The sequence below is a fragment of the Mustela lutreola genome, chromosome 8 (assembly GCF_030435805.1).
Source record: "Mustela lutreola isolate mMusLut2 chromosome 8, mMusLut2.pri, whole genome shotgun sequence".
Classification (NCBI taxonomy): domain Eukaryota; kingdom Metazoa; phylum Chordata; class Mammalia; order Carnivora; family Mustelidae; genus Mustela; species Mustela lutreola.
In genome coordinates this window covers 49,170,798-49,242,886 of record NC_081297.1, presented here as the reverse complement: position 1 = coordinate 49,242,886, position 72,089 = coordinate 49,170,798, and the positions used below count along the sequence as shown (strand labels likewise).

Genomic DNA, 72,089 nt, shown 5'->3' with positions numbered 1-72,089 from the left:
AGCCTGGTGCTTTTGGACCTGTGCCCCATTCTCAGAGCCTGAAATGCATGCACAACCCACAGCCTCCCCTGAAAGAGGTGCACGCAAGGCGGGCGCTCTTTGAGCCAGAAAGATCAGGCACTCCCAGCCCGGGCCAGAGGGAAAATCTCAGTGTGCGATGGCTGCTTGGAACCTCTCTGGGAGTCTGGAGCTGCCCAGACAGCCGCCGCTGCCGTGGCTTTGGGTACAAGCAAAAGATCCTGTGTCCCCAGGGACTGCGACTCGGAACCTGCTCTGCCAGCAGCCAAGGGGAACTTATTTGGGCTCTGCAGCCAGACTGAGGCTTCTCTCTGAGAGGTAGGTCAGGGTGCAGTTTGTTTTCCTCTAAAACTACAAAAACCATCAAAAGCGGTCAAGGTGAGAGGAAAAAAAAGTGAACAAACATAAAAACCACCAGAGAACAAAAGCCTGAAAAAAACCAGTTTCCCCAGAGCCCACTCCCTTGAGGTAGGTGGAAGGGCTTAACTCAAACACCATTGACTGAAAACCCACGTGGCAGGCCCCTCCCCCAGAAAACAAACCAAGAAAGAAAAAAAAAAAAGACTACAAGAGAACAACCACCACTACTTCATAGGACAACTTTTATTTTTAACTTGCTCCCACCATTCTGGTTCATTTTTTTAAAAATATAGATAATTTTTTAACCTATTTACCATCACAGTGAGCTGCCCAGTACATCAAATTCCATAATAACCTTCTAACCTGAACTTTTTGATACATACACCTGTGTTTTTCTTTTGCATTTCTATTTTTTGAATTTTTTTTTAAATTTTAGTTTAGTGTAGTTTATTCCTTTTTATTTTTATTTTCTAATATTCATATAGAGTTAAATTTCAAAGTAATCCCCTTTCCCCAATCAATACTACCCCTCTAGGTAAACCAATTTTTAATCCCCCTTTATCTTAGGAAAGTTGAGTCCTTTAACAAAGATATCAAGATACATCCAGGAAGAATCAAAACAACCTTCCTCGCCCACACTGAGAATTTATAACCACTCTCCCATCTTTTTCTTCCACCAGTGTTTCTGTGTTTGTCCTGATAGTATATAAATCTTACACTTGGGGTTCTTTTTGACAAGGTTCTTCCTTTATTTGCATGTTTATATATTTTTTTCTCTTGTCATGTACTTTTATCAGTCTGTTTTTGTTTGTATACTTCATAAATCTTACCTTGGGGCCCATTTGGGCTGAACCTTCTCTTTCATCTTCCCTTTCTTTCCTGTCTCTCTCTCTTTCTCTCTCTTTTTTTCCATTTTTCTTTTCTTTTGTCTCTCGTTTGGGTGGGGAATCCTGATTACTCAGAAGTGTTCCAGGGTGCACCTTGACTGCACCATGGTCAATAAATCCAGCTACATCTGTTCAGTCATCTCTCACCAAAATGACTAGGAGGAGGAATGCCCAAAAGAAGAACGGATGCAGAGGATGGACCTTCTGCAACAGAGCTAATGGCTATCAACATAGACAATATGTCGGAAAGAGAATTCAGGGTAACAATTATCCAGGAAATAGCTAGGTTGGAGAAAGCCATGGGTGGCCAAACAGAATTGATTACGGCCAAGCTGAAAGCGACGAGAGATGATGTTCACAATGTTAGGGCGGAGCTAAGAGCTACCAGGGGTGAGGTTCACAATGCTCTCAATGAGATCCAATCTAATCTAAATTCTCTCAAAGCTAGGGTAACTGAGACAGAAGATAGAATTAGTGATCTGGAGGACAAACAGATAGAGAGAAAGGATCAGGAGAAAGCCTGGAACAAACAGCTTAGAAACCACAAAAACAGAATCAGGGAAATAAATGATGCCATAAAATGTTCCAACGTCAGAATTATTGGAATCCCTGAAGGGGAGGAGAAAGAAAGAGGTCTAGAAGATATACTGGAACAAGTTCTTCATGAAAATTTTCCCAATCTCGCGAATGGAACCAGTGTTCATGTATTAGAGGCCGAACGGTCTCCACCCAAGATTATACATTCCAAAATAAATCAAGGCACCTGATAGTCAAATTGAGGAATCATAATTGTAGGTATGATCTCTTGAAAGCCCTAGGACAAAAAGGCTCCTTACTTACAAAGGAAAGCCCATCAGAATAACATCAGACCTGTCCACAGAGAATTGGCAAGCCAGAAAGGGCTGGCAAGACATATTCAGGGCATTAAATGAGAAGAACATGCAACCAAGAATACTTTATCCAGCAAGACTGACATTCAAAATGGATGGAGAGATAAAGAGTTTCCAAGACCGGCAAGGCTTAAAAGATTATGCAACCACCAAGCCAACACAGCTAGAAATATTAAGAGGGGTTCTATAAAAGAGGAAAAATTCTAAGAATAGCATTGAACAGAAATATAGAGACAATCTACAGAAAGAAAGACTTCAAAGGTAACATGATGTCAATAAAAACGTATCTATCAATAATCACTCTCAATGTGAATGGCTTAAATGCGCCCATAAAATGGCACAGGGTTGCAGATTGGATAAAACGACAGGACCCATCCATATGTTGTCTACAAGAGACCCATTTTGAACCTAAAGATACACCCAGACTGAAAGTGAAGGGATGGAGAAGCATCTTTCATGCCAATGGGCCTCAAAAGAAGGCCGGGGTAGCGATTCTCATATCAGACAAATTAGATTTTAAACTAAAGTCTGTAGTCACAGATACAGAAGGACACTACATCATTCTTAAAGGGACTATCCACCAAGATGATCTAACAATTGTAAATATCTATGCCCCCAATATGGGAGCAACCAATTACATAAGAAAACTGTTAATCAAGATAAAGAGTCATATTGATAGGAATACACTAATAGTAGGAGATCTTAACACGCCTCTCTCAGAAACAGACAGATCATCAAAGCAGAAAATCAATAAAGAAACAAGAGCATTGAATGACACATTGGACCAGATGGACCTCATAGATATATACAGAACATTCCACCCTAAAACAACAGAATACTCATTCTTCTCAAGTGCACATGGAACCTTCTCCAGAATAGACCACATACTGGGTCACAAATCAGGACTCAACCAATACCAAAATACTGAGATTATTCCCTGCACATTCTCAGATCACAATGCTTTGAAACTGGAGCTCAATCACAAGGAAAAGATCAGAAGGAACTCAAACACCTGGAAGCTAAAGACCACCTTGCTTAAGAATGCTTGGATCAATCAGGAGATCAAAGAAGAACTGAAACAATTCATGGAAACCAATGAGAATGAAGACATTTTGGTCCAAAACCTATGGGATACAGCAAAGGCGGACCTAAGGGGGAAATACATAGCCATCCAAGCCTCTCTCAAAAAAACTGAAAAATCCAGAACACAGAAGCTGTCTCTACACCTTAAAGAACTGGATAATCAACAACAAATCAAACCAACTCCACACATAAGAAGGGAAATAATCAAAATTAGAGCTGAGATCAATGAGGTAGAAACCAGAGAAACAGTAGAACGTATCAATGAAACTAGAAGCTGGTTTTTTGAAAGAATCAATAAGATCGATAAACCACTGGCCACACTAATCCAAAAGAAAAGAGAGAAAACCCAAATTCATAAAATTATGAATGAAAAGGGAGAGAACACAACTAACAACAAGGAAGTAGAAACAATCACCAGAAGTTATTATCAACAGTTATATGCCAATAAGCTAAGCAACCTAGATGAAATGGATGCATTTGTGGAAAAGTATAAACTCCCAAAATTGAACCAGGAAGAAATTGACAACTGAATAGAATGATATCTAGTAACAAGATTGAAACAGTGATCAAAAACCTCTCAAAAAACAAGAGCCCAGGACCTGATGGATTCCCTGGGGAATTCTACCAAAGTTTCAAAGAAGAAATAACACCTATTCTCCTGAAGCTGTTTCAAAAAATTGAAGCAGAAGAAAAACTTCCAGACTCTTTCTATGAAGCCAGCATTACCATGATCCCCAAACCAGGCAAAGACCCTACCAAAAAGGAGACCAATATCACCAATATCACTGATGAATATGGATGCTAAGATTCTCAACAAGATCCTAGCAAACAGGATCCAACAGCACATTAAAAAGATTATCCACCATGACCAGATGGGATTCATCCCTGGGCTACAAGGATGGTTCAACATTCGCAAATCAATCAATGTGATAGAACAAACTAATATGAGAAGAGAGAAGAACCACATGGTCCTCTCAATTGATGCAGAAAAAGCATTTGACAAAATCCAGCATTTGTTCCTGATTAAAACGCTTCAAAGTATAGGGATAGAGGGAACATTCCTGAACTTCATAAAATCTATTTATGAAAGACCCACAGCAAATATCATCCTGAATGGGAAAAAACTTGCAGCCTTCCCATTGAGATCAGGAACATGACAAGGATGTCCACTCTCACCACTCTTGTTCAACATAGTATTAGAAGTCCTAGCAACAGCAATCAGACAACAAAGAGAAAAAAAGGGTATCCAAATTGGCAATGAAGAAGTCAAATGCTCTCTATTCACAGATGACATGATTCTTTATATGTAAAACCCAAAAGACTCCACCCCAAACTACTAGAACTCATACAGCAATTCAGCAACGTGGCAGGATACAAAGTCAATGTACAGAAATCAGTGGCTTTCTTATACACTAATAATGAAAATACAGAAAGGGAAATTAAAGAATTGATTCCATTTACTATAGCCCCAAGAACCATAAGATACCTGGGAATAAACCTAACCAAAGAGGTAAAGGATCTATATTCGAGGAACTACAGAACACTCATGAAGGAAATTGAAGAAGACACAAAAAGATGGAAGACCATTCCATGCTCTTGGATCAGAAGGATAAACATTGTTAAAATGTCTATACTGCCTAGAGCAATCTACACTTTTAATGCCATTCCAATCAAAATTCCACCAGTATTCTTCAAGGAGCTGGAGCAAATAATCCTAAAATTTGTATGGAATCAGAAGAGACCCCGAGTCGCTAAGGAAATGTTGAAAAACAAAAATAAAACTGGGGGCATCACACTACCTGATTTCAAGCTTCACTACAAAGCTGTGATCACCAAGACAGCATGGTACTGGCATAAAAACAGACACATAGACCAGTGGAACAGAGTAGAGAGCCCAGATATGGACCCTCAGCTCTATGGGTCAATAATCTTTGACAAAACAGAAAAAAATATCCAGTGGAAAAAGACAGTCTCTTCAATAAATGGTGCTGGGAAAACTGGGCAGCTATATGTAGAAGAATGAAACTCGACCATTCTCTTACTCCGTACACAAAGATAAACTCCAAAGATCTCAACGTGAGACAGGAATCCATCAGAATCCTAGAGGAGAACATAGGCAGTAATCTCTTTGATATCAGCCACAGCAACTTTTTTCAAGATATGTCTCCAAAGGCAAAGGAAACAAAAGCAAAGATGAACTTTTGTGACTTCATCAAAATCAAAAGCTTCTGCACAGCAAAGGAAACAGTCAAGAAAACAAAGAGGCAACCCACGGAATGGGAGAAGATATTTGCAAATGACACTACAGACAAAAGATTGATATCCAGGATCTATAAAAAACTTCTCAAACTCAACACACACAAAACAGATAATCATATCAAAAAATGGGCAGAAGACATGAACAGACATTTCCCCAATAAAGACATACAAATGGCTATCAGACACATGAAAAAATGTTCATCATCACTAGCCATCAGGGAGATTCAAATCAAAACCACATTGAGATATCACCTTACACCAGTTAGAAAGGCCAAAATTAGCAAGACAGGAAACAACGTGTGTTGGAGAAGATGTGGAGAAAGGGGAACTCTCTTCCACTGTTGTTGGGAATGCAAGTTGGTGCAGCCACTTTGGAGAACAGTGTGGAGATTCCTCAAGAAATTAGAAATAGAACTTCCCTATGACCCTGCCATTGCACTACTGGGTATTTACCCCAAATATACAGATGTAGTGAAAAGAAGGGCCATCTATACCCCAATGTTTATAGCAGCAATGGCCACAGTCACCAAACTGTGGAAAGAACCAAGATGCCCTTCAAGGGACAAATGGATAAGCAAGATGTGGTCCATATACACTATAGAGTATTATGCCTCCATCAGAAAGGATGAATACCCAACTTTTGTAGCAACATGGACGGGACTGGAAGAGATTATGCTGAGCAAAATAATTCAAGCAGTAGGAGTCAATTATCAAATGGTTTCACTTATTTGTGGAGCATTACAAATAACATGGAGCACAAGGGAAGATGGAGAGGAGAAGGGAGTTGAGGGAATTTGGAAGGGGAGGTGAACCATGAGAGACTATGGACTCTGAAAAACAATCTGAGGGGTTTGAAGTGGTGGGGGTGTGGGGTGGGAGGTTGGGGTACCAGGTGGTGGGTATTAGAGAGGGCATGGATTGCATGGAGCACTGGCTGTGGTGCAAAAATAATGAATACTGTTATGCTGCAAATAAATAAAAAATTTAAAAAGTCTGAGAATCACGTTTTATTATTTTTTAAAAGATTTTATTTATTTATTTGACAGAGAAATCACAAGTAGGCAGAGAAGCAGGCAAAGAGAGAGGAGGAAGCAGGCTCCCTGCTGAGCAGAGAGCCCAATGCGGGGCTGGATCCCAGGACCCTGGGATCATGACCTGAACTGAAGGCAGAGGCTTTATTTAACCCACTGAGCCACCCAGGCACCCTTGAGAATCATGTTTTAAAGGAGCTTTCTTGAATTTAAACTTAAGGACCCCTGTTGGAATCTTACCTTAAAGATCAAAGAAAAATCGTCTTGTGGTCATGACAAGGAGAGGGGAAAAGTAACCATTTTGCAATATGCACAGAACTCTCTATTGTCATTAAGAAAGCCTGCACTTTGAGGAGAACTATTTTAACTCAAGCCTAATCTACTAGAATTTTATTAAAGACCAAGTGGGTGGGGTGCCTGGGTGGCTCAGTGGGTTAAGCGTCTGCATTCGGCTCAGGTCATGATCTTAGGGTCCTGGGATCAAGCCCTGCATGGGACTCTCTGGTCAGCGGAGAGCCTGCTTTCCCCCCACAGCCTGCTGCCCTGCCTGCTTGTGATCTCTGTCTCTGTGTCAAATTAAAAAAAAAAAAGAAAAGAAAGAAAGAAAGAAAAAAAAAAGACCAAGTGGACTAAGTCAAAAGAAATATTCAACTCTAGCTCCCTCTGTCTTCGATGCTGGGAAAGGGAAATACCAACTCAAGCTCACTAAAACACTAAGACCTAGTCATAAGACTGTAGAATGCTCCCCTTCTCCCCACACCTCACCAGCACATCAATAGGGCTCCTGTAGAATAATTGGGGATTACTGCTGAAATAATTACAACCCTCAGAAGCCCAGATGGCAAAAACAGTTAAGAGTCCAACTCTCAGTTTCAGCTCAGGTCATGATCTCAGGGTCATGAGATGGAGCCCCACATCAGGCTACATGCTCAGTGCAGAGTCTTCTTAAGACTCTTCCTTTCCCATTGCCCCTCCCTACCACTATTTCACTAGAAACAAAGAAATATATCTTTAAAAAAAACCTGCAAGTCTCACACCCTAGGTTAGAAGTTTCTAAGAAAATCCAAAGGCAACAGGGAAGACAATGATAAGGACACTAGGGGAAATCTTAGCCTCTAACACTACAGCAAACACGACATAACACCTAGCCAGATAAATTTAAAGCTTCACTGTAAAGGTCTATGTACTTCAGTTCCTTTTATGCAACACATCTTATCGAGCTTTCAACAACAACAAAAATTACAAGTCAATTTAAAAATCAAAAAGTCTGAGAGACAAAGACAGTTCTCAAGCCAGAGTCAGCTATGGCAGAAATTTCAGAATCATTAGACTGAGAATTAAAATAACTAGGAAAAAGATGCAAAGGCTGTAATGAAAAAGTGGACAACATCAAGAATGGATGTGTAATATAAGACAAAAAAAATAATGTAAGACACAAGATGGAAATTCTAAGAAAAACTCAGAAGGGACTGTTAGAAATCAAAAACACTGTAACAGAAATGAAAAAACCCTTTGGCGGGTTCATCAGTACCAGATATGGCCAAGGAAATAATCATTGAGCTTGAAAATATGTCGGTAAGAACTTCCGACGGTAAGAACTGAAAAAAAGAAAAACATGAAACAAAAATTTTAAAATATCTATAGTTCATGTTCATGGATAGGTAAACTCAATATTGTTAAGATATTGATTCTTCAAAAATTGATCTATAAATTCAATGCAGTCCCAAATATCATCCCAGCAAGTAACTTTGTGAATATTAACTAACTGATTCTACAGTGTATATGAAAAACCAAAAGCTCCAGAATGGTCAGCACATAGTGAAGAAGAACAAAGTCAGAAATGTGCAACCTACCAAGACTGTGTTAAGAAGAAATAGACAATTTGAAAGACCGATAACAAAGATTGACTCAGTAATCAAAAACCTCCCAATAACAACAAAGGCCAAGGACAAAAAGCAAAAATTCCACAGGTGAATTTGACCACATATTTAAAGAATTAATACAACTATGTCATAAACTATTCAAGCTTCCAAATTCATTTTATAAGGCCAGCATCACCCTAATACAGACAAAGACACTATAACAAAAAAAGACCACAGGGCAATATTTATAATGAACATATGTAAAAGCTCTCAACAAAATGCTAGCAAACAAATTCAACAGCACACTGAAAGGATCATGACCTTGTAGAATTTATCCATAGGATGCAAAGTTGTTTCAATATATGCAGATCAGTCAATGTGTTACACCAAATAACAGAATAAAGGATAAATATCACACAATCATCCTCCCAGATGCCAAAAAGGCTTTTGACAAAATTTAACACCCTTTTGTGATAAAAACTCCCAGCAAATTGATACAAAAAGTACTTACCTAAAACAATAAAGGCCATATAGAAAAAACCTATATCTAACATCATAGTCAATGGTGAAAAGCTAAAAGCTATTGAGATCTGGAGTAAAACAAGGATAACCATTCTCACCACTTCAACACACAAAAATCAGTAGTTTTTTATTCACTGACAATGAGCTGTCTGAAAAGAAATTTAAAAATCCAATTTACATTAACATCAAAAAGAACAAAATGCTTAGGAATAAACTTAACAAAGTTGGTGAAAGACATGTACACCCAGAACCATAAAACTTGGATGAAAACAATTTAAACAGGTACAAATAGACTGCGGCTCACATCTCTTGGAGCTGTGGGTCCTGGCTGGACAGGTCTCCTCACTGGTTGGAATGTGTATAATTTGATCTGCGTCAGTCATTCGTGATGGGCTGCCACTTTCTGCAGGAGTACAGAAAACATTTTAAAACACTTTCAAAGAAACTTGCTCAGCTTCCTAATGGATGTACCCTGAAAACTGGACATTATAATATTCATTTTATTAGCTCCCTGGGAATGAGTTACATGATGTTGTGCCCTGAAAATTACCCAAATGCTCTGGTCTTCTCTTTCCTGGATGAGCTTCAGAAGGAGTTCACTACTACTTATAACATGATGAAGACAAACCCTGCTGTCAGACCATACTGTTTCATTGAGCTTGATAACTTCATTCAGAGGACCAAGCAGCAATATAATCATCCTGGTTCTCTTTCAACAGAGATAAATCTATCAGACATGCAGATGGAAATCAAGCTGAGGCCCCCTTATCAAATTCTGTGTGTGAACTGGCGTTGGCCCATGGAGTCACATCTGCATTTTCTTTTGACTCTAAAGGTGCTGGTAAGGTTTCTTCTGCTCACCTGTGACTGGAACCAGTGGCTCTGTCAGAGACTGTGGCATTTATCCTCAGTCTTATATGCAGCTCTGAATTTAATTTGAGGTTTTCATGCCATAGAAAAGTCTTTTGCGGAGTGATGGTGAAGATTTTAATTACATCATTGCATTTTTTTCCTTGGAGCAGCAGCCTGTCTTTCCCAGTGTTATTTACTTGCCTATTACCCTGGCTGGCCGAATGTCAAATCTTTTTTGACTTTTGGTTTAATCTGTCTGTGCAACATGTATCTCTATGAATTGCTCAATCTGTGGCAGCTTTTCTTTCATGTGACTGTGGGAGCGTTTGTTCCACACTGCAGATCTGACTAAGGCAAGCCCAGAACAAGGCTCCTAATTACGATGTCTGACTCCATCCTTCAGACACACTGCCCTGGCATCCGGGGAAAAAAGAGGGAGCATATCCTAACTGCCACTGTGATGAAGAAACCGCTCTCCATAATCGAGAAGCTCTGCTTTCTTTCTCTCCAATTATCCTTTTAATTTTAAATCAGCATGTCATGCCTGGGAGTGTGCAGTTCCTGCTAGGCAAGCTCCTCACATTAGTCTTGAAAGTTTACCTATCCATGAACATAAACTATAGATATTTTAAAATTTTTGTTTCATGTTTTTCTATTTTTCAGTTTGGAAAGTATTCAGAGGAGGAGGAGAAGTCTCGCTCCTGGGCCATGACCATGGAAGAACAATCAGAAGCCATTTGGAGACTTGGACAGAGTCCTTCTGAAGAGTTCAATCAAAAAACGTGTGTGGTACATGCTCTGAGGACCAAGTGGGGACTCTATAGCCTGGATTCGACTTTGTGAGGCATAAGTATAGCCCAGACAAAAAGATGTCATGGAGTTTATGTTTAAAATAACTTGCTAAATATCAGATTACTTGCACTCTTATAGTATCATGAGTTTATGAAGTCCAGGATGGTGTAGAATTGGTTCTTTTTTCCTGTTATATCTTTGCTCGAATCTTAACTCTGGAAATCACTTGATCTAGGAGAAGGCTTTTTTGAGCTTATCTCTAGAACATTACAAGTATTGAGAACAAAGTAATGTGTTTCCTTTCTAGACCATGTTTGTAATTTCTTTTGAAACGCTTTTTAAAAAAGATTTTATTTCTTTTATTTGACAGAAATCACAAGTAAGCAGAGAGGCAGGTAGAGAGAGAGAGAGGAGGAAGCTGGTTCCCCGAGGAGCAGAGAGACCAATGCAGGGCTCGATCCTAGGACCCTGAGATCATGACCTGAGCTTAAGGCAGAGGCTTTAACCCACTGAGCCTCCCAGGCACCCCTCAAAATCACTTTTTAGACATGTGATTTGTTAGATTATAGCCATTGTTCCCCAGACTTCAATCACTTGAGTATTAAATATACTATTATTTCTTGGTATTTACCTTTTAAAATTTAAAGTAGTTTAAAAACAAACTAAGCTCTACTCCAAGAAGAAAACCAGCATCAATTTACCATGAGTAACTACAAAATGAAACAAAAAATGTTATTAAATTCTAACTAGATACTAATGCCCCCTGAGGCTCTGAACCCAAGAAGCCTGCTCTTTGTTGCAGTGAGAGAGATCTTAGCCAACAACAAAATGAGGCTCTCTCTGTGGAATTATCAGAAGGAAAAAATTGTAAAGGGAATGACATTTTCCCTGTGACTCTGTATTATTTATTTCTGTGTTGTATGCCACCCAAAGTCCCCTTGTGGGCCACCAGTGGTGTTAGTCCTGCCCTATGGAAACACTGACCTATACTAAGAGAACCAGGAGGTAAATTCTCCTGGCAGCTCATTCTACACTGGCTTTGAGGAGTTCAGCACTTAGTATCTTAGAGAAATTGTTTGCTTTTTGATAACATTATAAGGTTGTTCAAGCAGTTATGAATTAACAATATAGGAAGAACAGTGTGATACCACTAGCAAAGTCTGCAACTCTCCTGGTTTGAAAGTTACCTTCATTAATGATTCTCTTTTGTGTTTATTTTTTTTTATTTTTTAAAAGATTTTATTTATTTATTTGACACAGAGAGAGATCACAAGCAGGCAGAGAGACAGGCAGAGATATAGGGGGGAAGCAGGCTCCCCACCCAGCAGAGAGCCCAATGTGGGGCTTGATCCCAGGACCTGAGATCATGACCTGAGCTAAAGGCAGAGGCTTAACCCACTGAGCCATCCAGGCACCCCTTCTTTTGCTTTTTTTAAAGAAAAGATTCCAAGCAAAGTATATATAAGGAACTAACATTTTATATCCAGAAAACAGTGGGCCCATTACATATAATTCATCTTACTGGGTGTATTTACTAAGCAGAATGGTCCAGAGGGGTAAAGTTGTTGAACTACCATGTTTACCAGAACCCATATATGTAGGTATGTCTGCAACTGTAAAATCTTGCTTAAGTAGGGGTGGAGGAATCAAGATGGCAGAGGAGTAGCAGAATGAGATGACATCAGGTCGCAAGAGTTCAGCTAGATAGTTATCAAACCATTCTGAACACCCACAAACCCAACAGGAAATTGAAGAGAAGAAGAACTGAAGGCAGAGGCTTTAACCCACTGAGCCGCCCAGGCGCCCCAGGACATTTAATTTTCACATATAATAGGAACTCTAGAAATGGACAAATCCAGAATTATTAAATGGTTCAGTAGGATGAAGACATTTAATTTGAATTCCTGCTATATTCTTGACCTTGCCCTCATGGTTGCAAGAGGATTACTTCTCCAAGGCTCATATATTATTTAAAGAGAATTCTCAAGGAAAGAACAGGGAAAATTGGGAGAGGGGGGAATAATCCCTTTAAATCATATGTTTTCTTTCACACACAGAATCAAGTGGTTTAATTGCAATAAATATCCAGCTGAGGCTTGAGTGTCATTATTTCAGTATAATTAGTGTGTGTATTTCCTTATAATTTCATGAAACCTTCATGTCTTAACAATGGTATCAAATGTTCCAGTTTCTACACATTTAAATGCAAAAACGGAATCTGTTTTAAAATGTTCAAATAAGTGTACAAACAAAGCTATAGCCAAAGATGGTGGAAACAAGATGACTTGTACTTAGTGGGGAACAAAATAATGAAATACCTCAAACTCTTTGACTGACACATGAAAATCCAAATTTGACATAGGAATAAAAGAATATGATGTCTTTAAGTTAAGTATAGATAAAGTTAAGCCAAGTGATATACGTTGTCCATCCAAATGCTAAATTAAAAAAATTTGCGACAACATGGATGGAACTAGAGCATATCATGCTTAGCGAAATAAGTCAAGCAGAGAAAGACAACTATCATATGATCTCCCTGATATGAGGAAGTGGTGATGCAACATGGGGGCTTAAGTGGGTAGGAGAAGAATCAATGAAACAAGATGGGATTGGGAGGGAGACAAACCATAAGTGACTCTTAATCTCACAAAACAAACTGAGGGTTGCTGGGGGGAGGGGGGTTGGGAGAAGGGGAGTGGGGTTATGGACATTGGGGAGGGTATGTGCTATGGTGAGTGCTGTGAAATGTGTAAACCTGGAGATTCACAGACCTGTACCCCTGGGGATAAAAATATATGTTTATAAAAAATAAAAAATTTTTAAAAAAGATATAAATGAAAAAAAAATGTATGTCAAAATACTGTGGTATATAGATACAGTGGAATATTATTCAGCCACAAAAATGAAGTTGTGATATGGATGAGCCTTGAAATCATCATGCTAAGTGAAATAGGCCAAAAATAAATGAACAATATTGTATGATTTTACTTATATGAGGTACCTAGACTAGGCAAATTCACAGAGATAGAAAGCAGAATGGAAGTTACAAGTGACTTGGGCAGCAGGGTGCTGGGAGCCATGGCTCAAATAGGGCAGAGTTTCTGTCTGGAATGATGAAAAGTTTTTTGAAATAGAGATGATGGTTACATAACACTGTGAGACACTTAACTGAATTGTGCACTGAATTGTACCCTTAAAAAGTCATTAAAATGGGACGCCTCATGTTATATATATTTTGCCACAATAAAAAGAAAAAAGTTGAAAGAATCTAGGAAAAATATTAAAGGGGTTATTAGAAGTAGTAAAACCAACTAAACATGGGAATTAAGTCTGAAGAATTGCTTTAACTAGGGTTATGAAACTACGTGAATGTAATAAATAATCCTTGAAATAGAAATTGAAAAACCCAAAGAAAAATTAGCAATCATAACAGCAATAACAATATGATCCTAAAATTTATATTTTAGACACCAAATATGCAACAAGATAAAGAAGAAAGTGAGGAAGCAAAATATTCAAATTTTTTAAATGGTTGGACTATTTTTTTCATAATCAATGTTGCAAAAGAGAAGTAACATTTTTCCTTTTTTATCATTTTGCTGTAGAGTCTTAAACCCAGTGTGTACAGTGAGCATAAGACAAAATTGGGATGAGAATCAGTGGCCTGAAATGCTCATATTCAGCTCAGTCTCTCCCAACTCACTTTATGGCACACAACCAAAGCTACACTTTTTTTTTTTTTTCCAGAAAAGATGTTATTTACTTATTTGTCAGAGAGAGAAAGGGAGCACAAGCAGGGGGAGAGACAGGCAGGGGGAGAAGCAGGCTCCTCACCAAGCAAGGATCCCTATGTGGCACTTGATCTCAGGACCCTAGGATCATGACCTGAGCAGAAGGCAGATGCTTAATCAACTAAGCCATTCAGGTGTCCCAAACCAAAGCTACACTTTGATGTTCATCTAATTTGTCTCAGTCAGTGTGGTAAGCACTTTATAATAATTGCCTCATTTAACCTTAACACATTTCTATAAGGCAGAAATAATATGGAGGGACATCAATATGGGATAAGGCCAACTCACTGTCATCTCTCTCATTGAGACATGGATATGGAACAGTCTAAGGCTAGAGAGAGAGGAGAAAGGAAACGAGTTACACTTTCTGGTAAATCAAGTTTTTGTAGGTCTAGAAGAGTAAAGAAAGAAGTAAGCAAGCTGAATAATTCAAGATGTGTTATGATCCATTCATCTGTTGATGGACATCTAGGTTCTTTCCATAGTTTGGCTATTGTGGACATTGCTGATGAATGGATCAAGAAGATGTGGTATATATACACAATGGAATACTATGCAGCCATCAAAAGAAATGAAATCTTGCCATTTGCGACACCATGGATGGAACTAGAGCATATCATGCTTAGCGAAATAAGTCAAGCGGAGAAAGACAACTATCATATGATCTCCCTGATATGAGGAAGTGGTGATGCAACATGGGGGCTTAAGTGGGTAGGAGAAGAATCAATGAAACAAGATGGGATTGGGAGGGAGACAAATCATAAGTGACTCTTAATCTCACAAAACAAACTGAGGGTTGTTGGGGGGAGGGGGTTTGGGAGAAGGGGGTGGGATTATGGACATTGGGGAGGGTATGTGCTTTGGTGAGTGCTGTGAAGTGTGTAAACCTGGAGATTCACAGACCTGTACCCCTGGGGATAAAAATATATGTTTATAAAAAATAAAAAATTAATAAAAGAAAGTGAAACATCAAAAAAAATGTGTTATGAACTAACAGGAATCTGATCTATTTGAAAGAAAGAGATTGTGGGAAGTACATAAGAGGAAAGGATGCATCAAATGAGAACATAAAAGAATAAAAAGACCCTAAAAAAATTACAAGGAAATCCTACAGAGGAGAAAGGTAAGAAGCAACAGGGATTTGCTAAATAAGGATGTGTGAATTTCATTGATAGGAATCAAGAGATAAAGGTGCACACACGCACATGAACACGCACACACACAGAGACACAAAGTATTTAGACTACAATCTCAGTAAAATCTTACCTAACAGAAAGACCAAACATGTGCTAAGGGTACCATCAAATTAATGCAATCGGGGGAAATTTTTCTAAATATAGAACAAATCATTGAAGTAGTAATTGTTGGGGAATAATCTAGCATCTTTCCTGGTTTCCTTACTCTAGTTCAAAATTTTACTTTGAACTATGTATATGAAATAGCACCATAATGTCTTCAGAACTTAGAACAGCCTGAAGGTCTTACTCTTGGCTCTATATCCTGCACAACTCTCGCTACAATCCCTTTTCTTCCCACCATGTCTGGGTAAGGACCAGTAATGTTCAAGTCAGGTCAGTTGAATAGTGTTCTGCAACATAGTCTAAAGAGTGAAAACTGACATGGAAAATTAACAGTCCTTTAACCCAAAGTCATAGCTTTCCAAATCATAGGAGCCCTTATGAACACATTGTAACCCTCATTTTGATTGCTGTAATTCAGAGCTACCCACTTTTACTTCCTTTCCCTCTTTAGGAAGAGGTCATAGTCCTCACATTGACTACATTTCCTCATTCCTTCCAAATTTACTTCCTCTTCAGGCTTACTTTCTCCTTCCCTTGCTAACCCTAGAGACAGTAGCCAGGGAAGGAGGACTGTGGAAGGAAGAAGAGCATGGCAAGAGGTGAAAAATTCAACCACAAATTCTCCTAAGTAATAAACTCAGCATTTCCTCTCACGCTTAGTTTCGCTGATTCCAGAAGGACTTACCCAGTAGTCCTGCTGACACACATATTCTTCTGTCTCCCCTTGCTTTCCTCCTGTTCTGCTTTCCCATATCTTTCTTAATTAGTCACTTTTGTTGTTTATTTCTGAAATAATTTGGGGCATTGTGTGTGAGTATACATTTCTTAACGCATTAAATAACTAAAACATTCTGCTGTCATTGCACATGACAGATGAGTTGATTGAGTAGAATTATTGGGTCATAAATATTTTAACAGTATATTATTCTATATCCATTGTCACCTGTTTCAGAAAATAAGTCTGGGGTCAGTGTTGTTCTGTTCCTTTAGTGTATAGGTTACCTATCCTTCCCTTCCTAGTTAAAACGTGTTGCTGAGGGGCGCCTGGGTGGCTCAGTGGGTTAAAGCCTCTGCCTTCGGCTCAGGTCATGATCCCAGGGTCCTGGGATCGAGCCCCGCATCGGGCTCTCTGCTCAGCAGAGAGCTTCCTCCTCTCTCTGCCTGCTTCTCTGCCTACTTGTGATCTCCGTCTGTCAAATAAATAAATAAAATCTTTAATAAAAAAAAAAAAAAAACGTGTTGCTGAAATAGTATGTGTGATTCTCTTTTTATTATTTACTTCCTAAAATACAGTGGTCCATTTTAATCTACATATTTCATTATCTTTCTCTCTTTAAAAACATTTGTTACTCCAATCACGTATTTGACACATATTTTCTTTTATTCTATTTATTATGGTTGATACTTAGAAAAGACCTCTATTTCCTAGATTGTATTTCTATTCTCCATCCTCTATAGACCATTTTTGTCCATCTCCTCAGTCATCTACTAGAGTTTCTCAGATTTAGCTTCCTCTTATAAATTTATTTTTCTATGCTATCAATTATATTATTTACTTCCTGCCATATAGATTTTAATTACAATGTAAAATTTTTAATGTTCTACAAGCCTCGCTACTCTCACCAAACGTCATTTCATCTCTTCCTATTATAATCTGATGCCATCATGCTCTCTTCCATGTTTGTTCATAGCTCATAAAGGCCGCAACATGTGGAAACCTACTGAGGATGACAAAATATCTAACTTCTCAGGATACTGTTCCTTCACGTTGATACTCCTTGTCTTACCCAATAATCCTTCATAACATAAGGCTGATTTTTTTTGTTCATTCAATATAAAAGATACAAATATATGTCACTCTTGTTTACTTCTGCATATCTGTATGTTAATTCATATCCTGTGACTTTACTGAGTACATTTTTAAGTTCTACTGGCTTTTTGGTGATTGAGGGTGTTCTCTATATACAGTAGTATGTCATCTCCAAATAGTTACATAGAAGTTTTACTTTTTCCTTTCCAATATGAATACCTCTTGAGCTTTGGATCTTGACAAATATTTATATAAATAAAATCCTTTGGCCAGCATCTACTTTTTTTCAAAAAGATTTTATTTATTTATTTGACAGAGAGAGAGAGATCATAAGTAGGCAGGGAGGCAGGCGGGGGGTGGGGTGGGAATTAGGCTCCCTGATGAGCAGAGAGCTGAATGCAGGACTCAATCCCATGACCCTGAGATCATCACCTGAGCTTAACCCACTGAGCCACCCAGGTACCCCCAGTATCTACATTTTTTAAAATTTCTTTTTTAATGCATAAATAATATTTATTCATTTATCTTACTTTGCTATTTATTTTATTTTAATTATGTTGTGTTAGTCATCATACAATACATCATTAGTTTTTGATATAGTGTTCCATGATTCATTATTTGTGCATAACACCCAGTGCTCCCTGTGATGCATGCTCCCAATTTTCAGCGTATTTCACCTCCCATCACCAGGACAAAAATGGAAACATTAAGAGAAAAAAAGAGCAGACTGATTATGGCATCCTTACACAAATCCATAGCTAAAATTTTCCAATCACTAATGGTTATAATTTAAAATTTTCAGTACCTAGAATGATTCTGACCATCTCCAAATAATTCATAATTCATCATTGTTAACTATGTGCCAGGTCAAATCCATTAGAAGCCCTTTGCTCCAATCTTGAAGGCTTCCAAACCATTCCTTTTAAAGTGTAAAATAGTTTAAGAAAATTTACTTTTTCCATAACAGAATTTAAATATCCTGTTACTGCATTTACTGATGTGAACTTTTTTGCTACTGTAACAAACCCAAGTGACTTGTTAACCAGAGGTTGGCAAATATTGTGCTATGCCAAATTTCCTGAAGTTTATATTTCATAAAATGTTAGAAATAAAAAAGATCTTATATAAGTTTAAGTACAGTAGTTTTTAGACTTGAGTACCTGGATCTTTGGTGATATTTCCAAAGGTTGTGCTGACAAAGATAGCATAAAGGGAATCATTGTCTAGATCCAATTTCATATGTAACTGGCTAAAATTTCCCTTTTCCAAACTCCCCTATCATAATTACTTTTCTCTGTAAAAGAAAGATATATGTTTTTTTTTTCTCTTTATTGATAAGCACTTGCCTGGAGTGTTATAAACCCCAGTGTGTCAATTAACATAAAATGACATACTGATATATGTTTAGAAAAAAAATTACTCTACTTATAGATGACAAATACATTTGAAAGTTAGAATATTTCCATTTCTTTGCTTTCAATAAATTGTTTTAGAAGATTCTATTCATTTACTTGACAGAGAGAGACACAGCGAGAAAGGAAACACAAGCAGAAGGAATGGGAGAGGAAGAATCAGGCTTCCCACCCAGCAGGAAGCCCAATGCGGGGTTCAATCGCAGGACCCTGGGATCATGACCTGAGCCAAAAGCAGACACTTAATGACCAAGCCACACAGGTGTCCCAATTTCAATAAAATTGAAGAGATATTAATAAGAGAGGTTAGCTGAGTCATCATTAATAAGAAATGATGCTAGTTCCTTGTATAATTTTGGGTACATAACTCAAAAAATTCAACAAATCAGATAGTATTGTATTAACAAAACTTTTTGTTTTCTATTCCTATTTCCATATTTATCTGAACAAGATTTCTTGGTATTTCAATCTATAAAAAATTATGAAAGAATTTATGCTGAATCTTGTAGATTGCAGTAACTTATAACATTAATTATGAATACATGCTATAATTTTTAAAAGTCTAAACTTTTAAAATTTTTTGAAGTCTAAATTTTTTTAAGTCATTAAGAGAAGATTTTTAATAAAATTGTATTTTTTGTTTAATAATTATACACCAACCATCCAATGTAATTACATTGTTTTGGTTATTTCTACACTAATAAAAATTGTAAGGAAAACTGAATTCACAAGAATTTTTGCCATCTAGATAAAAAAAATTAAGATAAAATAGTAAATGGAAGTTTATAAAAATTACAGACTTTTCTCCCCTAGGCTGGAATCAACAATTTACCTAAAGTGCCCAGGTTCTTTTTGTGGAGGATGGTATTTAGAGACCAAGATCTCAACCCCCAGTGAGGTTATTGCTTCTAGGATGTCACTGCTTTTAAGCTGTCTAAGCACTCAGAGCTACTTACATGCACACAAACACACATACACAGACATGCTCCCCTATACCCATATCCTATTTTTTTCTCTTAAAAACTATGAATTTATACTGATCTTTCCATTTCTTTTTTTTCTTTTTTAGATTTTTTAAAATTTATTTTTTATTTTCAGCATAACAGTATTCATTATTTTTGCACCACACCCAGTGCTCCATGCAATCCGTGCCCTCTATAATACCCACCACCTGGTACCCGGACCTCTCACCCCCCGCCCCTTCAAAACCCTCAGATTGTTTTTCAGAGTCCATAGTCTCTCATGGTTCACCTCCCCTTCCAATTTCCCCCAACTCCCTTATCCTCTCTAACTCCCATGTCCTCCATGCTATTTGTTATTTTATGAAATTTTTATTGTGTTATGTTAGTCACCATACAGTACATCATTCATGTTTTTTTGAAGATTTTTATTTATTTATTTGAGAGAGAGACAGTGAGAGAGAGCATGGGAGGTGAGAAGGTCAGAGGGAGAAGCAGACTCCCCATGGAGCTGGGAGCCTGATGCGGGACTCAATCCCTAGACTCTGGGACTGTGACCTGAGCTGAAGGCAGTTGCTTAACCAACTGAGCCACCCAGGCACCCCACATCATTATTATTTTTTTTTAATTTTTTATTTTTTATAAACATATATTTTTATCCCCATGGGTACAGGTCTGTGAATCACCAGGTTTACACACTTCACAGCACTCACCAAAGCACATACCCTCCCCAGTATCCATAATCCCACCCCCTTCTCCCAAACCCCCTCCCCCCGGCAACCCTCAGTTTGTTTTGTGAGATTAAGAGTCACTTATGGTTTGTCTCCCTCCCAATCCCATCTTGTTTCATTTATTCTTCTTCTACCCACTTAAGCCTCCATGTTGTATCACCACTTCCTCATATCAGGGAGATCATATGATAGTTGTCTTTCTCTGCTTGACTTATTTCGCTAAGCATGATACGCTCTAGTTCCATCCATGTTGTTGCAAATGGCAAGATTTCATTTCTTTTGATGGCTGCATAGTATTCCATTGTGTATATATACCACATCTTCTTGATCCATTCATCTGTTGATGGACATCTAGGTTCTTTCCATAGTTTGGCTATTGTGGACATTGCTGCTATAAACATTCGGGTGCATGTGTCCCTTTGGATCACTACATTTGTATCTTTAGGGTAAATACCCAATAGTGCAATTGCTGGGTCATAGGGCAGTTCTATTTTCAACATTTTGAGGAACCTCCATGCTGTTTTCCAGAGTGGCTGCACCAGCTTGCATTCCCACCAACAGTGTAGGAGGGTTCCCCTTTCTCCGCATCCTCGCCAGCATCTGTCATTTCCTGACTTGTTGATTTTAGCCATTCTGACTGGTGTGAGGTGATATCTCATTGTGGTTTTGATTTGTATTTCCCTGATGCCAAGTGATATGGAGCACTTTTTCATGTGTCTGTTGGCCATCTGGATGTCTTCTTTGCAGAAATGTCTGTTCATGTCTTCTGCCCATTTCTTGATTGGATTATTTGTTCTTTGGGTGTTGAGTTTGCTAAGTTCTTTATAGATTCTGGACACTAGTCCTTTATCTGATATGTCGTTTGCAAATATCTTCTCCCATTCTGTCAGTTGTCTTTTGATTTTGTTAACTGTTTCCTTTGCTGTGCAAAAGCTTTTGATCTTGATGAAATCCCAGTAGTTCATTTTTTCCCTTGCTTCCCTTGCCTTTTGCGTTGTTCCTAGGAAGATGTTGCTGCGGCAGAGGTCGAAGAGGTTGCTGCCCGTGTTCTCCTCAAGGATTTTGATGGATTCCTTTCGTACATTGAGGTCCTTCATCCATTTTGAGTCTATTTTTGTGTGTGGTGTAAGGAAATGGTCCAATTTCATTTTTCTGCATGTGGCTGTCCAATTTTCCCAGCACCATTTATTGAAAAGGCTGTCTTTTTTCCATTGGACATTCTTTCCTGCTTTGTCGAAGATTAGTTGACCATAGAGTTGAGGGTCTATTTCTGGGCTCTCTATTCTGTTCCATTGATCTATGTGTCTGTTTTTGTGCCAGTACCATGCTGTCTTGATGATGACAGCTTTGTAATAGAGCTTGAAGTCCGGAATTGTGATGCCACCAACGTTGGCTTTCTTTTTCAATATCCCTTTGGCTATTCGAGGTCCTTTCTGGTTCCATATAAATTTTAGAATTATTTGTTCCATTTCTTTGAAAAAGATGGATGGTACTTTGATAGGAATTGCATTAAATGTGTAGATTGCTTTAGGTAGCATAGACATTTTCACAATATTTATTCTTCCAATCCAGGAGCATGGAACATTTTTCCATTTCTTTGTGTCTTCCTCAATTTCTTTCATGAGTACTTTATAGTTTTCTGAGTATAGATTCTGTGTCTCTTTGGTTAGGTTTATTCCTAGGTATCTTATGGTTTTGGATGCAATTGTAAATGGGATTGACTCCTTAATATCTCTTTCTTCTGTCTTGCTGTTGGTGTAGAGAAATGCAACTGATTTCTGTGCATTGATTTTATATCCTGACACTTTGCTGAATTCCTATACAAGTTCTATCAGTTTTGGAGTGGAGTCTTTTGGGTTTTCCACATATAGTGTCATATCATCTGCGAAGAGTGATAATTTGACTTCTTCTTTGCCGATTTGGATGCCTTTAATTTCCTTTTGTTGTCTGATTGCTGAGGCTAGGACCTCTAGTACGATGTTGAATAGCAGTGGTGATAATGGACATCCCTGCCGTGTTCCTGACCTTAGCGGAAAAGCTTTCAGTTTTTCTCCATTGAGAATGATATTTGCGGTGGGTTTTTCATAGATGGCTTTGATGATATTGAGGTATGTGCCCTCTATCCCTACACTTTGAAGAGTTTTGATCAGGAAGGGATGTTGTACTTTGTCAAATGCTTTTTCAGCATCTATTGAGAGTATCATATGGTTCTTGTTCTTACTTTTATTGATGTGTTGTATCACATTGACTGATTTGCGGATGTTGAACCAACCTTGCAGCCCTGGAATAAATCCCACTTGGTCGTGGTGAATAATCTTTTTAATGTACTGTTGAATCCTATTGGCTAGTATTTTGTTGAGTATTTTCGCATCTGTGTTCATCAAGGATATCGGTCTATAGCTCTCTTTTTTGGTGGGATCCTTGTCTGGTTTTGGGATCAAGGTGATGCTGGCCTCATAAAATGAGTTTGGAAGTTTTCCTTCCATTTCTATTTTTTGGAACAGTTTCAGGAGAATAGGAATTAGTTCTTCTTTAAATGTTTGGTAGAATTCCCCCGGGAAGCCGTCTGGCCCTGGGCTTTTGTTTGTTTGGAGATTTTTAATGACTGTTTCAATCTCCTTACTGGTTATGGGTCTGTTCAGGCTTTCTATTTCTTCATGGTTCAGTTGTGGTAGTTTATATGTTTCTAGGAATGCATCCATTTCTTCCAGATTGTCAAATTTATTGGAGTAGAGTTGCTCATAGTATGTTCTTATAATAGTTTGTATTTCTTTGGTGTTAGTTGTGATCTCTCCTCTTTCATTCATGATTTTATTTATTTGGGTCCTTTCTCTTTTCTTTTTGATAAGTCTGGCCAGGGGTTTATCAATTTTATTAATTCTTTCAAAGAACCAGCTCCTAGTTTCGTTGATTCGTTCTATTGTTTTTTTGGTTTCTATTTCATTGATTTCTGCTCTGATCTTTATGATTTCTCTTCTCCTGCTGGGCTTAGGGTTTCTTTCTTGTTCTTTCTCCAGCTCCTTTAGGTGTAGGGTTAGGTTGTGTACCTGAGACCTTTCTTGTTTCTTGAGAAAGGCTTGTACTGCTATATATTTTCCTCTCAGGACTGCCTTTGTTGTGTCCCACAGATTTTGAACCGTTGTATTTTCATTATCATTTGTTTCCATGATTTTTTTCAATTCTTCTTTAATTTCCCAGTTGACCCATTCATTCTTTAGAAGGATGCTGTTTAGTCTCCATGTATTTGGGTTCTTTCCAAACTTCCTCCTGTGGTTGAGCTCTAGCTTCAGAGCATTGTGGTCTGAAAATATGCAGGGAATGATCCCAATCTTTTGATACCGGTTGAGTCCTGATTTAGGACCGAGGATGTGATCTATTCTGGAGAATGTTCCATGTGCACTAGAGAAGAATGTGTATTCTGTTGCTTTGGGGTGAAATGTTCTGAATATATCTGTGATGTCCATCTGGTCCAGTGTGTCGTTTAAGGCCTTTATTTCCTTGCTGATCTTTTGCTTGGATGATCTGTCCATTTCAGTGAGGGGAGTGTTAAAGTCCCCTACTATTATTGTATTATTGTTGATGTGTTTCTTTGATTTTGTCATTAATTGGTTTATATAGTTGGCTGCTCCCACATTGGGGGTATAGATATTTAAAATTATTAAGTCTTCTTGTTGGACAGACCCTTTGAGTATGATATAGTGTCCTTCCTCATCTCTTATTATAGTCTTTGGCTTAAAATCTAATTGATCTGATATAAGGATTGCCACTCCTACTTTCTTCTGATGTCCATTAGCATGGTAAATTCTTTTCCACCCCCTCACTTTAAATATGGAGGTGTCTTCGGGCTTAAAATGAGTTTCTTGGAGGCAACATATCGATGAGTTTTGTTTTTTTATCCATTCTGATACCCTGTGTCCTTTGACAGGGGCATTTAGCCCATTAACATTCAGGGTAACTATTGAGAGATATGAATTTAGTGCCATTGTATTGCCTGTAAGGTGACTGTTACTGTATATGGTCTCTGTTCCTTTCTGATCTACCACTTGTAGGCTCTCTCTTTGCTTAGAGGTCCCCTTTCAATATTTCCTGTAGAGCTGGTTTGGTGTTTGCAAATTCTTTCAGTTTTTGTTTGTCCTGGAAGCTTTTAATCTCTCCTTCTATTTTCAATGATAGCCTAGCTGGATATAGTATTCTTGGCTGCATGTTTTTCTCGTTTAGTGCTCTGAAAATATCATGCCAGCTCTTTCTGGCCTGCCAGGTCTCTGTGGATAAGTCAGCTGCCAATCTAATATTTTTACCATTGTATGTTACAGACTTCTTTCCCAGGCTGCTTTCAGGATTTTCTCTTTGTCACTGAGACTTGTAAATTTTACTATTAGGTGACGGGGTGTGGGCCTATTCTTATTGATTTTGAGGGGCGTTCTCTGAACCTCCTGAATTTTGATGCTCGTTCCCTTTGCCATATTGGGGAAATTCTCCCCAATAATTCTCTCCAGTATACCTTCTGCTCCCCTCTCTCTCTCTTCTTCTTCTGGTATCCCAATTATTCTAATGTTGTTTCGTCTTATGGTGTCACTTATCTCTCGAATTCTCCCCTCGTGGTCCAGTAGCTGTTTGTCCCTCTTTTGCTCAGCTTCTTTATTCTCTCTCATTTGGTCTTCTATATCACTAATTCTTTCTTCTGCCTCATTTATCCTAGCAGTGAGAGCCTCCATTTTTGATTGCACCTCATTAATAGCTTTTTTGATTTCAACTTGGTTAGATTTTAGTTCTTTTATTTCTCCAGAAAGGGCTTTTATATCTCTCGAGAGTGTTTCTCTAATATCTTCCATGCCTTTTTCAAGCCCAGCTAGAACCTTGAGATTATCATTCTGAACTCTAGATCTGACATATTACCAATGTCTGTATTGATTAGGTCCCTAGCCTTCGGTACTTCCTCTTGTTCTTTTTTTTTGTGTTGAATTTTTCCATCTTGTCATTTTGTCCAGATAAGAGTATGTGAAGGAGCAAGTAAAATACTAAAAGGGTGGCAACAACCCCAGGAAAATATGCTTTAACCAAATTACAAGAGATCCCAAATCGTGAAGGGGGAGAAAGGGGATAAAAAGAGGTTCAGAAAGGAAGAAAGAAAAAAAAAAGAAAAAAGATTAAAAAGAAAAGAAAAGAATTAAAAAAAAAAACAAATAAAAATATAAAAAAAGAAAATATGTATATATATTAGATAAACTAGTTAAAAAACGTTAAAAAAGAAAAAGGTAAAAGTTAAAAAAAAATTTAACCAGAAGGTGAGAAAAAAAACAAAAAATGAAAAAGAAAAAAATTAAATTAACTGCAAGACTAAAAAAAATCACAGGGAAAAAGCCTTGAGTTCCGTGTTTTGCTTTCTCCTCCTCTGGAATTCTGCTGCTCTCCTTGGTATTGAAACCGCAGTCCTTGGTAGGTGAACTTGGTATCGGCTGGATTTCTTGTTGATCTTCTGGGGGAGGGGCCTGGTGTAGTTATTCTCAAGTGTCTTTGCCCCAGGCGGAATTGCACCGCCCTTATCAGGGGCTGGGGTGAGTAATCCTCTCGGGTTTGCTTTCAGGAGCTTTTGTTCCCTGAGTGCTTTCCGTAGAGTTCGGGAGGACGGGAATACAAATGGCGGCCTCCTGGTCTCCGGCCCGGAGATGCCGAGAGCCCAGGGCCCCACTCCTCAGTGTCCTCAGAGAACAGCACCCAGTTACTTCTGTCTGCCTGACCTCCGGCCGCGCTCCGAGCTCACCAAGCCTGCGACCGGTTCAAGGTAATCCCGAGCTGCGAGCTTACTGTCAGCTCTGTCTCTCTAGCCGGCTTTCCTGTTCCAATACCCGCAAGCTCTACGACACTCAGACACCCCCGATCCTTCTGTGACCCTGCGGGACCTGAGGCCACATTAACCCCGCGTGGGCTTCGCCCTGGTTTAGTCTCTGGAGCGATGTCCCTCAGCGGAACAGGCTTTTAAAAGTCCTGATTTTGTGCGCGGTTGCTCCGCCGCTTGCCGGGAGCCGGCCCCTCCCCCCGGGGTCTATCTTCCCGTGGCTTTGGATTCACTTCTCCGCCAGTCCTACCTTTCAGAAAGTGGTTGTTTTTCTGTTTCCAGAATTGCTGTTCTTCTTCTCTTCAATCTGCTGATGGATTTTCAGGTGTTTGCAATCTTTAGATAAGCTATCTAGTTGATCTCCAGCTAGCTGAAATAGTCTCAGCCTGCTACTTCTCCGCCATCTTGATTTCTTTCTTTCTTTCTTTCTTTCTTTCTTTCTTTCTTTCTTTCTTTCTTTCTTTCTTTCTTTCCAGCATAACAGTATCATTATTTTTTGATCACACCCAGTTCTCCATGCAATCCGTGCCCTCTTAATACCCACCACCTGGTACCCCGACCTCCCCACCCCCGCCACTTCAAACCCCTCAGATTGTTTATCAGAGTCCATAGTCTCTCATGATTCACCTCCCCTTCCTATTTACCCCACCCCCCCTTCTCTCTAACTCCCCATGTCCTCCATGCTTTTTGTTATGCTCCACAAATGAGTGAAACCATATGATAATTGACTCTCTCTGCTTGACTTATTTCACTCAGCATAATCTCTTCCAGTCCCGTCCATGTTGCTACAAAAGTTGGGTATTCGTCCTTTCTGATAGAGGCATAATACTCCAAGTGTATATGGACCACATCTTCCTTATCCATTCATCCGTTGAAGGGCATCTTGGTTCTTTCCACAGTCTGGTGACTGTGGCCATTGGTGCTATAAACATTGCGGTACAGATGGCCCTTCTTTTCACGACATCTGTATCCTTGGGGTAAATACCCAGGAGTGCAATGGCAGGGTCATAGGGAAGCTCTATTTTTAATTTCTTGAGGAATCTCCACACTGTTCTCCAAAGTGGCTGTACCAACTTGCATTCCCACCAACAGTGTAAGAGGGTTCCCCTTTCTCCACATCTTCTCCAACACATGTTGTTTCCTGTCTTGCTAATTTTGGCCATTCTAACTGGTGTAAGGTGATATCTCAATGTAGTTTTAATTTGAATCTCCCTGATGGCTAGTGATGATGAATATTTTTTCATGTGTCTGATAGCTATTTGTATGTCTTTATTGGAGAAGTGTCTGTCCATATCTTCTGCTGGTCCTCTCAATTGATGCAGAAAAAGCATTTGACAAAATCCAGCATCCGTTCCTGATTAAAACACTTTAAAGTATAGGGATAGAGGGAACATTCCTGAACTTCATCAAATCTATCTATGAAAGACCCACAGCAAATATCATCCTGAATGGGAAAAAGCTTGCATCCTTCCCGTTGAGATCAGGAACACGACAAGGATGCCCATTCTCACAACTCTTGTTCAACATAGTATTAGAAGTCCTAGCAACAGCAATCAGACAACAAAGGGAAATAAAAGGTATCCAAATTGGTAATGAAGACGTCAAACTCTCTCTCTTTGCAGATGACATGATTCTTTATATGGAAAACCCAAAAGACTTCACCCCCAAACTACTAGAACTTATACAGCAATTTAGCAACGTGGCAGGATACAAAGTCAATGTACAGAAATCAGTGGCTTTCTTATACACTGACAATGAAAGTACAGAAAGGGAAATTAGAGAATCAATTCCAATTACTATAGCACCAAGAACCCTAAGATACCTGGGAATAGACCTAACCAAAGAGGTAAAGGATCTGTACTCAAGGAACTACAGAACACTCATGAAAGAAATTGATGAAGACACAAAAAGATGGAAGACCATTCCATGCTCTTGGATCAGAAGAATAAACATTGTTAAAATGTCTATACTGCCTAGAGCAATCTATACTTTTAATGCTGTTCCAATCAAAATTCCACCAGTATTCTTCAAAGAGCTGGAGCAAATAATCCTAAAATTTGTATGGAATCAGAAGAGACCCTGAATCACTAAGGAAATGTTGAAAAACAAAAATAAAACTGGGGGCATCACGTTACCTGATTTCAAGCTTTACTACAAAGCTGTGATCACCAAGACAGCATGGTACTGGCATTAAAAGACACATAGACCAGTGGAACAGAGTAGAGAGCCCAGATATGGACCCTCAACTCTATGGTCAAATAATCTTCGACAAAACAGGAAAAAATATCCAGTGGAAAAAAGACAGTCTCTTCAATAAATGGTGCTGGGAAAACTGGGCAGCTATATGTAGAAGAATGAAACTTGACCATTCTCTTACACCGTACACAAAGATAAACTCAAAATGGATAAAAGACCTCAACGTGAGACAGGAATCCATCAGAATCCTAGAGGAGAACATAGGCAGTAATCTCTTTGATATCAGCCACAGCAACTTCTTTCAAGATATGTCTCCAAGGCAAAGGAAACAAAAGCGAAGATGAAGTTTTAGGACTTCATCAAAATCAAAAGCTTCTGCACAGCAAAGGAAACAGTCAAGAAAACAAAGAGGCAACCCACGGAATGGGAGAAGATATTTGCAAATGACAGTATAGACAAAAGGTTGATATCCAGGATCTATAATGAACTCCTCAAACTCAACACACACAAAACAGACAATTATATCAAAAAATCGGCAGAAGATATGAGCAGACACTTCCCCCTCTCTCTTTGTCTGCCTCTCTGCTTACTTGTGATATCTCTCTCTGTCAAATAAATAAATAAAATCTTAAAAAAATAAAAAATTCAAATTCAAAGAAGTTCCAAAATCTGGTACCACCCTTCTTCTTTATTTCTCTTCCTTCTTCCATATGCCATGCACACACTGATATAAATATGTCACAGATTTCCTACCAAATTATGTTCTAATTTCCAGATCCTCCTACATTTTTGTACATATCTAGTTCCCCCAAACATGATTCTCACTGCAGGGTTTGCCCTGCCCCATAATGTGTTGTAAACATGGGGCTGACTTCTCCCTTTCCTTTACCTTCCACTAATAATTGCTCACTGAAATTTTCCAAACAGCTGTATAAATGATAGACACCAAGCTGTACATGCTTATAGGATTCAATTTTTTTACTTTTGGTATAGGTGTACACCTAAAGCCATCAACACAATGAAGACAATGAGCATATCATTTGCTCTAAAAAGTTTCATCATAATTACCTCCTATTGTAATCCCTCCTTCCCACCCTTCCCAATCCATGTCTAAGTGACCACTGCTTCCAGTCACAAGAGATTGCTTTGCATTTTCCATAATTCTTTAGAAATAGAATCACAAAGTATGATTCATTCCTGCTGTAGCCTGTGTCAATAGTTCATTCCCCTGCTTGCTCACCCATTCACTGGTTGAAAGACCTTTGGTTTGTTTCTAGTTTTTGTCTATTACAAATAAAACTGGCATAAATATTCATGCACAAGTCATTAAAGGGACATATGTTACCATTTGCCTTAAGTAAAAACTGAAGAATTTGCTTAAACTTCTTTTTAAAAACTGTCAAACTGTTTTTTAAAACTGGTTGCATCATTTAAATGCTCTTTAAAACTATATGACAGTTCCAGTTCCTCAGCATTCTCGACACGTGGTATAGTCAATCTTTGTAGTTTTAGATGTTTTAAAAGGTATATAAGTTGTATTTCATTGTGATTCCTCACTTGCATTTCCTTAAGGACTAATGATATTGAGAATCACTCCATGTGCTTATTTGCCATCTTACACATTCGTTGGTGAGGGGTCTGTACAAAATTCTTGTATTATTTTTTAATAAGGCTGGTTGTTTTCATAGTATTGAGTTTTGAGAATTCTTTATAAATTTTGAATATAAGTCCTTTATCAAATACATGATTTGTAAATCTTTTCTCTCTTAGTCTGTGGCTTGCCTTTCATCCTTTTGTGACTTTGAAGAGCAGAGTTTTAAAATTTTGATGCTATCCAATTTATCAAATTACCATTTTATGACTCATGCTTTTGGTATTAGAACATTTTATAGAACTTAAGGTCACAGAGATTTTTCTCCTCTCTTTTCTTTTAAAAGCTTTCCAGTTTTAGGTCTTCAGTTTATGTTTCTGATCCATTTTGAGTTAATTTTTGTATCATAAGAGGTAAGGATTGAAATTCATCTTACATGACTAATTGGGAGCTGGAATCAACCAATGATAAAGCAAAGCAAAACCAGAAACAAAGCAAGGGGCCTACATTTGGCTAGTAAGAAGGTACAGGGAAAGAAATGATGGGGTAAAGAAAAAAAATAAATTCACAAGAGAAAATATTTTATCTGTAAGTCAGACCCTGAACAACCCTTCTCATCCCCTTAAAATTCCTAAATCTCAATGCTCTAAAAACCGAAAGAACAATAATTACTGAAAACCTAACATCTTACCCTGAAAACTCTTCTGAAAAAGCAGTAGGCCACCCATGGAATGGGAGAAGATATTTGCAAATGACAGTACAGACAAAAGGTTGATATCCAGGATCTATAAAGAACTCCTCAAACTCAACAGACACAAAACAGACAATCATATTAAAAATGGGCAGAAGATATGAACAGACACTTCTCCAGTGAAGACATACAAATGGCTATCAGACACATGAAAAAATGTTCATCATCACTAGCCATCAGGGAGATTCAACTTAAAATCACATTGAGATATCACCTTACACCAGTTAGAATGGCCAAAATTAGCAAGACGGGAAACAACATGTGTTGGAGAGGATGTGGAGAAAGGGAAATCCTCTTCCACCGTTGGTGGGAATGCAAGTTGGTGCAGCCACTTTGGAGAACAGTGTGGAGATTCCTCAAGAAATTAAAAATAGAGCTTCCCTAGGACCCTGCAATTACACTACTGGGTATTGACTCCAAAGATACAGATGTAGTGAAAAGAAGGGCTATCTGTACCCCAATGTTTACAGCAGCAATGGCCACAGTCGCCAAACTGTGGAAAGAACCAAGATGCCCTTCAAGGGACAAATGGATAAGCAAGATGTGGTCCATATACACTATGGAGTATTATGCCTCCATCAGAAAGGATGAATACCCAACTTTTGTAGCAACATGGACGGGACTGGAAGAGATTATGCTGAGTGAAATAAGTCAAGCAGAGAGAGTCAATTATCACATGGTTTCACTTATTTGTGGAGCATAACAAATAGCATGGAGGACATGGGGAGATAGAGAGGAGAAGGAAGTTGGGGGAAATTGGAAGGGGAGGTGAACCACGAGAGACTATGGACTCTGAAAAAACAGAGTTTTTCTGGTTTTGAAGGGGTGGGGGGGTGGGAGTTTGGGGTACCAGGTGTTGGGTATTACAGAGGGCACGGATTGCATGGAGCAGTGGGTATGGTGCAATGATAATGAATACTGTTATGCTGAAAATAAATAAAAAATAAATTTTAAAAAATGAATACTGTATGCTGAAAAGAAAATTAAAAATAAATAAATAAATAAATAAATAAAGTTTTCCAAAATATTTTCGTTATTGATTTTTAATTTCAGTCTGTTGGATCTTTTAAAGATTTACTTATTTATTTTAGAGAAAGAGTGAGAGCAGAGGGTGGAGTTAGGGAGGGGTGTGTAGTGAGAAGGAGACAGGCAGACTCACTACTGAGAGGGGAGCCTATGCAGGACCCTGAAATTATGACTTGGGCCAAAATCAAGAGTCGGACACTTAACTGACTGAGCCACCCAGGAGCCCCTAATTTCATTCCATTGTGATCAGAGAAGATATTTTGTATGTTTTGAATTACTTTAAATGTGTTGAGAAATTTAATATGTCTAGAAATATCTTCTAGGCAAATGTTTTGCTTGCACTTGAAAAGAACCTATATTCTCTAGTTATTGAATAAACTGTCCTCTACATGATTAAGTTGATTGATAATTTTAATTCTACTGTCTTCTTACTGATTTTCTGTCTGTTTTTCTATCAATTATTGACAAAGAGAGATGGAAATCTCCTACCATAATTATGGATCTGCTATTTCTCCTTGCAGTTCTATAAATTTTTGCTTAGTGGGTTTTGAAGCTTTCATGTTAATTTCATAAACATTTAGGATTGTTATGCACTCTTGATAAATGGACTCATTTACTATTATGAAATGGTTTTCTTTGTCACTGGAAATATTTTTTGCTCTGAAATGCACATTCACTGATTCTAATATAGCTATTCTGCCTTTCTTTTCATTGATGTTAGCATGGCATATCTTTTTTCATAATTTTACTTTTAGCCTATTTTATTTTTTATTTTACTCAGGCATTGTATAGTTGAATTGTGATTTTTAATACAAGCTGCTAATTTCTGCCTTTTAATTGGGTGTGCCTAGATCATTTATAGTTAATGTAATTATAAATATATTTGAGTCCAAATCTATTATCTTGCCTCTGTTTTCTATTTGTCCAATCAATTCTTATTCCTTTTCTCTATTTATGGCTTCTTTTGGATTAAATACCTTTGATTCCACTTAATCTACTTTTTTGGCTTATTAGCTACGACTCTTTGTTTTGTTATTTTAGTGGCTCTTTTAGGTTTATAGTATACAATGTAGCTCATTATAGTCTACCTTCGAAAGATATTTTGCCAATTTATAAGTATAGTACCTAAATTTTATAATAATATTCTTCCATTTATCTACTTATTCTTTGTGTTATTATTGTTACTATTACTATTGTCTTTTCTTATTTATTTTTTTTAGAGAGGGAGTGAGGGGGAGCAGAGGATAAAGAGAATCTCAACCAGGCTCCATGCTTGAACATGGGACTCAGTCTCATGACCTTGAGATTATGACCTGAGCCAACATCAAGAGTCAGATGATTAACTGACTGAGCTAACCAGGTTCCCCTTTTACTTTTTAATTATAACATACCATTTATGTAATTTAAAAACACAAGCAGGCAAAACTCATTTTACAAGTCTGTGTATATGTGTATTTGAGGATCTGCATCAAATACTGGAGTGTTGGTCCATGACAAGGACTGGTGAGAGAAAAACGTGCAGGCAGCAGGATTGAAGGGCAAAGGGAAAAAATCAAAGTGACAAGAAATAATAAATAGAGGAGTCATATATTCAACTTGTTGAAAAATAAGACACTCTTCTTATCCTTGGTATATTGACTAATGTAAGATGAACAATAATTATATAATGTATGAGTTACCATTTTCAAAGTACAGGTTATATATAGATAAATAATGACAGTAAATGTTTTTCAAAATTATAGTATCAAAAAGATGTTTTTTGGGAGAAGATATTTGCAAATGACAGTACAGACAAAAGGTTGATATCCAGGATCTATAATGAACTCCTCAAACTCAACACACACGAAACAGGCAAACATATCAAAAAATGGGCAGAACATATGAACAGACACTTCTCCAATCAAGACATACAAATGGCTATCAGACACATGAAAAAATGTTCATCATCATTAGCCCTCAGGGAGATTCAAATTAAAACCACATTGAGATATCACCTTACACCAGTTAGAATGGCCAAAATTAACAAAACAGGAAACAACATGTATTGGAGAGGATGTGGAAAAAGGGGAACCCTCTTACACTGTTGGTGGGAATGCAAGTTGGTACAGCCTCTTTGGAGAACAGTGTAGAGATTCCTCAAGAAATTAAAAATAGAGCTTCCCTAGGACCCTGCCATTGCACTCCTGAGTATTTACCCCAAGGATACAGATGTCGTGAAAAGAAGGGCCATCTGTACCCCAATGTTTATAGCAGCAATGGCCATGGTCGCCAAACTGTGGAAAGAACAAAGATGCCCTTCAAGGGACAAAAGGATAAGCAAGATGTGGTCCATATACACTATGGAGTATTATGCCTCCATCAGACAGGATGAATACCCAACTTTTGTAGCAACATGGATGGGACTGGAAGAGATTATGCTGAGTGAAATAAGTCAAGCAGAGAGAGTCAATTATCATATGGTTTCACTTATTTGTGGAGCATAACAAATATGGAGAACAAGGGGTGTTAGAGAGGAGAAGGGACTTGGGGTAAATTGGAAGGGGAGGTGAATCATGAGAGACTATGCACTCTGAAAAACAATCTGAGGGGATTGAAGTGGCAGGGGGAGTGGGAGGTTAGGGTACCAGGTGGTGGGTATTATAGAGGGCACGGATTGCATGGAGCACTGGGTGTGGTGAAAAAATAATGAATACTGTTTTTCTGAAAATAAATAAATTGAAAAAATTGAAATAAAAAAGATGTTTTTTGGGTGTGTTTTTAAAGTTTTATTTATTTACTTTAGAGAGAGAGAGAGCAAGTGAGGGGAGGAGCTGAAGGTGGGGATCTTCAACCAGACTCCCCACTGATCACAGAGCCCAATGTGGGCTCAATCTTACCACCCTGAGATCGTGACCTGAGCTGAAACCAAGAATTGGATGCTTACCCAATGACACCACCCAAGCATCCTAAGCATCGTGTTTTACATTTTACCTTGGTAGCAATATTGAAGATGATTGGAGGCATGGATGGTAATAGAAATGAGGGCAAGAGTAAAATGCAGTGAAAGTAGAATGTTATTTATTAAATTTGTTAAGATTATAAGAAAAGCCTAATTGGAAAAAAAAAAAATGTAGTAGCAGAGTGGAAGGACTAGACCAGTGCAAAATTCAAAAGATAAAAATCTTAGTGAGCAAAAAATTTCTGCTTCCATTAAGAAGGAAGAAAAAGGAAGTGCATTTATTCTCCCACCAGAAATAACTGAAAAACAGATGAAATAGGCAACAAGAGACAGTGATCCATGAGAGATGAGAAACTAACAAGATAAGTCCCATGGTTGCTCTAGTTTACTGCCTCGAGAGAGTTCCATGCCAAGGCATAGGACTTTATAACATAGGATACAGGATGCCTTTCTTCATGTAAACTTCATGTTGCAGTTTATCTCTGCAACAGTAGCAGCATTATCATTTTTCACAATAACAAAAAAATAAGTATTATCAAGTGCCTACCCTTTGGCAAGGGCTGATGGATGTCTTGCTGAAAAAGAAGACACACTTCCTCTCCTTAGTGTTTTAAGACCAACAAGTAAGATGAACAATAAATAATTATAAAAACTGTAAGTTATGATCTCCAAAGCACAGGTTACCATGGAGAACACATTTTCCTGAATAATTCAAGGTTAAGGTTCTTTTTCCTAGCGAAGTGGTTTTTAACTAAGAAATAAAAGCTGGATGAGTAAGGGTTAGCTCATGCAAGAAGACAGTGGTGGGAAGCAATACATACAGAAGGAAATGTAAGTAAGAGGTTAGTTGTGTCCAAGAAATGGAAAGACTCCAGCATGCCCTTGTTGACCAGATTGTAGGGAATATCTCCTTGTAAAACTGGTGATGCTTCTTAAACTTCCCTCTTCTGGCCCACCACTAATACCTGAGAATATTTATGCCACCATGGACCATCAAATTTCCATGTTTTCACATGGTTGTGTTGTTTTGTATGTGTTTTTTCTTATGCCTTAAATCCCTTTATCTTTTTTCTTTGAGGCAAAGCCCTTCTCATATTTCAGGACGTAATTTAAGCATCTTCTCACAGAAAAGAGTTTTCTGACTGTTCATTCCTGTCTCCCAGTTGATATAACCATTTTTTTCTCTATTTTTCACCTTTTGCTTTGAACTTCTGCTTATTATTGCTAATGTATGTATTCCTGTCACTTGAATTTGAGATATTTAGAGCTTAAATTATGTCTTATAAATTTGTATTGCACCATTTTCAGACTCCATAATGGTCATGGCTAATTTTATTGCTGCTCTTCATCTCATTAGCAAAGAAAAAGCAAGTTCTGTACATAGTCTATAGAAAATTATTCATTTGGTGCATTTGATTATAGTAATAGTATTACAAATGATTTATAATATTATTTAATTATGCTTTGCTTATTTCACTTTAGTTTTTTGACATAACTACATAATGATTGCCATTTTTGTTTCTATTAGTCCAAAACACAGTACTGAAATCTAAATATTCATTTCAATAACAATAGTACATGAGTTAATATTTCCGCTTAATTTCTATAAATCTGTAGTAAATGTTTCTCAATTTCTTTTGGTTATTTCATATCCCATATTGAAGAAAACATGAGAATGAAAGGGAACCTCAGTTTATGAATGACTTCCCTTTTTTTATTGACTGACTCCACCTCCATTATGTAGCCTTTCTGGTTTTTTGTTTTGTTTTGTGCAAGTGAGATGATTTTTAGAAGTCTTAGTGGTCCTCCTCTTTAGCAGAACATTTCTAAAGAAAAATACAAGAAGATTTAGAAATCATTAGAACTTTGGACTGGACAAACTCAGAATGGTCCCACATGGAAACTCTGGATCTGCTGGTAAACTCTTCTCATTTATTCTACATTTACCTTTAAATGTAGTATGAAGTTAACAGTCAGTGAATCTTATTTAATAGTGATTGGCATTGGGAAAGTAAGGAATGGAAAGTGGGCATTAAGCTTTTATGGCAGTAACTTGTATCTGCCATAGATTCAAAATTGAAAATGGGGGATAAAGATTAGATTTGGCACCAAAAAAGATTACTTGGCATCAGTTTTGTAAAATTGCCGAGGTAAAATTAAGAAAGGAGTTGAAATGAACTGAACCAGATTGAGTAGGAAAGCAACAATTGTTAGAAAACATGGACAGACCATACAAGAATGAATACTGATTACAAGTTGATCACTTAGGGAAATTTAAATTTAAATAGCATCCCTGAGTGTTAAAATCTGCATTGTGATTTTTATGGATATGATAGACTTGTTTAGCATTTAAAATTTTTTCAGAGCTTTTCTTTTAAAAGAAGATTTTATTTCTTTATTTGAAAGAGAGAGAGCATGAGCAGTGGGAGAGGGAGAGGGAGAAAGCAGACTGTCTGCTGAGCAGGGAGCTGGCTGATTGGGGACTCGATCCCAGGACGCCAGGATCGCAGCCTGAGCCGAAGGCCAGTGCTTAACCAACTGAACCACCAAGAGGCCCATTTTTCTAAACTTTTTAATCGCAGTATAGCGTACCACATGAAAGTGTGTCCAAAGGGCACACTTCAGTGACTTATCCCAAAGTGTGTGCTCCTGTGTGGCCACCAACGCGTGCTAGCTTTTATGTCAGGTTAGAGTAAGTGAGAGTAATAAAAGCTTTAGAGCTTTATGCTCTATCTAGGGATAAGATCCAGTAATTTAGTTTTTCACATATAAACATTGTCACTTTAGTCCATCAGTGTTCAGCTACTGTTTAACAGACATGGTGTCAGTACTGGTGAAGCAGAGCTGACCTTGATACAAAGAATCTGTTCCCTTCTGGAACTTAACCATCTGGATCCAGTGGGCTTGGAGATCTCAGTAGTTGACTATCATTCTGTGCCCCTGCTAATCTTCATCGGTGCTTTTTTGATTTTCCAGGTTTTAAGGTCTGCTCTTGAAATTCTTTTCCATACGCAACTTGCTCCTAATTCCTCATCCCTAGGTCGCCTGTAAACATGAACATGTCCAAAGCTATTTCACTGAGACTATAGGATCCTGATCCTATGAATATTTCCTGTCCAACTTGCCATTTTGACTTTTCTTGCTAACCTTGAATCTCTGAAACCATCTGTCTTCTCCAAAGCCTCTTTTTGGGAAGGCAATACTTTTGTCCTTTTCTTCCCTTTTTTTTTTTTTTTTTCACAGACTGTAGAAGATGTTTCACCCTCTTGAGTCCCTCCACTATGGCTGTGGTCTCCATCCTTGGTGCCTGTTTGATCACCAGTTCTATCGGTGAGTGCTTTGTCAAATGCAAATAATGCTTCATGAAAACATGCTTCATGATTTCAAGGGATCAGATATCAAAAGCAGAAAATAGGTCCTAACCATGTGACACTAAAATATGAACAAAATAGCATGGTTTCCCCCAAAATAAAATAAACTTTCACAGGAAAAAAATGTTCACTTCGCTTAGAGATTTAAAATATGTCTATCTAAAAAATAGGGAACAATACAGAGGAGGAAAAAACTCAGAATTATTGGGATGAAATGGAATTTGAGGAACACTTTAATAAATTCAGTGCCAAAATTTACCTTAAAATGTATTGAGGGTGGCCAGATAGACATCAGTGAGGGCACAGGTTCCTATGTTAAAGTAATCATAGGATGGTAGCTGGGACATTTGAGGGGGGTGGTTTGGGGGAGGGGGAGGGATTTTTTTCAAGATAGGAGGTAATAGGAAAATACCTCCATCTCGACTTCCATTTAAGTAGAAAAGTTTCAGCCAGATTTCAACTAGTATTTTAAAAAATTCTTGATGTTTTCCCTATATGTGTATAATGGGCATTAAATTACTTAAGACTGGTTTTTTCATCTTCATCAGGAACCTTCTTTCTATCCATCTTAGGAATTTGGAGAAACTTACATGGCTGGTACCTATAAAATTTTGTAATTTATTATTTACATAGTAAACTCTCTGTGGAGATTATATAAATCAGCATTATTGCATTACTTAGCTTAGCTGGTTTTATGTCCTTGCTTCATCTGAAGCCTGTGATGCTGATATTTGTACTTGGGTACCCATGAAATAGCATTCTCCTATTATACCATGGATGAGTCTGGGAATGCTTCTCAAATCTGGCTTTGAAAAAATAAATAAATAATCTAAGAATGATAATTCTCCACGTGCTCTTTGGATCCTGACAAATGGCTGTCTTTATGCATTGTTGCAGGGGGAGAAGAGAAGGAGCTGAGGCTCAAGGATGGTGAAGACAAGTGCACCGGGAGATTGGAGGTGAAAGTCCAGGAGGAATGGGGAACTGTGTGCAATAATGGCTGGGGCATGGATGAGGTCTCTGTGATTTGCAGGCAGCTGGGATGTCCCACTGCTGTCAAAGCCACTGGATGGACTAATTCCTGGGCGGGCTCTGGACGCATCTGGATGGATCATGTCTCTTGTCGAGGGAATGAGTCTGCTCTCTGGGACTGCAAACATGATGGATGGGGAAAGCATAACTGCACTCATCAGCAGGATGTTGTAATAACCTGTTCAGGTAGGACTTGCGAAAGTCAAAGCCTCGACATGAAATGCTTTGTGGGGGAGAAATATGTAGATGGGTTAAAAATGAAAAGGAACCAGTTTTCGTAAGTCGTCTGTTTCCTATATAAAATCACCCAAACGGTTGCCAAAAGAGCGGATGATGCATGACAAACCCCATTGAAAAGAAATCAAAAGAGATTATGAGTACCACAATCGATGAGGAAGTGACCAGCCTCATTTTACAGTTAGGAATCTTACTGTAAGTCTCTACTCCTACTTAAAAATATCATATCTAAGTGAATTCTTTGTCCTCTTTCTCAGTATTGCTTTTGGACTTTGAACTTTTTGTCCATTCCCTGATAATCAACTTACTAAATTGAGAAATAAATATTCCTAGCACTAATCCTTTGTTGAAGGAAGGATGTTTTGCTAAGTATAATTACTTTTTTCAGTATATAATTCTATTCATTTCATTTAATGGTGAATTGTTGTGTGTGGGGGGGGGTTAAGATTTCTTTATTTGTGAGAAGTGAGAGAGCTGGGGAGCACAGAGGGAGAAGGAGAGAGAATATAGAGAGAATTCTCAAACAGCCCCCCTCCCTGAGGGCAGAGCTCAACACAGGGCTTGATCCCAGGACCCTGAGATCACGACCTGAGCCAAAATCAAGAGTCAGATGCTTAACTGACTGAGCCACCCAGGTGCCCCATGGTGGTTTTGATTTATAAAACATTTCAAAAATTTCACCTCAGTTGACCTTACAATAACTCAGAAAGTTCTGTGTCAGACCTTTCTTCTATAAATCCCAAGGTCATATTTATGACCTAGTTCAGATTCTTGGGCTTCCCATTTCTCCTTGTTCATTTCTCTGGCCTCTCTCTCCTATCCCCCTTCTCAGAAACCGTCTCCTCTACGGGATTGATTTTTAGAAAGGACTCATCTCTCCCCAAGCATTGGGGTATATTGGGAACAGCACAGGCTAATATCTAGAAAAATGTGGAACTGAATTCCAGCTCAGCCACTCATGAATGTTATTTTGAGCAAAGTTCTTAAAATTTTTTAAACTTCAGTTTCTGAAAACTCGGTGCTTTAATACATGTAGAGCTCTACCTTTTTCTTCTTCCTTCCTTCCATCCCTGCACTCCCCACTCCTCCTCTTCCCCCTCCTCCCTCTTCTAATTTTTTATTGTTAATCATTACACCAGAAAGATAGGGAAGAACAATAGTAACATCTGCAGCAAATTTAAAAATCATAAGTCTTGCCAGGCTCAGGGAACCTAGGTGGCTCAGTTGGTTGAGCATCAGACTCTTGGTTTTGGCTCAGGTCATGATCTTGGAGTGGTGGGATGGAGCCCGTGGTCTGGCTCCACACTCAGCACAGAGTCTGCTCATTCCCCTCCATCTGCTCCTCCTCTCCACACTCTCTCTCCCAAATAAATGAATACATAAAATCTTAAAACAAATAAGCAAACAAACAACTCTTGCCAGGCTCTTACTAGTATTATTGCAGCCTGCAGAGCCAACGGTTTAAGCTAAGCCATCAGTGTAGCACTTTAAACTCTTGTTTTCTGTTTTTTCATACTTAAGGATAGATTTTATCAAATTTTCTTTTTGAAGTTTATACAGTGAATGCGTCAACTGGTGCATGCCTAGCCACCCAAGGACTCCCTAGTTTCATGAAATTTCAGAGGCTGTATCTAATGCTTAATGCTCAGAACCTCTGTCTCTCAAGAGGTTTTGCTATTACCACACACACAGGGACAATACAGCATAGCAGTCAGGAAAATAAACGCTGGTGTTAGACTGCTTTTTCTTTTCACCTCCGAGCTTTGCTCTTTTCTGGGTGGGTGACACTGTGATGATGAGGCGTATCAAGAATACTTATCTGTGAAGTAGAGTTAATGGGAATAACCCAAAATGTGCAGTGCTGTGAAGATTGATAGCATAGGTGATACACTGGAGTGCCAGATACATATTTTAATTGTGAACTATTGCTTTTATGATTATTAATTGTCCAGAGTAAAAAAAAAATCCTGTTAAGTAAGAGATCTTTGCCTGGTATTTAGAGCTTTTAAAAGCAACTCCCTTTCTCAAAAAGAGAGCCTCTAAAATTTTGTTCAAGCCCAAATAGTTTTTGCTTTTCAAGTGTCCCCAGATTTCATCCCACATCTCCTTTTCTTGGGTATTTTAGTCCTCATAGAAAATCTAGGGAAGAGTGTATAGAGAGATTTTCCTTTATGAAAAAGCTGTTCTTTGCTAAAAATGGTACCAGATGCTTTGGGGGTAGGGGAAGCTTTGATTCAAACAGGAGATGGGTAAGAAATGAATTATTTTGATTTATTTTTCCTTAATTTTTATTAATTTGGTATACCATAGGATGATTTGCAAACTATTGTGCATGCTTAGGCATTTTTATTTTTCCCTTTTTCCTGTTTTCTAATTTTATACTTGACCTCAGTTTGCCATTTTTGCTTCTTTGTTGGAGGAGCTAATTTTACTTTCTCTAGTTTTTAAAATAAGTGCTTTAAGTCAAATTGACCAATTTCTATATAAAAGGGTGCTTACTTTGTCTTAATAATGGAAGGAAATAAAACAAAGCAGAAAGAAAATTTTAATCTGTAAAACATTTTCCTTGGTGAGTAGGTGTAGATGAAAGTGCTAGTTGTTAGCTGGTCTTTAAACAATTACAATTTTCCAATATGTAAAGATGGGCAACATCCAAAATGAGGCACCATTTTTAAGGACAGCATCAAATCTCAAACACCCAGAGCAATCTTGTTTCCTACAGTCACTTCTGAATGAATATGACTTCTGAACTCTGGTCTTTTCTCTGCTCTAGATGGATCCAATTTGGAGATGAGGCTGTTGAATGGAGGAAACCGGTGTTCTGGAAGAATAGAGGTCAAGTTTGAAGGACAGTGGGGAACAGTGTGTGATGATAACTTCAACATAGATCATGCGTCTGTGGCTTGTAAACAGCTCGAATGTGGAAGTGCTGTCAGTTTCTCTGGTTCAGCTAATTTTGGAGAAGGTTCTGGACCAATCTGGTTTGATGATCTTATATGCAGTGGAAATGAGTCAGCTCTCTGGAACTGCAAACACGAAGGATGGGGAAAGCATAACTGTGATCACTCTGAGGACGTTGGAGTGATTTGCATGGGTAAGGACTGGTCTGGGTTTGTTCTGTTCTTCCTGAGAGGACAAAAGAATGGGGGTGAGGGTCTGAAAAGCCTGAACTCTTAAAAACAGATTGAGACGTGCATCCTCCATCATCTTATTATGACCCATTTCAGGTTCCCCACCTGATACCTGTGGAGATTTTACCTTAACTGAAAGGAGAATAACTAGGTTAGGGAGGAAGGATGAGCAGTGAAACTGAGATTCCAGTCATGAGGAAAGAGGGAGGTGTTTGGAGAATACCCCAGTCCTCCTTCTTCACCCCAAGCCCCCCAAAAAAGAGAAGAAAGAAAAAGAAAAAGGGAAAAAAAAAACAGCCTAACTAGCAAATTGTACTTTTGGGATGAGTTTTAAAAATGAATCACACTCCTTACCATCCTCTCCCTGCAAAAAGCTTAACCGACACCTTCCCAAAAATATTAGTTCAAATTTACAGAATCAAATGATAAAAAATAGTTTGGTTTTCTATTAAAATCTCATTTAAGCTAGTGTTATGATAGGAACAGACTCTGTGTCTAGAGACTTCCGTGTTTCATGCTTGCTCAGGGGACAGGGACATTGAATTTGTGTGTGCAGGGATGACACCCCTTTTTCACCTGAGTTCTTAGTCTGAAGCTGACCTAGTAGGTCCTGAACCCCAGAGAACATTCAGAAAAATATAATAGAGTAAAAATGTCTCTGTATTCACCAGATATCTTTTTTTGTTCCAATCAAGAAAACTTGATTCAAACTTTAACTAACTAGCTGACTTTAAGGAAAGAGGATACTGACTCAGAAAACTGGGAAATTGAGAGGGTACGCTTGGCTGCAGGCATGGGGGCACTCAAACACTTACACAGTGTCATGGGGATTCTGGCTCTTTTTCTGTTTCTTACATTGGCCTTTGTTGTTGTTGGACAACATGACCATCTATTATTTAAACTACAAAGAATGAAATTCCTACAGAAGAGATGGAATTTGTTAGCTGAAGAAAGCAAGAGAGACTGGGGATCGAAAAGAGCACAGGACTTACCTTTCATTCTCCTTTCCCCACCAAAATCTTTCCAGGTCCCCAGTCAGCACATTTCTTCTCAATGCTTAGCACTCACAGTAAACAGTACTGGGGCAGCAAATGCTAAAATTGCCAGAAGGAAAAGGCAACTTATTTATTATAAGACATTGCTCAAGATCAAGCTCTGTTCTCTGAGGAATATTGATTGGGGGAGGTGAAAGTGGTAATGCTGAGGTCCCCTTTTCTCTTTGCTTGCTTTTAGGCTTAGGAAGTGGTCACAAAGGGACCAGGCATTTGACGCAAACTGGGTAGTTACAGATACTTAAGGAGTCAGAGGCAGAAGTCATTGTTGAGTCCTGGGCAACCAGGAGTATGCCCAGGTTGTCCTGGGCAACCAGGCATACCGCCTGAATGCATGCAAATACGGATTTAGCAAGAAAAAACAAATAATTCCAATAAAAACTCTGTGATAGTCAAACAAATCTCTAGATAAAATGTAGCCCCTGGATCTCATTAGGAAATTTTTACTTTCCTTTTTTTTTTTTTTTTTAAGATTTCATTTATTTATTTGATAGAGGGATTGAGAGTAGGGGGAGCGGCAAAGGGAGAGGAGAGAAGCAGACTCTCCAGTGAGTGCAATACCTGACACAAGGTTTGATCCCAGGACCTCAAGACATGACCTGAGCCAAAGTCAGACGCTTCACTGATGGAGCCACCCAGGTGCCCCAGGAATTCTTTTTATAGTACATGTTCTCTGTACTGAAAAGTCCTGTCTTCTTCTTCCAAAAAAGTTATTATTGAAGCATCATTGACATAAATGCTACATTAGTTTCACGCGTACAGCATATTGGTTCAATGACTCTATAAATTACTCGCTGTTCATACAATAAGTGTGGTCACCATCTGTTACCATACAGAGTTATTACAGCGTCATTGACTGTATTCCCTATGCTTTACGTTTTATCTCTCTGACTTATTTTATAACCAGAAGTTTGTATCTCTTGATCCCCCCACCTCTCTTCTGGCAACTACCAGTTTGTTCTTTACAGTTAAGAGTCTATTCATTTGTTTTGTTTTTTAGATTCCACATATAAATGAAATCCTATGATATTTGTCTTTCTTTGTTTGTATTATTTCACTTAGTATTATACCCTATAGGTCCATCCGTGTTGTTACAAATGGCAAGATCCCATTCTTTTTGATGGCTGAGTAACATTCTATCATATATATACACCACATCTTCTTTATCCATTCATCTATAGATGGACATTTGGGCTGCTTCCAAATCCTGACTATTGTAAATAATGCTTCAGTAAACATAGAAGTACATGTATTTTTTCAAATTAGCATTTGCATTTTCTTTGGGTAAATAGCCATTAGTGGAATTATGGGATTATATGGTATTTATCTTTTTAATTTTTTTATTAAGTGTTTTATTTAAATTCCAGTATAGTTAACATACAGTGTTATATTAGTTTTAAGTGTACAAACTGGTGATTCAACAATCCTATGCATTACTCAGTGCTCATGTTGATAAGTGTACTTCACCTGTTTCACCCATCCTCTCCCCCACCTCCCCTCTGGTGACCGACACTTCTCTATAGTTAAGAGTCTGCTTCTTGGTTTGCCTCTCTCTCTCTTTTTTCCCCTTTGCTCATTTGTTTTGTTTCTTAAATTCCATATATAAATGAAATCATATGATATTTGTCTTTCTCTGACTAACTTATTTTACTTAGCATTATACTGTCTAGCTCCATCCATGTTATTGCAAATGGCAAGATTTTATTCTTTTTATAGCTGAATAATATTCCATTATAATATAATATATTATAATATATAATATAATATTCCACTACACACACACACACCATACCTTCTTTATCTGTTTATCTATCGATGGACATGGGCTGCTTCCATAATTTGCCGATCATAAATAATGTTGCTATAAATATAGAGGTTCATAGATACATTCAAATTAGTGTTTTTGTATTTTTTTTGGAAAATAACCAGTAGTGCAATTTCTGGATCATAAGGTAGTTCTATTTGTAATTTTTTGAGGAACCTCCATACTGTTTTCCATGGTGGCTGCTCTAGTTTTCTTTCCCACCAATAGTACAAGAAGGTTCTCCTTTATCCGCATCCTCGCCAGACTTGTTATTTCTTATCTTTTTGATACTAGCCATTCTGAAAAGTCCTATCTTCTTGCCCAAGCTACCCTTTCTCCACCTTTAATGATTTCCAGTGTTATTATATGTTTCTCTGTCCCTACTTAGAGTCCTCCCTTATTTTTTTTTTATTGTGCTTCCCTTTATTAAACTTTGCATATATCACATTCTTACAAGTTGAAAGTTTATAGCAATCTTGTATAAAAGAGGTCTGCTGCCACCATTTTTCTAACGACATTTGTTCATTTTGTGTCTCTCTGTCACATGTTGGTAATTCTTGCAATATTTCAAGTTTTTTCATTATTAATGTATTTGTTATGGTGATCTATTTTTGTTTTTTTAATCATGATTTGTTTTGTGCCTCTCTTACAGATGGAGCAGATCTCAGCCTGAGACTGGTAGATGGAGTCACTGAATGTTCAGGAAGATTAGAAGTAAAATTCCAAGGGGAATGGGGGACAGTGTGTGATGATGGCTGGGATAGTCATGATGCCGCTGTCGTATGTAAGCAACTGGGATGCCCAACTGCCATCACCGCCACTGGTCGAGTTAACACCAGTGAGGGAACGGGACACATTTGGCTTGACAGTGTTTCCTGCCATGGACACGAATCTGCTCTCTGGCAGTGTAGACACCACGAATGGGGAAAGCATTATTGCAATCATAATGAAGATGCTGGTGTGACATGTTCTGGTAAGTTAAAATAAAAAGAAAAACAGAGAAGGAAAGACCTGTGTTCTTTAGGAGTAGGAATGGGCAAGATGGGAGAGATAGAAATAACTAATTATTTCCTTGTTGTAAGGAATCGTATACACATTCTTTTTTTTCCTTTCTTTTTAAAAAGAGTTTATGTATCTATCTATCATCATTTGGAGAATATGGGCAGAGGGAAAGGGAGAGAGAGAATCCACAAGCAGACTCCATACTGGGGCTTGATCCCACAACCCCAAGATCAGGATCCCAAGATCACAGATCTGAGATCACAACCTGAACTGAAACCAAGAGTTGGATACTCAACCTACTCAGCCACTCAGATGTCCCCATTCTTTATTTGACTAGTTTGGAGGGTCGTCTGATTATTTTCTGTAGTAATTATTCAGGGTGCTCTTAGGGACCACATTTCAGATTCTAAGTCCGAGACACAGAATGTTATGTCTTTTTAACAAATCTCTGACTTGCTCATATTTTTCTGCCATCAACAGTTTTTATTAACCCTTGCAACTATAATCCTGTTTATAACCAAACTCATGGCCTATACTGGCTATTAAAAAAAAGTCAGGAGATGGATATGTCATCATTTCCAATGCCTCAGTATCTGGGAAGGAGCAAGATAAAAACAAACAAACAAACAACTCTATCCTTTGGTTGCTAACTCCATATGTCTCTATGGACTAAGTTTTTGTTTCTTTTGCAGATGGATCCGATCTGGAGCTGAGACTTGTTGGTGGAGGCAGCCGCTGTGCCGGGACAGTGGAGGTGGAAATTCAGAAGCTGCTAGGGAAAGTATGTGACAGAAGCTGGGGACTGAAAGAAGCCGATGTGGTTTGCAGGCATTTGGGATGTGGATCTGCTCTCAAAACGTCCTATCAGAGTTATTCCAAAGTTAAGGCAACAGATACCTGGCTATTTTTAAGCAGCTGTGTTGGAAATGAATCTTCTCTTTGGGACTGCCAGAACTGGCAGTGGGGCGGCCTTAGCTGTGATCACTATGAAGAAGCTAAAGTTACCTGCTCAGGTAAGACTTTCAGTCAACGTGTGAAGATGTCGAATTCCAGGAATGTAAATTTCCAGTAAGATCCTTGAAACTGATGAGAAACATTGGTCCTTATGACTAGCTCTCAGGAAGGAAACCAGAAAATATCTATTTCATCATGTGTTTCAGATGAATTATATCTTTATAATGCATTTTGTGACTTGGACAAAGGTATGACTTGTTTTATTTTGTGTTTGTTCACTTTAGTTTTTCAGTAATTTTTTAAAAAGATTTAATTATTTATTTGGGAGAAAGAAAGAGACTGAGCAGAGGGAGGGGCAGTGGGAGAGAAAGAGAGAAACCCAAGCAGACTCCCCACTGAGTGCGGAGCTCATTCTCACAACCCTGAGGTCATGACCTGAGCTGAAACCAAGAATTGGATGCTTAACCAACTGTACCACCCAGGTGCCCTGTTTTTGTTTTTATTTAAATAACAATTAGTTAAGGGGCACCTGGATGGCTTAGTTGGTTGAGTGATCACTGCTTGATTTCGGCGCAGGTCATGATCTCACGTTCATGTCAGCCCTGCATTGCGCTCGTTAGGGAAATGAGTCTGCTTGGGATTGTCTCTCTCCCTCAGCCCCTCCCTCACCTTTCCTTCTCTCTCTCCCTAAATGAATAAATAAAATCTTAAAAATATGCTAGTTAACATACAGTGTAATATTAGTTTCTGATGTACAAATAAGTGATTTGACACTTACAAAGAAGACCCAGTGCTCTTCACAAGCGCCCCCTTCCATCTCATCGGCCCCACCTTCCCTCTGGTAACCATCAGTTTGTTCTCCGTAAAGAGTCTGTTTCTTGGTTTGCCTCTCTCTCTTCTTTTCCCTATGCTTGTTCATTAAGAAACAAAACAATTGAGTCATTTTTAAATCCATGAAAGTATTGAAAGATTAAGGATTAAAATTTTGAAGATAGAACTTAAATGTGTTTCATGGGAATGTCTCCAAATGATTTTAAAAATATGTTGGATTAACATGCATGACTAACCCTTGGGCTCCATCTTTCTATGTAAGAACTTCTTTTTTCTGAATGCTTTTGTGTATTTCACTGCAACCTCTGTTAGCAGGTCCAAAGTGAGCTGTGAGTTGGCCAGGTTTAAGGAAAATCTCTAATATTTTATACTAATCACATTTACACAAATGCTAACGTTGAAAAGTGATGCCTTCTTTAACAACTGTCAGGTAACATATTGACGTAACGATTACCAATATGGTAAAAGAAAGACTCTAGGGAAAGCCACCTAACAGCAAAACCATTCACCATGTAGAGATGTGGTCATGTGGTGCTCTGTGTCCAGTAACCGAAGGCTTTACTTCAGATACATCCTGATCTACACGTGCTCCTATGTGCATTACCTGATGTTGTAAATGGTGTCTACCTCTAGTTACATAGAAATTATCCTCTGATTGGAAAATGACAGTCTTCTAAGGTACAAATCTGAATATACATATCTGCTTTTCAACCATTCTTCTTTACCTTTTAAAAGAGATTTCTTGATTAGACAATATAGTCACATGGTTCACACTTTGTGTGTGTGTGTGTGTGTTTAATGGTTCACACTTTGAAACGAAAGTGTAAGCTCTTTCTGAAAGATATCCCCAACTGTCTAGTTCTGCTCTTCACGGGCAACTTCCATGACTGATATATATATATATATATATATATATATATATATATATATATATGTTTGTATTTACACAATATATCTCCAAAAGAAAAAAATACATATATTTTATATACATATAACATATATATAGTATATATTATATTTACATTAATATGTATAAATGTATTTATATGTATAATAAATATAATAAATGTATTTAAATGTATTTATATGTATAAATGTAAATACAAACAAATATATAAGTTTCATGTCATTTTGTTGTTCAAGTGATGGCATATTTTGTAAATTGTTCTGTACCTTATATTCACTTAGTACAATATCTTGACCATAATTTCATATCAATATTTAAAGACCTTTCTGAAATTACTTCTCTATCAATAACATTTCTCTTATCTTTTATTATGTGTGATTTTATTTATACTTTTAATTTCTTTTATTAGATAAAATTAGTTTGGTTTTGCTTTTTTTTTTTTTTTTATTCTTTATATTCCTATATTTTTATTTTTATTTTATTTTTTTTTATTTTTTTTTTAATTTTTTATTTTTTATAAACATATATTTTTATCCCCAGGGGTACAGGTCTGTGAATCACCAGGTTTACATTTGCTTTTTTTTAATGAACCAGCATTTGGATTTTTGAAGATTAATACTATTTTCATTTTCTAATTCATTATAATTTTTCTTTCTTTTAATTCCTTTCTGATTTCTGACTGATTTAACTTCTTGAGTTCAGTGCCTAATTAATGTTGATTCTTTCCTAGTTCATAAATTCATAAGGAAAACCTTATAGGTTTTCCACTGAGTATACCAGTGACTATCATATAATTGATAAATTGATGCTCTGTGCATCTCAGACATAGATCTTCCTATGACCTTTATGTGGTCATTATGAATTGTGCTTTTTAGTATTGCAGACTTTCCCATTTTTTATGGCTTAATGATTCTTGTTCTGAATCAAATTGTCTGATGTTAATATCACAATTGCTTTATTTATTTTCTATTCTCTTATTTTCAATCTTTCTGTATCATTTTGTTCTAGGCACATCACTTGTAGTCATCCTAGAATTCAGATTTATTTTAAAAAGAACTCTGATTGGATTACTTTTTAGAGATGAGAGACATATCTGACCTTAACTTAGTCATATTATGCAACTTTATGTTGTCATATTATGTCTCCATAATATTTTGTCATCATGTATCAGGCTACAACTAACTATGGACTATATTATCTCTACATAACTTTTCTGGGGGGACTTTGCCTGTATTTGGGCATGTGTAAGCATTATTGTATGTCAGACTGATCATTTTCTTCTAAATGTTTTCCTATGAATTGTATTTTATATTAGTTAGCATGAAGTTTAACAGCAACCAAAAGAAAGCCAAATAAGAGTGGATTAAAAAAAGTTTATTTTTCTTACTAAAATAAGCCAAATAGATAAGCAGTTTAAAGCTGTTTGTGTGATTCTGTGGTCACCAAGAAGTACCTGGAGTTGTTTTTCTGCAGTAATTATCAAATCCTGTTGGTCAAGAATGATAAGTTGAGAGGCGACCGAGGGAGCTCACAGTAAACCAGTCTGATAGGCCAGGCTCTGCCCTCTGAGAAGCAGTCCTCTGTCCATGTCCTTCATGGGCCCAAGTGCTATTCTCGGGGCAGTTCCTACTACTGCATGCTCTCCACAGTCATATCTGAGTGTGGTTTGGAGGCTGCACACCTTTCACAACCCACTTTCTGCTGACATCGGTTTAGAGACCTTTGGATTGCTTTACAGGTTGACTTATCATTGGCCGATATCCACTGTCCTCAAAGTCAGCAAAAACAATTCTCCCCAAACTTAGTGCCCTTCTAGACAATTTTCTTTCATCTAATGCCACATGAAAGTAACCAGAGTCAAGAAATGTATTTACAAACTCTGATCTTTGCTATGACCAGCCCCTTCCTCTGAATTTATTGGCTGGTCCCCTAAGGTCATTTAAAACCTAGGGTTTGGGAGGAAAAACAAGACCACAGCCCGGGTCTTGCTGGTAGGCTATGAACTTTGTATGTGGAGTGTCAATTCTATGTTCTGCTAAGCCTACAGTTTTATCACCACCTCAGTTTGGGGTCTAGGATACTTAGGGTTTTGTTTTTTGTTTTTGTTTTTTTTCAGTCCTGCAAGTTCCAAATTACAGATCTCTCATTACATTATGTAGTAGTTGTAGGCAGAACATGTCTTCCTTACAAAATTGGTATTTTTCCTTCAATTTTTTAAAAAATATTTTATTTATTTATTTGACAGCAAGAGAGGGAATACAAGCAGGGGAGAGGGAGAAGCAGATTTCCTGCCAAGCAGGGAGCCCAATATGGGGCTCAGTCCAAGGGCACTGGGATCATGACCTGAGCCAAAGGCAGATGGTCAACCACTGAGCCACCCAGATGTGGTCTGGGTGGTTTTTTTCTTGTAGTCTGGCTACTTCAAGTCTGAGTTCAGCTCTCTCTTGTAAGTACTAGAAGTGGCAAGGAGGATTTATGCCGTGCCAGCATTCCAATTTTTTTTCCAGTCTTTTTGTTCTCCAAGTATATCCTCTAATTTTTCAGCTTCAGAGAGCACATGGTTTTCTTTTCAAGGTGACATTTATTCAAATATCTTATCAGGGATAACAAGGCATCAGCTTTCCAACCTACAATATCTGAATTATTATGTATTTTTTCCACCCATTCTGTTCAACTGCATCCAGAATTTAGGTTTTATTACTAGAGCACTTCAGTTGGGTAACATTCTGAATTATTTAGGATTCTATTCAACTGCATCGAATAGAAATCCCAAATATCGTAAATTTGCAGCTGAAAGTGGGCCCTCTGTTTACAGAGCTTTATTTTTGTTTGCTAAGCATGTCATGCATGCTATTTGCCTTCTTTTGTAAACTCTTTTGTTATATTTGTGTAGCTTTTAGAAGCTCTTCTACTTACGTGGGTACATAGGTTTTAGCACTCTTCTTGTTTTGCTAGAAATAGAATTTGTAATATTGTTTCTTTTTTGAAGGATTTATGTATTTATGAGAGAGAGTATGGGAGTGCCCACAATTAGGGGGAGGGGCATAGGGAGAGGATCCCAAGCAGACTTCCCACTGAGCTGAAAGCTGGAAGTGGAAATGGAGCTTAATCCCATTAACCATGAGCTCATGACCTGAGCCAAAACCAAGGGTTGGTCACTTAATGGACTGAGCCACCTAGTCGCCCCTGTAATTTTATGTCTTGATTTCTTGGTACTTTAGAAGGCTTCCAGGGGAGAAAATCATGGAAATACTGTCTCTGTGCCTGCCAAATGCAAACTACAAATTCCATTATCTGTTTAAATAATTAGAATTCTTAGTTGTGTAGAGCACAGGGTTTTAAGGCTAAAAGGGGCCAAAGAACTCAAAAAAGCTGGAAGACTAGAAAGATAAAGCAAAAATTTATCTCTGATGTGCAGTTTCAATCAACCAGTCACAAACTGGTCTAAGAAAATTTGCTACAAAATTACTTTGACTCCCAGACATTTTATTTGTGATGTCTGAGTATGGACCACAGAGAACATCTGAACTTAAGAATCAGTTTTTTTTAAACCTATTTTTAATTTTTAGAGAAAGAGAGCACAGGGTGGGAGAGGGGCAGAGGAGGAGGGAGAGAGAATCCCAAGCAGACTAAGCACTGAACACAGAGCCTGATGTGGGGCTTGATTTCAAGACCCTGAGATCACGACCTCAGCCGAAACCAAGAGTTGGTTGCTTAACCAACTGTGCCACCCTTGTATTTACTAAGGTTTGAGAAATAGTTTCTTTTTTAAGATTTTATTTATTTATTTGACAGACAGAGATCACAAGCAGGCAGAGAGGCAGGCAAAAAGAGGAAGGGAAGCAGGCTCCCTGCTGAGCAGAGACTCCCGATGCCGGGCTCGATCCCAGGACTCTGGGATCATGACCTGAGCCAAAGGCAGAGGCTTAACCCACTGAGCCACCCAGGTGCCCCGAGAAATAGCTTTGATACTAGAATGCTTTATACTTCTTCAGAGTCTGGAAAGAAATAAATGATAATATGTTAATGTTTCTTTAAATCATACTGTGTAGTTTATTACTAAACAAAAGGAAATAATTCTAAGGAATTCTTTCTCACATTTGTTCTTCATGTCTTCATTTATTTACTTCTAGAGAAAGAAAGAAAGACAAATTCAGTTACTTATGCCACAGGGGAAGTTTAAATTATTGATCAAAGGAACTACTAAATCCAGGTACAAAAATCAAATGAATAGCTTCTATGTTAAAATGCAGTCACAGGTTTAGCTGGAAAGAAATCTCTTAACGGAGTAAATTTTGGATAGTCTAATCATGTACACAGAGTAAGCGATATGAGGAAGCCAATTTATGGTGTAGATTAATGTGTTACTAACAGATTCATGAATAAAGAAAAGCTAGAATGGAATCTTGAAGTCACTTCTGCATGGAAGAATTTCCCTTTGCCCAGGGTTCAAACACTTTAGGAAAAATGAAAGAAGAGGATATTTATAGAAAGGATCTCTTTTCAAGTGCTTAATAAGTTTTCACCACAAAAGAGATTATCGGTTTGATTTCATTTTTTGGTTTGTTTTGGCACCAGCTATGTTTTATTTTGTTTGAGATGAAGCCAGATGAGAGAGCAAGAGTTCACAAGAAAGATGACTTTGGCTCAGCCTAAGAAACTGCCTTTATGGGGTGCTTGGGTGGCTCAATCCTTAAGCATCTTCCTTCAGCTCAGGTCATGATCCCAAGGTCCTGAGATCGAGCCCCTAAAAGGAAAGAAAGAAACTTCCTTTATTTAAAGGTTTATATCTCTTCCAAAGTGGAAGGGGATCATATGCATGCTAGCTAATGATATCTTAGAGGAATTTCATGCCCAGATGATGGTTTAACAAGAAGAAATTAAGGATTCAACTCAAGAGTCTTTCATTATTTGTGGGGTAGAAGAATCATATCTGCTTTAAACTTGGAGCTGTGTTTAGAAAGCGATGTGTTCTTCGACCTACATTTGAGTAGAAGCTTGCTTTGTTCAAATTTAATGATAAGTGGCAAAATCTTCACGTGCTGGGGTATTTTATACTGCTACAGTACAGCATATAGTCAGATCTGAAACGTTTTCAGAAACTGGCAAGTGCTGATAGGATATCTGTGTCATGCTGAGACTAACATCAAGGGAATTAGTGCTGTTTGACAGCAGGCATTTCTAAAAGACGTATGTCTTTCAGATGGTCCTTCAAATGCACTTCCTTCCTTTAAAAATTAATTAAAGGAAATAGTTTATATCTCCCAAATAGTTTGAATCATCTCTGAGAATATCAAAAGAAACTCCTATTTATCTTGAGAATTGTACTTGGCAAAGAGTGTTCTTAAAACCTGAGCCCCATTTCTTTAGCTTTATTTCTTCTCTTTTTTAAGATTTTATTTACTTATTTGACAGAGAGAGAGAGAGATCACAAGTACGCAGAGAGGCAGGCAGAGGGAGAGGGAAAAGCAGGCTCTCTGCTAAGCAGAGAGCCTGATGCAGGGCTCGACCTGAGATCATGATTTGAGCTGAAGGCAGAGGCTTGACCCACTGAGCACCCAGGTGCCCCTAGCTTTATTTCTGGTGTGCCTTTTCTTTACATTTTAAATCCCATCCATACCAGATTATTCATAATTCCTCAATTATGCCGTATTTCAGGACTATAGCCTTTATTTTTTTTTAATTTTTTAATTTTTTTTTAAATTTTTTATAAACATATATTTTTATCCCCAGGGGTACAGGTCTGTGAATCACCAGGTTTACACACTTCACAGCACTCACCAAATCACATGCCCTCCCCAATGTCCATAATCCCAACCCCTTCTCCCAAACCCCCTCCCCCCGGCAACCCTCAGTTTGTTTTGTGAGATTAAGAGTCACTTATGGTTTGTCTCCCTCCCAATCCCATCTTGTTTCATTTATTCTTCTTCTACCCACTTAAGCCTCCATGTTGTATCACCACTTCCTCATATCAGGGAGATCATATGATAGTTGTCTTTCTCTGCTTGACTTATTTCGCTAAGCATGATACGCTCTAGTTCCATCCATGTTGTTGCAAATGGCAAGATTTCATTTCTTTTGATGGCTGCATAGTATTCCATTGTGTATATATACCACATCTTCTTGATCCATTCATCTGTTGATGGACATCTAGGTTCTTTCCATAGTTTGGCTATTGTGGACATTGCTGCTATAAAGAACTTAGCAAACTCAACACCCAAAGAACAAATATAGCCTTTATTTTTTAACATTTTATTTATTTATTTATTTGTTTATTTATTTATTTATTTATTTGAGAGAGGGAGAGCAGGGGAGGGGCAGAGCGAGAGAGAGAGAGATTGAATCCCAAGCAGATTCCCCACTGAGCACAGAACCCCACACAGGGCTCATTTCACGACCCTGAGATCATGACCTGAGCTAAAGTCAAGAGTAGGACACTGAGCCATCCGGGTGCCCCTATGACTATGTCCTTTAAATGTGGATCTACAATCGCTTACTTGGCAAACTCCTGATCTTTTTATTTCCAAACTCAGCTCAAATTTATAGCTTTCTCTATAGTTTTCCTGCAAAGCCTCAAACAGAGCTGATGACTCCTTCATTTACTAGTTTCATATCTAACATATAGTTTTAGTTTTGGACTCATCATTTTTTTAAAAATATTTTATTTGAGAGAGGAAAAGAGAGATAGCATGAGGTGGGGGGAGGGGAAGAGGGAGAAGCAGACTTCTTGTGAGCAGGGAACCTGATGTAGGACTCAAACCCAGAACCCTGAGATCATGACCTGAGCCACAGGCAGATGTTAATCTAAGGAGCCACCCAGGCACCCCTGGACTCATCATTATTTGAACATGTATATCTTCTGCTCACTTGTGTGTTTTTGAGGGAGAGGATGATCAGTGAGAAATTGAGCAGCCCTGGAAAGAAGTAGCTTTTTCCCAGGTACATAGGTTAGGAAATACACTGTAAGTATAGAGCCACGCAAACATGGCATGACCAGGCCTCTTTAAGGTTGGAGCGTCAGGTATGATTGATAAGTGAGAGCTTAAAAGTGCTTTAAAAGTGACAGCATAAAGTATTTTAAAGCATGCTAAGAAAATAATGTTTATCATCTCTAATTTTAATAGACAGGTGACATTGGAGAATCTCCCAAAGCTCTCTCTGCTTCAATTTCCTCAAAAGAAAAGTGGTGATTATAATTCCTGCTCCATAGGAATCACACAGCAAGTGATCAATACATGTTCATTGCTATGGTTATGATTACTATTAGTAGTAGTAGTAATAGTAGTATCTATTTTTACTGATGGACTAAACTGTGACAGAATTTTTAGCCCACATAAATGCCTAAAACATTGTAGGTCCTTAATACTATTTGGTGAAAGGGTAAATTATTGCATAAATAGTAAAGAAATGTTGAATTGCCTTGAAGACAAAGAAATCATGTGAAATACTTGAACATAATAACATGTGCGGGCATGACATAGATTCATTAGAAAGATGGCTTAGAGACAAGATAACAGGATTGCTTAGGACACCATTACAAGGGTCTACATGATATATGAAGACAAAAAAGAAAAAAGACAAATTATATGAAAGTAGTAGCAAAAGGAGCATCTACCTGGGTGGCTCAGTCAGTTAATGGTCCGACTTTTGACTCAGGTCATGATCTCACCATCACGAGAAGCTCACTATGACGTGAGCTGTGCTCAGCGGGAGGTCAGCTTGAGATTCTCTCTCTCCTCCTTCTGTCGTGCCCCTGGCTCATGCTTTCTCTCCCTCCCTCTCTCTAAAATGAATAAATGAATCTTAAAAGAAAAAGCAGTAGCCACAAATAAGGAGGAGAAATATACTGGAGGACTGCCAGACCTTGGTGATATTCCACATGAGCTGTGTATTGAGAGGGTCAGGATTCTAGGCTCTGGAACATACTGTCTGCCTTCAAATCCTGGCCCTTCAGGAACTCCCTGTGTGATCTCAGCAAGTTACTACACCTCTCTGTTTCCATTTCCCTGTTTGTAAAATTGGAATGATACTAAAAAATTCTCCCCTGAGGAGATTGTAAGGATTAGGTGAAATAATGTTTGTTCAACATTTAGTAAAGTGCCATAAATAAATTAGGTGCTCATTTAATGTTCTCACTGTCATTATCATTATCATTTCTGAGATAAAGAAGTGGTTCGATTTTTAAGTGATTCTAACTTGGTCTGGATATCATTAATTGAGTAAAGAATATTGTGGTCCTGTCAGTAAAATAATTCATTCAATTTTGAACACCTTATGTGCCAAATTTCCAAGTAGATATGTTTGTGAATATAAATTTAAAGAGAAACATATAAATGAAAAATATTTATTGGCAGTTAAGAGAAAGTGAGGGAGTTGAGGACAACATTTTGGTTAGGGAATTCATGAAAGGTTCTGGTAAAGTACTTTCAGAGGGGAAGGAGGAGAAAATGGGAGAAAGGAATATCTCATGTATCAAGTTAACACATATCAAAGAGAAGAAATCCCATGTTCAATTTGAAAACAGGAAGTATATTGCAACACTATATTTAAAACCATTCAAAAAGGTTGGGGCCAACACCAGACAGCAGTAGGTAGAGAAATGAATATAGGCTAAAAAAAAAAAAATAATTATATATATATATATATATATATATATATATATATATATAATCTATGGTCTCCAGTGTTATGAATAATGTACACAAAATATTAAAAAGAAAGAGTTATCATGTTTCTAGGAATGGCTGATGCCAAGAACCAAAGTTCTAAAATTCTCTCAGATGAATTGGTCCAGTGAGGAATGAAGACATCTAGAATCTGCTAGGACAATTCCAGGCAGAAAAGCCAAGGCAAACAAGTATGAAAAATCATTAAACACCCCAGCATCCCCTTTCCACTCCCATCATGAAGGAAAATCGAAGAATCATGTCATTTCTCATTCTTCAGCCCACAGGGAACCCAGACTGGTTGGAGGAGAAGTTCCCTGCTCCGGGCGTGTGGAAGTGAAACATGGTGACAGGTGGGGCACCGTCTGCAACTCTGACTTCTCTCTGGAAGCTGCCAGTGTGCTGTGCAGAGAGTTACAGTGCGGCACAGTCATCTCCATCCTAGGGGGAGCTCATTTTGGAGAAGGAAATGGACAGATCTGGACTGAAGAATTCCAGTGTGAGGGCCAGGAGTCCCACCTTTCGCTCTGCCCAGTAGCCTCCAGGCCCGATGGGACTTGTAGCCACAGCAGGGATGTTGGAGTCGTCTGCTCAAGTGAGACCCAGAGAACATGTTGCAGTTGTTCCTGTGCTGTGAGGAGGGCAGGGTTAGGTAATTGCAGACATCTTTTTAAAAGCCCTATTGTCCTTCCAGGATACACAGAAGTCCGCTTGGTGAATGGCAAGTCCCAATGTGAGGGAAGAGTGGAACTCAAGATACTTGGAAACTGGGGATCCCTCTGCAACTCTCACTGGGACATGGAAGATGCCCATGTTTTGTGCCAGCAGCTCAAATGTGGAGTTGCCCTTTCTACCCCGGGAGGAGCGCATTTTGGGAAAGGAAGTGGGCAGATCTGGAGGCACATGTTTCACTGCACGGGGACTGAGCAGCACATGGGAGATTGTCCTGTCACTGCTCTGGGTGCGTCGCTGTGTTCTGTTGGGCACGTGGCCTCTGTAATCTGCTCAGGTAAGAGGATGACGGACCTCTGGTGACGAACCTTTCTCGTGGTGGTCAGCCATCAGAGCCAGTGTACTTATAGAGAAAGGGCATGATCTTTTTTAAGAGATCATGAGAAATGTGCCAGAACAGTAACCTCATGTGTCTTTTTAGAGGAAAAGTACACTTAGTTTTCACAAAACTCATAATTACCTATCTGGTGCTTACCATGTACCTGCCCTTCTCAAAGCATTCCCAACCTGGTTGACCCACCACCATCCCCTCTCTCTAGAGCTCTTTGTTCTCAGCTCATCTGTCTTACACTCTATTGGGTCTCCCTTCCACACCCTAACTTCTTTATATCTTGTGTGACTGAGCAGTTTGGTGTTTTCAGGAAATCAGAGTCAGACCCTATCCCCGTGCAACTCCTCATCTCCGGACACAACGAGATCTATCACTCCAGAAGAAAGTGGTGTCACTTGCATAGGTGAGAATCAGTGACCAATCTGTAAAAATGATCTCCATCCTTATGAAGGTGTTTCATTAACATTTTATTTTCTCTTTCCAGGGAGTGGTCAGCTTCGCCTGGTAAACGGAGGCGGTCGCTGTGCTGGGAGAATAGAGGTCTACCACGAGGGCTCCTGGGGCACCATCTGTGATGACAGCTGGGACCTGAGTGATGCCCACGTGGTGTGCAGACAGCTGGGCTGCGGAATGGCCATTAATGCCACTGGCTCTGCCCATTTTGGGGAAGGAGCAGGGCCCATCTGGCTGGATGAGATGGACTGCAATGGAAAAGAATCTCGCATTTGGCAATGCCGATCACATGGCTGGGGACGGCACAACTGCAGGCATAAGGAGGATGCAGGAGTCATCTGCTCGGGTGAGTTCTATGCCGAAGCTCTGGTCACAATGACTCAAGAAGGACCGAGGAGGAGCCAAGGGGAGTAAGGGATACTGGACTGAGAATATTTCCTAAAAAGCAGGTTTAGAGGGAACTATTTCTTGAGTCAGGGTCCCAAAGTGTAGATTTGATTAATTAATTAATGCTACCCCAAGTGCAAGGCAGTATAACATCAGAAAGAGAAAAACACAGAACTAGGCTTGCCTATCGTGAACATGACAACAAAACCAAAATCAAGAACTTTTATGAATATATATGGAACTATATTCAGCACACCACTTGTATCACTGTATAATGTAGATTAGAAGGGACAAGAATAAATCCAGCACTACTTCTATAGGGCAAAAGATAATCACCATTCCCAAGTAATTTTCCATGATAAGCAAATGAAACTTACTTGTTATAGGAGCAAAAATTATCAAAAGAGCCCACTGCTTTTATTCTGTATACGTGGCAAGGCTTAAAAACTATTGTGAAGTTGAAAACTGTACTCAGTGGTGATATATTGGGACAAACAGAAATATGACTTTGTTACTTAAGGAAGTGAAAAATTCTATATGCCAGAAGTGATTTGATATCATTCACATTTAATGACATAAACTGGCAGAGGACATATGCAGCCAACTACAAAGAGTCAGAAAAGGAAATGTTTCATTTTAAGGTGATGTGCACAACATTGGTTTTAGTGTCTGAGTATCTCACTAAATTTTAACTATCAAGAGACCTACAAAAAGATTAATGAAATAAGTTTCTTGAGGCTAAAACTGCAATAATTTAGGGAGAAAAATCCAAGCTATGCAATTGATATAAAAGGCTCTGAGCCCTTGGTTAAGATTTAGAAATCAATTTAGAATCATCGGTGGCCTTCTAAAGAGGTCCCTAAGCACAAAACCCAATACCAGAACACCATAAGCTATTTATAGAACCATACTATATATTTAGTGTAGAACATACTACTTTTCACCAAAATCTACTAAATCATCTAGAAGTTACTAAAGAATTACTAATAATTGACATGTTGTACCTAATTTTAAAGCCATTCTCACCTTAAAGGGAGGGAGCCCTGTGAATCTTCAGAGAAGATGTGAAACCACTAACTCTGTATTTCACCCCAGAGTTCATGTCTCTGCGACTGATCGATGAAATCAACAGACACAGCTGTGCAGGGCGTCTGGAAGTTTTTTATAATGGAGCTTGGGGCAGCGTTGGTAAGAGTGGGATGTCTGCAACCACCATGGAGGTGGTATGCAGGCAGCTGGGCTGCGCGGACAGAGGAGACCTCATTCCTGCATCTTTAGACAAGCCAACATCCAGGCACATGTGGGTGGACAATGTCCAATGTCCGAAAGGACCAGACACGCTATGGCAGTGCCCATCTGCTCCATGGAAACAGAGAGTGGCCAGACCTTCAGAGGAGACCTGGATCACATGTGCCGGTGAATATCCTCTGGCTGATATGAGAATTCCATTTTGTAATTCCACGATCATCTTCTGATCTCGTTTACTAGGAATGAATAACATCTGCTACGTATTCTACCCAGTTGGCGTAATTCTTTTCATTTAATTCAGCTTATAGGTATTCAGGATCATGGATTAGTTATCCAAAAAGCATTACACTTCCCATGGTCTTCTTGAAAGTTTTTATTTAATTGCTTTCTCAGAAAACACATGAGGAGCAGAAAATAAATAATTCAGTAGTTGAATATTAAACGGTCTACCTTACCATTCTCACTTTTCTTTCAAATATTATCTTGCTTTACTAATGGAAGAAGAGAAGCAGTCAAAAAGATCAGTCCTGAAGTATTTTGCCATTCTCCATCTTCTTACACTGGAAGAGGTTTTTTACATACCTGGCAGTCTCCTAAATCATTTTCTTTTTGAGAAAATTAACATTATACCATGTTAACTTCATTTATTTCACATTTCCTGAGTCACACTAATTTTCTTTTCTTAAAAAAAATTATTTATTTATTTGAGAGAAAGGGGGAGAGCAAGCAGGAGAGAAAGGTAGGGAAAAGAGAGAGAGAGTGCGCACCAGGTGGGGAGAGGCAGAGGAAGAGGGAGAAGCAGTTTCCCTACTGGTTAAGGAGCCCAACTCGGGGCTCGGTCACAAGTCTCTGGGATCATGACCTGAGCTGAAAGCAGACACCTAACCAACGGAGCTACACCTAACCACGGATGCCCCCAAACTAATGTTCTTATGTCCAGGATGAAATACACCCAGCTTGCTGAAAGAACATAGGCTTTCATAAAGGACAAATTTTGTTAAAAGTATATTATTTCTAAAAGCAAAGTATTAAAATAGAGATTTTTTAGAAGATTTTATTTATTTATTTATTTATTTATTTATTTGACAGAAAGAGTCACAGCAAGAGAGGGAACGGGGGGAGTGGGAGAGGGAGAAGCAGGCTTCCCACTGAGCAGGGAGCCCGATGAGGGTCATGATCCCAGAATCCAGAAGACACTTAAACACTGAGCCACCCAGGCGCCTCTTAAAATAAAAAAGATTTAAAAAGATTTTTCAAATCTGTCTTTTCTTCTGTGACCTCTTAAAAGTTTTTATATTCTCAGAAATGATCTAGGTGTCTGTGATTTTTCAGACAAGATAAGACTTCAAGAAGGAAACTCTAATTGTTCTGGACGTGTAGAGCTCTGGCACGGAGGTTCCTGGGGAACAGTGTGTGACGACTCCTGGGACCTTGAAGACGCGCAGGTGGTGTGTCGACAGCTGGGCTGTGGCCCAGCCTTAGAGGCACTAAAAGAAGCAGCGTTCGGTCAGGGGACTGGGCCCATCTGGCTCAATGAATTGGCATGCAAAGGAAATGAATCTTCCTTGTGGGATTGTCCTGCTAGACCCTGGGGGCACAGTGACTGTGGGCACAAGGAAGATGCTGCTGTGAGGTGCTCAGGTGAGTGCCAGGAGTCTGGAGTAAGCTTGGAATCTCAGGCAGCAACAAGGGGGTGGGCAAGACTGGACACCTCAACACAGGGTTCTGGTGGGGAAAGAGTGATGATGTTTCAATCCAAGGAACCATGAGAGTATTTGTTCTTACTCGTTGGCTTTCACCAAGGAAAAGCATATGACTTACATGTCTCTCGGTGCAGAAGGAGTAAAGGATAAGTTTGACCCTAGTTTGAGGTGGGAAGGAGTAGGTTACTTGGTTGAGAGGCACCAAAGTCTCACACCAAAAAATAGAAGTATTTGTTCTACGCATTACTCCCCAGACTGAGTCTCCTTCTCTTTTCTCCTACAGAAATTGCCATGGCCCAAAGATCATCAAATGCTGGAGGTATAATCGTGGGGTTTATGAACACGGGTCCAATTATCTGCATTATTTAGAATCTTTTTTGTTAAGAGACTTTGGATCAGAAGTCTTTCTGAGGCTTGGGAAGCTTACTTCAGCCATCCTGTATCTAAGAGAGGGATAGTACCAGGGACCTCAGTCTCTCAGCTAAGAGGTCATTTCTCGTGATGCTTTCTTGCACTTAGGTCGCTCATCCGTTGTTGCATTGGGGATCCTTGGCGTCATTGTGTTGGCTTTTCTCGTTGCTCTCCTCATGTGGATTCAGAGGCGAAGACAGCAACAGCTGCTTACAGGTCTGAGCCAAGCTATGGTCTTTCTAATGTCTCAATGGGATAAGAAGATTCTTGGGATAAAATACATATTATCAGCAATAGATACACCTATTAAAAGCAAGTGTACACATATTAGAATCAAGCATCAACAGCCAAAAGGATGAAACCTAGAAGAGGTTCAAGTAGTTTCTCCAAAAAAGGAAACAAGATTTCAGAGGAGAAAGGGGTTTGGGGTGGTTGATTCCTGAGCTCTAGCTGTATGTTTAAGTAGGCCATTATAGAATTTGTAGTTTCAGATGAATATGCTTATATGGTTTAGGAGGAATCCTTTATTTCCCAAATATTTATTTGCTCTTACTATATACTTAGTACTCATTTTACTGTTTGTTTAAGCAATGTACTAGGCTCTGAAGGTATAGACATCAATAGTCAAGTGTTTGAGTAGTCATGGGATTTCAAGTCTAGCAGAAGAGATACATATGCAAACAATAAGGCACCTTGTAGTATTATTTATTCATGGGAATAAGGAACACAAGTGGCACAGAGAAGACAGTAATTAACTAGGGCATGGAGAGAATTGGAGGCTTCTAGGAGGCTTTGAGACATTTTGATAATTCAGTTCAAAGAACTGGGTGAAGGGAAAGAGAAAAATACATACAAATGTAGAGAAGCCACCTGCCATTTTGAGGGGAAGTAAAAGTTGAGTTCAAGGAGAGAAGCTACAATAAGACTGTAGAAAGATGGGGAACAACGGATAAATCATGTACTTTATGGTAAGAAGATGACTAGTCAAATAGTATTATGTGGTGGAGGGGGTGAAATAGTCCAGCTGTTTTTTAGAACATTCTTTTTTTTTTTAAAGATTTTATTTATTTATTTGACAGATAGAGACCACAAGCAGGCAGAGAGGCAGGCAGAGAGAGAGGAGGAAGCAGTCTCCCTGCCGAGCAGAGAGCCCGATGTGGGGCTTGATCCCAAGACCCTGGGATCATGACCTGAGCTGAAAGCAGAGGCTTTAACCCACTGAGCCACCCAGGTGCCCCTAGAACATTCTTTTTGATGACAGGATGTGTGAGGGGCTGTAGGGGTAGCATTTTGAAATAGTTGGCATGAAAGATGAGAAGGACTTGATAGTGAGCATGGAGAAGAGAGGATGGATAGGTTCCTAGATATTTTTTTTTTTTTAAAGCTCCAAGTTAGAAAAGACTGCCACCTGGTTGGGGGAAGAAACTGGGGTGGCATATGATGACAGTAGGGGTGGTTTGGTCTCACCCTGCTGCCTTTGAGTTTGTAACATTATAAGAGAAAAGTTTGGCCTTAGAAGGGATGGAAAAAAGACAAGGGCATGGATAAAGATTGATTATGTGTGCACTGCTGGGAAAAAGCCCTGGTAGGGAGGGCAAGTTTTATTATGATCTGTTGATCCCTAACCTAGGACCTCTGTTGTCAGTTTCCTTGAGAGGAGAGAATTCAGTTCACCAAGTTCAATACCGGGAGATGAATTCTTGCCTGAAAGCAGATGATCTGGACGTGCTGACTTCCTCAGGTCTGTGGGTTCTTTGAGGGTCTATAGCCCAGGGGTTCAGACCAGTAGCTACAATTGCAGCTGAGGCATTGTACTTTGCATAGCAATGGAAAGAAATCCCAAACATGTCATAGGAAGCTTATGATGCATATAAGGAAGAAAGGCAGGAACTAACTACAAGTGATTCTTAGAGAACATAAAAGCTGCAATCATGCGATATGGCTTAGAGGTCTATGATTATTTCTGGTGGAGGTACAGAGAGCAATGCAAGTAGAATATTATGACTCAGACTTCATTTTACTGAACAAATTAATCTAAAAGGTTTCACTTTTCACTTCTCTTTCACACTTCCTTCCATTCTCACTTTCTGCTCTAACTTGATATTTATGATATTTTCCCCTAAAAATCTAAAAGCTTAAACTTCCTATATCTTTTTCCCATAGAAGCCAGCACTATTTCCGATTACATTATACAGGTTTCTTTGTCCTCCAACTTCTGTTTAGCACCAAAGGACTAATTCTGCCTCTGGGCAGCCTAATTCTGCTGGGTTGGAAGAAATAGTCCAACACCCACTTACTCTATGAAGGCTCAACACCTTCTCTGTATTCCTTACCTTCTGGGAAGGCCCTGCCTCCCTTATTCAATCCCAGGGACTTGGTATTTGCTGCAACTATGTTAGGAAAACATATTTACTTCATGGAAAAGACTTCCTGTGCCCCGTAAATCACATGTTTGTCTTCCTAATTGTGAGCAATGGGCTTAAATGTTCAAAGAGGTGTTACGACACTTGCGGGGAGGTCTGATTTATTTCCCAGTAATTATTTTCTTCTTTTCAGAAAATCCCAATGAGTCAGATGATTTTAGTGATGCTGAGCTAATTTCTGTGTCTAAATCTCTTCCTGTTTCCGGATGAAAAAGAAGACCATTCTGAGGTACACTGAAAAGAAAAATGGGAATTAAACTCAAGAAGGTGAGTGAGGAGAAATTATTCAATGTTGTTCAAAATAGGTACATGTTTTTGAAAATTGAGAACTCCTCTGGTATTATAAAAAAAGAATGTATATACATATATTTCCATACATATGTGTATATATTTATGTGTGTATATCTATATTCAGAATACATAACAGCTCTTTATAAATGTGACTCTTATCCAACTCTTTGTTATATATTATTATTTTTAAAGATTTATTTACTTATTTGAGAGAGAAAGGGGGGAGAGACAGAAGGAGTAGGGAGAGGGAGAGAATCCCAAGCAGACTCCTGATTGAGCAGAGATCCCAACTTGGGCTTGATCCCACGACCCTGAGATCATGACCTGAGTTGAAATCAAGAGTCCGAGATCTGAGTTGAAATCAAGAGTCAGATGCTCAACAGACTGTGGCACCCAGGTGCCCCAACTCTTAGTTATATATCCTAAGCAATAACAATGGTACATCGTGGAATTAAGGAGAAACTGGGTACATTTATAGGATTAAATCTTTTCAAGATATTGTAATGGTCATTTTGTGAAAGAGAAAAGACTTACGTCAACACTTGTGTAATGCATGTTAATGGTAAAGGTAGTACAAGATGTCATAAGAACATAGAAAGTTTTCCTAAGAAATTGGGGGAGATTCTGAAGATGTGATATTCAAGACAAGCATCAAATGACTGAAAGACAATTTCAGGGCAAGGACATAGCATGTACAAACTATGGAGGCATAGGAAAGAACCACATCTTTGGGGAACAGTAAGAAGTTTTTCTTTCAAAAACATGTATTGAATTGGGGTGCCTGGATGGCTTCGTCAGCAGAACAGGCACTTCTTGCTCTCAGGTCTGTAAGTTTGAGCCCCACATGGGGTGTAAAGATTACTTAAAAATAAAAATCTTAAAAGATATGTATTGATCATATTTACAGTAACAAGTGGTTTTCTGAGCACCACAGACACATAAATAAAAGATACTACTGACAAAGACATGATTGTTTAAAGTAAATCCCAAGAGAGAGGAAATGGTGAGAATCTAAGCTTGAAAAGGCCACATAGAGCTCCATCATGAATGGCCTTGTATTGTAGTTCACATTCATGTTTTATTTAAGGGACTGTTAGAGAGGCAGTGAGCTTTGAACGATTAAGCTGGGGCAAGACAAAATCAGATTCGCATTTTATAATTTGCTTTCATGTGGAAAGTATAACAGAAGAAAATAGCGAATAGACGAGGAATTTGTTAAGTTACACATCAAAAAGAAAAGATGGTGAAATGAGGTAGTGGATATATTTTCCATTAAAATAAAAACAATTTGGGGAGGACTATATATTTACAAATGATATATACCGAGGTATGGATTTTGTTTTGGCATTTTTTGGTGGGTATAATAAATATGAATTGAGACACAGGATTAAAGTTGGTGAACCATGAGAGACTATGGACTCTGAAAAACAATCTAAGGGGTTTCAAGGGGCAGGGGGGTGGGAGGTTGGGGGAACCAGGTGGTGGGTATTAGGGAGGGCACGGATTGCATGGAGCACTGGGTGTGGTGCAAAAACAATGAAAAATGTTATGCTAAAAAAAAAAAAGTTGGAACTCTTAAAAGTATATAAATGCAAAGTGTTAAATTATACATATACACATACACACATAGAAGGTAATAAATGGTATATAGCATGAAAGGGATAAATATACATATACATGCATCTTAATATATATCTTAACAATTATTAAAGGATAACATCTGATGATGGATCATCACTGGGCAAAGCTATGAAAAGACAACTCACACAGAATGAATTTCAGTGACAAATAGACCTTTATAAATGCTCAAATTCACCACTATATCCGGGCAATTCAAGTTACCATTAACACAGAGGTGTCACTTTGAGTAAATCAGACTGCCAAACATTTAAAACAGCACCACTATTTATTGCTGGTGGGGATACAGGGAAAATCGTAATTTCAAAAAATTGTTATTGGAAATTGGAGGTGTGGTAGCCTTTGCAGAAAGCAATCTGTAAATGTCTAGGAAACATTTTTTTAAATGTTCCACAAATCCTTTCATGCAAAATTCTACCCCTGAGAATTTCTTCCATACAAATAAAGCCACTAGTGTGTAAGAACTTATATGTAAGGATTCCTATTTACATCATTGTAAGTAGTGGCAAAAAACTGGAAACAGAATGAGTATCAGTGAGCTGATGGCTAGAAAATTATGGTATGGCCAACTGAAAAAGGAAGAATCATCCTCAAAAATGCAGCATCAGGGGGCGCCTGGGTGGCTCAGTGGGTTAAGCCGCTGCCTTCGGCTCAGGTCATGATCTCAGGGTCCTGGGATCGAGTCCCGCATCGGGCTCTCTGCTCAGCAGGGAGCCTGCTTCCTTCTCTCTCTCTCTCTCTCTGCCTGCCTCTCAGTGTACTTGTAATTTCTCTCTGTCAAATAAATAAATAAAATCTTTAAAAAAAAATGCAGCATCAGGGACAGAACTAGAGGGTATTATGCTGAGTGAAATAAATCAGTCAGGGAAAGACAATTTTCATATGCTCTCTCTGATATGAGGAATTTGAGAGACAGGGAGGAGGGTTGTGAGAGGTTAGAAAGCAAAAAAGGAAACAAAATGGGATTAGGAAGGAGACAAATCATAGGATACTCTTAATCTCACAAAACAAACTGAAGGTTGCTGGGGGTTGGGGGGTAAGGATTGGGTGGTTGGGAAGGTATGTGCTATGGTGAGTGCTGTGACATGTGTAAGCCTGATGATTCACAGACTTGTGCCCCTGGGGTAAATAATAAGTTATATGTTAATAAAAATGATTTAAAATGTAAAAAAAAATGCAGCATCATTCCATTTATGGGCTCATGTTATCAGATATAATTAAATGTTTATACCTATAAGAGTATATGTGTGTATATGTATATGGAAACATTAAATATCAAACTTTGCTAGATTAGGACTACAATAGACTTGTGATTTATAATCTTGGACATATGAATATTATTCTGATGTAATGAATAAGGATTAAACTACTTTTTCCTTGAAGAGGAATCACGGCTGAGTCACTGCTTCAGAATCAGATGGGGGTACTTTTAAAAATGGCATTTTGGGGTGCCTTCTTCATTCTATGAGCTAGAAATTATTCTCATGCAAGGTGAAATCTGCAAATCATTGCTTTCAAGTTTTCTGTTCAGGGAAGTAGTAAGCTTTTTAATACATGTGAGTTTGTGTGTGTGTTTGGTGGGTGAATCTGTGTGTGCTGTAATATAACACATCATATTTCAACATAATTCTATGTAAGTGTGCACAAAGAGGAAAATAACAGTTTTTCTATTTATGGTTTTAGTTCAGCCTTGAAGACCCCATGATGAAGACCTGAACAATGGAATGGAGCAAGAATCCACCTGGTTCACTGAGGATTCCAATACTTTCTTTGTCTCCTAGTGTCCTGAAGACTGCTGCTGAATTTATAAAAATTAAATTGGTGAATGTGACTAGAAACTGTTTATAAGACTTTCAAGGGGATTAAATAAAAAGGAATATTGCTGATTTGAATTTGTCTTAACTTCCTGCTCTTGATTTTATGAATTTCTGAGTAGGCTTTTTGACTTTTTAAGGGTTTCATAAATATAACATGATGTCTTTTTGTTTGTGTTTCCATTTGCATATAATATATATGTTTTCTACTTTGGTTTAAATAATAATTTTCTTCTTATTACAAAATCAAAACAAATTTGTTTTATTTTTCAGTTTTTTTTAAGAAAGGGAAAGTTAATAATCATTGAAAGGTTAATAATATATTATTACCTCTACAAGGGATGAATATCATCAGTTCTTAATTGCTTTTTGTTATTGTGATTCTTGTCACTGACAAAATATGCACAGCAACGCCTGGTAAAGGTACAAAGACTCAATGGCTCACTTCCTTGTTCCTTAAGACAGTGTAACTAAAACTGAACTTAATGTGTAAATTACATCTTTTCTATATAAATGTAAGTTATCATAATGAAATTTGATATTTTATTAAAATCATGTATCCATATTTTTTCTTATAATTTTTTTAAAATTTATTCTATTTATTTATTTATATTTTTTATTTTTTATAAACATATATTTTTATCCCCAGGGGTACAGGTCTGTGAATCGCCAGGTTTACACACTTCACAGCACTCACCAAAGCACATACCCTCCCCAATGTCCATAACCCCACCCCCCTTCTCCCAACGCCCCTGCCCCCAGCAACCCTCAGTTTGTTTTGTGAGATTAAGAGTCACTTATGGTTTGTCTCCCTCCCAATCCCATCTTGTTTCATTTATTCTTCTCCTACCCCCTAACCCCCCACATTGCATCTCCACTTCCTCATATCAGGGAGATAATGTGATAGTTGTCTTTCTCTGCTTGACTTATTTCGCTAAGCATGATAGGCTCTAGTTCCATCCATGTTGTCGCAAATGGCAAGATTTCATTTCTTTTGATGGCTGCATAGTATTCCATTGTGTATATGTACCACATCTTCTTGATCCATTCATCTGTTGATGGACATCTAGGTTCTTTCCATAGTTTGGCTATTGTGGACATTGCTGCTCTAAACATTCGGGTGCATGTGCCCTTTGGATCACTACATTTGTATCTTTAGGGTAAATACCCAGTAGTGCAATTGCTGGGTCATAGGGCAGTTTATTTTCAACATTTTGAGGAACCTCCATGCTGTTTTCCAGAGTGGCTGCACCAGCCTGCATTCCCACCAACAGTGTAGGAGGGTTCCCCTTTCTCCGCATCCTCGCCAGCATCTGTCATTTATGACTTGTTGATTTTAGCCATTCTGACTGGTGTGAGGTGATATCTCATTGTGGTTTTGATTTGTATTTCCCTGATGCCAAATGATATGGAGCACTTTTTCATGTGTCTGTTGGCCATCTGGATGTCTTCTTTGCAGAAATGTCTGCTCATGTCCTCTGCCCATTTCTTGATTGGATTATTTGTTCTTTGGGTGTTGAGTTTGCTAAGTTCTTTATAGATTTTGGACACTAGTCCTTTATCTGATATGTCGTTTGCAAATATCTTCTCCCATTCTGTCAGTTGTCTTTTGATTTTGTTAACTGTTTCCTTTGCTGTGCAAAAGCTTTTGATCTTGATGAAATCCCAATAGTTCATTTTTGCCCTTGCTTCCCTTGCCTTTGGCGATGTTCCTAGGAAGATGTTGCTGCGGCTGAGGTCGAAGAGGTTGCTGCCTGTGTTCTCCTCAAGGATTTTGATGGATTCCTGTCTCACATTGAGGTCCTTCATCCATTTTGAGTCTATTTTCGTGTGTGGTGTAAGGAATGGTCCAATTTCATTTTTCTGCATGTGGCTGTCCAATTTTCCCAACACCATTTATTGAAGAGGCTGTCTTTTTTCCACTGGACATTCTTTCCTGCTTTGTCGAAGATTAGATGACCGTAGAGTTGAGGGTCTATTTCTGGGCTCTCTATTCTGCTCCATTGATCTCTGTGTCTGTTTTTGTGCCAGTACTATGCTGTCTTGATGATGACAGCTTTGTAATAGAGCTTGAAGTCCAGAATTGTGATGCCACCAACTTTGGCTTTCTTTTTCAATATCCCTTTGGCCATTCGAGGTCTTTTCTGGTTCCATATAAATTTTAGAATTATTTGTTCCATTTCTTTGAAAAAGATGGATGGTACTTTGATAGGAATTGTATTAAATGTGTAGATTGCTTTAGGTAGCATAGACATTTTCACAATATTTATTCTTCCAATCCAGGAGCATGGAACATTTTTCCATTTCTTTGTGTCTTCCACAATTTCTTTCATGAGTACTTTATAGTTTTCTGAGTATAGATTCTGTGCCTCTTTGGTTAGGTTTATTCCTAGGTATCTTATGGTTTTGGGTGCAATTGTAAATGGGATTGACTCCTTAATTTCTCTCTCTTCTGTCTTGTTGTTGGTGTAGGGAAATGCAACTGATTTCTGTGCATTGATTTTATATCCTGACACTTTACTGAATTCCTATACAAGTTCTATCAGTTTTGGAGTGGAGTCTTTTGGGTTTTCCACATATAGTGTCATATCATCTGCGAAAAGTGATAATTTGACTTCTTCTTTGCCGATTTGGATGCCTTTAATTTCCTTTTGTTGTCTGATTGCTGAGGCTAGGACTTCTAGTACTATGTTCAATAGCAGTGGTGATAATGGACATCCCTGCTGTGTTCCTGACCTTAGCAGAAAAGCTTTCTGTTTTTCTCCATTGAGAA

General features: G+C 38.4%; 1 protein-coding gene and 1 pseudogene across 8 annotated transcripts; both read left to right on the top strand.

Annotated features, from left to right (window-relative positions):
- The first annotated feature begins 9,180 nt into the window (after positions 1-9,180).
- On the top strand, positions 9,181-10,154 carry LOC131839920 (vesicle-trafficking protein SEC22a-like; annotated as a pseudogene).
- Positions 10,155-36,656: 26,502 nt separating this feature from the next.
- On the top strand, positions 36,657-69,881 carry CD163 (CD163 molecule). 8 transcript variants are annotated; one of them, XM_059184717.1, is made up of 16 exons: positions 36,657-36,815; positions 38,142-38,228; positions 39,167-39,487; positions 42,312-42,632; positions 46,178-46,498; positions 47,220-47,540; positions 58,166-58,894; positions 59,259-59,351; positions 59,433-59,747; positions 60,884-61,204; positions 62,369-62,677; positions 63,023-63,058; positions 63,259-63,366; positions 64,796-64,891; positions 65,792-65,840; positions 69,186-69,881. In XM_059184717.1, the coding sequence occupies exons 1-15, from the start codon at positions 36,785-36,787 to the stop codon at positions 65,809-65,811; spliced, it is 3,429 nt and encodes a 1,142-aa protein (XP_059040700.1). In that variant the 5' UTR covers positions 36,657-36,784; the 3' UTR covers positions 65,812-65,840; positions 69,186-69,881. The 8 variants fall into 8 exon arrangements, with proteins under 8 accessions (XP_059040700.1, XP_059040698.1, XP_059040697.1 ...); XM_059184715.1 differs by having other exon boundaries at positions 64,781-64,891; XM_059184714.1 differs by having other exon boundaries at positions 64,781-64,891; positions 65,789-65,840.
- The last annotated feature ends 2,208 nt before the right edge of the window (positions 69,882-72,089 follow it).

Excerpts from the sequence above, each read along its gene's own strand:
- CD163 (XM_059184712.1), top strand. The coding sequence starts at position 36,785 with ATGGTCCCACATGGAAACTCTGGATCTGCTG. Across the intron at positions 39,488-42,311 it reads TGTTGTAATAACCTGTTCAG|ATGGATCCAATTTGGAGATG; the intron begins GTAGGACTTGCG and ends TCTCTGCTCTAG. Across the intron at positions 59,352-59,432 it reads AAGTGGTGTCACTTGCATAG|GGAGTGGTCAGCTTCGCCTG; the intron begins GTGAGAATCAGT and ends TTCTCTTTCCAG.